The sequence below is a fragment of the Rhamphochromis sp. 'chilingali' genome (genome assembly GCF_963969265.1).
Source record: "Rhamphochromis sp. 'chilingali' genome assembly, chromosome: 19".
Classification (NCBI taxonomy): domain Eukaryota; kingdom Metazoa; phylum Chordata; class Actinopteri; order Cichliformes; family Cichlidae; genus Rhamphochromis; species Rhamphochromis sp. 'chilingali'.
In genome coordinates this window covers 33,506,787-33,578,875 of record NC_137946.1, presented here as the reverse complement: position 1 = coordinate 33,578,875, position 72,089 = coordinate 33,506,787, and the positions used below count along the sequence as shown (strand labels likewise).

The 72,089-nt window shown below is 41.5% G+C and overlaps 3 protein-coding genes across 4 annotated transcripts in view; 2 read left to right on the top strand and 1 right to left on the bottom strand.

Annotated features, from left to right (window-relative positions):
- The window catches only part of serpinf2a (serpin peptidase inhibitor, clade F (alpha-2 antiplasmin, pigment epithelium derived factor), member 2a), a gene marked incomplete at both ends in the record, with an annotated part of 12,138 nt that extends 11,595 nt beyond the window's left edge, over positions 1 to 543 (top strand). The window contains one exon of the mRNA XM_080867955.1: positions 200 to 543. Within this exon, the coding sequence (XP_080724081.1) occupies positions 200 to 543 (344 nt within the window). The remainder of the gene's footprint in view (positions 1 to 199) is intronic.
- A 2,482-nt stretch (positions 544 to 3,025) lies between these two features.
- Positions 3,026 to 10,207, top strand: serpinf1 (serpin peptidase inhibitor, clade F (alpha-2 antiplasmin, pigment epithelium derived factor), member 1). The gene is made up of 8 exons (XM_080867953.1): positions 3,026 to 3,347; positions 5,515 to 5,575; positions 6,392 to 6,587; positions 6,971 to 7,126; positions 7,832 to 8,035; positions 8,471 to 8,610; positions 9,298 to 9,508; positions 9,684 to 10,207. Exons 2-8 carry the CDS (start codon positions 5,516 to 5,518, stop codon positions 9,929 to 9,931), a joined length of 1,215 nt encoding a protein of 404 aa, XP_080724079.1. The 5' UTR covers positions 3,026 to 3,347; position 5,515; the 3' UTR covers positions 9,932 to 10,207.
- A 16,896-nt stretch (positions 10,208 to 27,103) lies between these two features.
- On the bottom strand, positions 27,104 to 60,179 carry slco2b1 (solute carrier organic anion transporter family, member 2B1). 2 transcript variants are annotated; one of them, XM_080867903.1, is made up of 15 exons: positions 59,910 to 60,179; positions 56,776 to 56,880; positions 55,613 to 55,750; positions 55,174 to 55,336; positions 54,545 to 54,769; positions 52,649 to 52,747; positions 47,474 to 47,604; positions 41,069 to 41,165; positions 40,679 to 40,843; positions 40,389 to 40,578; positions 38,565 to 38,709; positions 29,800 to 29,960; positions 29,381 to 29,445; positions 28,709 to 28,829; positions 27,104 to 28,309 (listed from the first exon to the last, which is right to left on the bottom strand). In XM_080867903.1, the coding sequence occupies exons 2-15, from the start codon at positions 56,839 to 56,841 to the stop codon at positions 28,150 to 28,152; spliced, it is 1,926 nt and encodes a 641-aa protein (XP_080724029.1). In that variant the 5' UTR covers positions 56,842 to 56,880; positions 59,910 to 60,179; the 3' UTR covers positions 27,104 to 28,149. The 2 variants fall into 2 exon arrangements, with proteins under 2 accessions (XP_080724029.1, XP_080724028.1); XM_080867902.1 differs by having other exon boundaries at positions 59,983 to 60,179.
- Between the last annotated feature and the right edge of the window lie 11,910 nt (positions 60,180 to 72,089).

Below are 72,089 nucleotides of genomic sequence, written 5' to 3'. Positions count from 1 at the left end.
AAGACCTTGATTTTACCGCCAACCGCCAACTGACTATTACTCCAGTTCAGCATTCATTTTGGTCCTGAGAATGAAAAAAAAGAGCCAAACTTATGAAATTGTGTGGTTCCACAAGTTGTTGTTACCTGCAGGGACTGACCAAAACTTGTTAGTCTGCAAGCGTTTGACATTTTTCTCTCTCTCTCATTGTATCTATCAGGCCTTGGCTCTCTGTTCTCTGGTCCTGACCTCTCTGGGATATCGGACCAGCCCCTCACGGTGACCGGCATTCGGCACGCCAGCACAATAGAACTCAGTGAAGAAGGTGTCGAGGCCTCGGCCACCACCGTTGTAACCTCCATGCGCTCAGTCTCCATGTTCTCTGTAAACTCCCCTTTTCTTTTTGCTCTCGTCGATGACGCCTCCTTGACCCCCCTCTTCATGGGCATCGTCACGAACCCTGCCCCCGACAACCCCATGCTGAATGATGAGTCCCACAACAAGCAGTCATACAAACCCATCTCTGGTAATGGGAATGGTACTATAGACTTCCCTGAGTTTTGAACTGTGTAAAGTTAAAGAAAAGATTTTATTTTGGGAAAACAAACAATTTAGATTTGCTTACAGTAAGGGACTGGAAATCAATATACATGTAAAAGCACTTCTAAAGTTCATTAATTATACTTGATGTCTTATTTGTTTTATCCTAACTCCTTCTCTGTAAAGCAAAATTAGCTTATTTTCAAAAGTGTCAGTCATTTCCCCTTTAAAGCAGATTTAAGGCCCTTTCACGCTGGAAGCAGCACATGCAGTGCTGTGCTCGGAAACACATTCAGTTCTATTGTTTGCACTGCACAATAACGGTTTCCTGCTGTGCCAAGGAAAGCGCCAGCGCGGCAGCGTGAGTACATGTGCATGGTCAAAGTTCAAAGTTGAACTTTTCTAGGTAGCGGTGAGTGCGGTGCATACTGCATCTGATATGAAAGTGCATTTAGAATTACAGCAGAGGAAGCGCCTGGTGTTCACAAGTTATTGTAGATTAACAAAAAATACAGATGCAGGAATCGGTTGTTCCAAAAAGTTCATGCAAAAACTTTTAACAATGACATTTTAAAACATTTTAGGTTTCTGATGAAGTGTTCAGTGACTGCTGGTACATTTCAGAGCTTTACACAAAAATTCATAAAAGTTGTTTGATACCAAAAAAAAAAAACGTTTTCCACAAAATTGTGCATCATGAATGTTGTTTTCTTACAGAAGTTTCATTTTTAGTGTGTTGATTTTATTTTAAGAGATGAAGTGGAATAAACAAAAAAGCTAACACACCTGTTACACAGTAAAAATTACCCACACACACTCAGAATGTATAATTCACATTTTATCATGAAATAACCTGCAGATGATTTTTTGTACAATGCCTGTATGCTGCAGGTTTCAAAGGTTTAATGTACTTCGTACTTTAACAGCCACTTTCTGTGTATGCAGCTTTGAACAGACCTGAAAGAATGAATGTTGGCATAGTTTCAAAATCTGGCTTACGTCTCTTGTGCATCTTAATGATGTTTCCTGTAGTTTACAGGTTACTTTAAAGTAATCCGTCAGTCGTTCTGTTGTCTCAAAACACAGAAACAGATTTTTTCAGAAATTTAACTTACTCATCATCCAGTGTGAGTGACAGAACAAAGGAGAAGGAATGTAGCAGGCTCACAGTTTAGCGGAGGCAGTTAGTCACACACTGTACAGTTTTTATAGATCATTAGTTTCCCTATCAATGCTAGCGAGAGCATTCTCATTCTCAATGCGTAACATACCGATGATTTGTCACAGAGGTACCCTTCTGCATCCTTATGAGACGCTCCGGATCCTCTTTTGAATCCAACAGAATGCCGCTCACGGCTCTAACACGCGCTTGAGCAGAGTTTCCAGTCCTCCAATCCAGCCCTAACCATAACCATAACTTTAACTGTATCAGTGTTTTGCAAAGGGATTCGGGATCAGAATGTAAAACACTTTTACATGTATGGATCCATTGGCTCTCATGCCTTTGGACATGTAACATACCTACGATTTGTCACATAGCATCAGTATGTTATATGTTGTGGTGCTAGCAGCCACATTAGCCACACTAACAGGGTTTTCTTATTGCTGTCATTGACTCGCTGCATTGTCAGGTCACAGAAGTGCAAAGTCAAGACTCTGTATAACAAACAGGCCGCAATGATTTGATATCAGATGTTGAAAGAGAGACATTGCATGAAAAATATTATCGACACTAAAAGTTGGGATGGTGGCAAAAAATAAATAAATAAATGAAAGATGCTGGAAAAGAAACAAAAGTAACAAGTAAAGAAATGGATGGATGGGCAGCCAATCAGGTTCATTTTCAGTAGGTCAGTAGACAGTCCATTAATCTACAAAAAACTGCATCTAAACATCTACAAATACAGCTACAGAGTAGTGCTCCTCAACGTTAACAGTGAAAACTGAACATCTGATCAGAGTATATTATATCATCGAAAGATTTGAACAATCTGGAGAAATCTCTTTACGCACAGGATGAGGCTGAAAATCACTGGCTGCCCATGACCTTCAGGCGCTCAGCAGCACTGTGCAGAAACAATGAATTTAATAAACCAAAATAAAACAACAGTGGGACATGTAGTAGAATAAAGACAGCCAGATCAGTCACAGGTCAAGAAGGTGCTTTAACCAAAGTTTGAGGGTTTGATCAGGAACAGATGACAGATTTTTATCTGCTAGCAGGACCTCACATCTCCAAATAAAGTTCCCACGTGTGGGATTAATAAAGGTTATCTTATCTTAACTTAAAAACAGTGGTGGAGATATGTCACATCCTGGACGACAGCAGTGTTCAGATAATATAACTGACAGTTTTCATTCTTTTGATTCAAATGCACTCTGGGTAAAAGGGGCGGAGCATGAACACCTCCAGGTTTTTTTTTATGTAGATGCAAACTTTGTGTTTGAACAGCACTTGGACCACAAACAGGCACAAGAACGTGCACAGAGACGTGTGGAGGCCAGAAACCATCGGGTGGTGTCACATGATCACATACATCTTTCATCTACAGTCTTTGCTTCGCGTCAGCTGATTTCTCTGAAACACTCCTGAGCTGTTGTTTCTTTGTGTTCTCTCAAAACTTCAGTTATTTTAAGGTGCTTACACTTTTTATTAAATACCAGAATTTTTTAAGCTTCGTTTTTTTCTGGATCTGTGCGCGCTCCCGCTGCCTCTGCTGGCAGCAGCTGGATGCGCGCTGCTGAGGGTGCCGAGACAAGAGGCGTCAGCGGGGTGGAAGACTCACTTTCTGAGCTGGCAGGGACGCTGATCGACGTGGAGCAGAGAGGTGAGTGACTCTCGCTGCACTAGATGCATTTCTGCGCTTTTTACGCACACATTTGAACTTTTTTTTTTTTTGCATCGTTTTATTTGCGCCAGCTGGAATAAAAAGTGTAAAACTTGGACGTATTCGTAGCAGCGCAGCTCAGACATGAAGCACAGGGAGGTTTTCTGCAGAATTCAAAGCGCTTTGATTCAGACTTTGTGAAAAACTTGCTGTTTCTCAGACACGCTGCGTTTTTCCTCCTGTTCAGCAGCCAGTCTGGGCTTTTCCACTCAGCAGGTTATATAAGAGCAGCAGGTCAGAGTCACTAAAACCAAGTAAACGATCATCAGCTTCGGTCTGTAAGGACATTTTTAATTTTTCTAAATTCTCATTGTTCGGATAAAACGGATGATTTTTAATAAGTTTGCAGGTTTGAAGATATTTGGGGTTGTAAAGAATTTCGTGCCAAGAAAAACATTTCACTGTGGAATATATTCAGGTTAGTGACCTGGACTTTAAAAATCCCTGATGTGATATCAAAGAGTTCACAAACAGCCAATGAAGAAACTTTCCAGTGAGGACCGGAGACAAGTCAGTGCAGGAACGGGAGCGCGCTGAGTCAGCTGGTCTGCAGGGGCGGGGGGATTAGCGCGCGAGCACACACACACACACACACACACACACACACACACACACACACACACACACACACACACACACACACACAGTAGTCCAGGATGAGACGTCAACGACGTCACCTCTCTGCACTCGTTTACACTGACGTGTGTCGTTCTGCAGAAACACTGTTGTGTATCTCGGGGCGCGTGCGCAGGTATTCTTATCCACGCACTAAAGGGACAAATCATTAGGTACAGCTCACCCAGCCCTCAGTGCTGCTGCATTTTGATGCATCTCAATCATCCAGGAAAGTAAATCTCCAAAAGTTGATTCTTCATCTGGACGTAGCGCTTTGTGGGAGATCTTATACACAGGACATTTGCATGATGACTGAAACCAGCCCTGACCTCACAGGTTATGTAACAAACTCTGACCTGACCTCCTTCAGTGGGCTGGTTTCAGTCATCATGCAAATGTCCTGTGTATAAGATCTCCCACAAAGCGCTACGTCCAGATGAAGAATCAACTTTTGGAGATCTCTGCTGCAGTTTTCATTAACCCTGACCTCGGACTCACGGGCTCGAGCTTCCTGTCACTCCCTGTCTCACATCTCCAAGAAACCAGTTTGAGATGATCTGAAAGATTTTTTTATTTCTCTCATAAACGTTTAAACGATCTAACTGACGACATGTTATCTCTGAGTTTATGAAGCTGTAGGAAAGAAAAGATGAGACACACTGCGACGATCAGGAGGTTAAAGAAGAAGAAAGCATCTGGGTTTTCCATCAGGCCTGTGGTTTGTGGGTGTGTGTGTGTGTGTGTGTGTGTGGTTTTAGGTTCAAATGACAGACCTCTGTTTATGTAAAAGCTCGAGCACCAGGTCCAGATGTGTGTGGAACAAAGCAGGCCGTGTGTGTGTGTGTTCCTGTCTAGCTATCTTTGTGAGGACCAAAATCTGCATCCTACTATACTTGTGAGAACCAACAGTCACTTGTGAGGACACGCACACACCGGTCCTCACAAGTTTGAAGCCTTTTTGAGGCTCAAAATGTGGTTTTAGTGTCAGGGTTACAATTAGGTTATGGTCAGGTTTAGGGTCAGGGGCTAGAGAAAGCATTATGTCACTGAAGGTCCTCACTAAGACAGCTGAACGGGGTTGTGTGTGTCAGACTTACTCTTTCATGAACGCTGAGCTCAGACCTGAGATCATGATTTGTGTCCCGATGAGCAGCTCAGAGTTTGTTACATAACCTGCTATAAACTTCACAGAGTTTCCACAGCTCGGAGGTTTTCTGGCTCTGACTCTAATCTTTGTCTTTGAATTGTGTCTTTGTTTTGGATAATTTCGTCTCTGTAGCCTCTGTGGCGGCTGAACTTGTTTTCTGTACTCGTCCTCTGGACTTGGTTTGGCTCAGCCTTTCTTTGCACTTATGGAGAAATTAGGGGCGTTTGGTTTGGCGCAGAGGGTATCCCTGCCTGAGGAACAACAGCTGTGTGATGAAATATGGTTCATTTCCTTCACTGTTTGAGGAAATGTGTGAAAACTTGTTTCCTTTTGTTTGGATTTCAGGATGAAGGGAACGACTTTCCTGCTGCTGTTTGGAGTCGTGCTGAGCTTCTGTGACGCTCAGGTATCAACATCTGCCATCTGCACATATTTTCTATTCTTCTGCTTCCTCAGTTATGTAATTTACATCCCCAGAGCCAAAACGCTGGAGCCACAGACAGTAAAAAAGATGGATGTATCCAACGTCACCCCACCCACTGGTTTGATTTATGAAGCCTCGAGGTGAGCGTCTTCGCTCTCTCCTATTCTCACTGTAAAGCCGCACACTGATTGGCTAACTAATCTAAACCACGAGACAGACTTAAAATGAGCGAACGCGCCCATAAAGTGTCAGACGTCTCTGCAGCGCAGTCCCTCTGCAGACAGTCGCCCCCTGGTGGCCTTTAGAAAGAGCGCAGATTTCAGATACCTTTACTGGAAGCTACATCCATCTTTAATCAGTCTGTGGCTTGGACTTTGAATTTTAAAACATGTTTGAATTTGATGGCAGCAACATGCCTTAAAAAGCTGCGACATCAACAACACGAAGATGAAACATTGGTGGAAAATCTCAGAGCTGATGAGGTAATTTAGTGATGTGACTGTGTGTAAAAATACCACCTCACCATGCCCTCAAGGACGAGCTTTGACGCTTCAGGGTAGATCAATGAAGACGTGGTTTGACAAACATTAGAATGGTTTCTGGGTTTTTCCAGAGGTGGCTGCACAGGCTGAGACCACCCTCAGTTCAAAAAGAGCTTCACGGGTTTATGAGCAACATTTGCTGCCATCCACATGATGTTTGCTTCAGAGGAGCCCTGTCTGTCTGAGAGTTACCGGTGGCACGAAGTTTTAAAAGTTCAGTTAATCATGAAATCTTTCCATCATTGGTCCGTTGCAGTCTGACACCGGCGGCGAGGAGGCAGCCGGAGAGGAGGAACACATGGAGCTCTTCACGACTCCGACTACAAAGATGGGTGCTGCCACCTCCGACTTCGGTTACAACCTTTTCCGCATCCTGGCGAGCCGCGACGCTTCCACCAACGTCTTCCTGTCCCCGCTCAGCGTGTCCGAGGCGCTGACTCAGCTGTCCATGGGTGAAGACACAAACACACAAACTTAGTCCAAACCTGAGCTTCGGCTTTAGTGTTGGTACGAGCTCAGAGGCCAGACTGGCTCAAGGACTGTTTGCTGCTCCCAAAAACACCGTCAGTGTCACGGGACCAGTTTTGTTTTTTCTACTTCTGTCTGTTTTCGTACTTCCACAATTAGTTTTCCTCTGTTCACTTTCAACTAAGCTAAGATTGTACAACAGCGCCACCGTGTGGAGGAGGTGGACACAAGGGCCTTAGTGGAGAATATTAATTTAAAAACAGAGACATTCTTACAGTAAAAGTGATGCCCACGTCTGTTTCTCTAGTGAATAAAACAGTTGTGTCAGAGGTTTGTGACCTTAACACAAGCCCTCCTGTCCCTCTAGGAGGATCTGAGCATGCTCAGAGGCAGCTGTACAGGGCCCTGAGGTACCACACCCTGCAGGACCCTCAGCTCCACAACACCCTGAAGGACATGCTGGCCTCAGTCAGGACGGCGGGGAAAGGCCTGAGTACCGCTGCACGCCTGTACCTGGCGAGACGTGAGTTCACGTTGGGGTTGAGATGGAGTCTAAACATCAGCTGTGACTTTGCAGCTAAACCAAAACAACAGAACACAAATTCAGCTCATTTCTTTTCTATGTCCTGCGTCAAGTTTTCATTCCTACTCCTCCGAAGGAGCTTAGCATGATTTATAAAAACAAAAGGTCTTATTTATTTGATGTGTTACACAGAAACTTCAAAAAGGCCAATGAAAGGTGCAGTTGTAGTCCTGTACTGCCTCTTTAGGGACCTTATCCATTAAACCCAACATTTCTGGTTGGCTTTCTTCTGGAAGCCCGCTGAGGGGCAGCGTCTGGTGCGTGAGCCGGACCCGATGACCATAGAAAAAAAATGTGTTTGGCTCAGTTGTGTTTCAACCTTCTGGTAGAAATGTGAGGAGAAAAAGTCAACGTGAGCAATAAAACCATCAGAAGCCTAAAAAGGATTTTGGTGTTTAGTTGTTAAGAAGACATTGCAGTTTCATCAGATGCAGCCAAGTGAGCTAAGCACCTTCACCTTATCTTACACCGTAATTTAATGTTTGAAATGTTTGGACTGAAATTTGTGACTGAGACAATAAACTCTTCATGAACTTGTTTACAGAGGTGAGCTGGAGTAAAGGAGCCAGGTGGAACTGGTGGTTGCTCGCTGTCTCTGTGTTTGAGTCTTTACTGTGAGATCCTAATGTTCTCTCATGTTGTCAGGACTTCGTTTGAAGCAGGAGTTCTTTGGTCTTGTGGAGCAGCAGTATGGAGTTCGCCCCAAGGCGCTGCTGGGAGGATCCAAAGATGTGAAAGAAATCAACGATTGGGTGTCTCAGCAGACGGGCGGGAAGGTACAGCGCTTTCTGACCAAGCCCCTCCCTCGTGCCGCCGGCATGAGCATTGTGAGCGCCGCCTACTTTAAAGGTACGTCTTCAGCTCTGCAGACACAGATATCTACGAATTAGTTAGAATTATCATATAAATAAAATCCATATGGTGATTCAGTGATCAATATTACTTATCAGATAACTGTAAGAGTTTTTTCCAAAATGCTCGTGTATGGGTTTATGTGTAGGTGAAGTGATCGGCTCACATGTTCAACGCACCTGAACTTTGGGGCACCTGACTAAAGTTTTTAGGAATGAGACTAACTCAGAGAGCTGACTATAGACCGATCGCTGCTACAAAGTGACCTTTATCTGTTTAGCGAATCTTGGAAAAGATGAAACAAATTCAAAGTGTATGGTTGTGTATCCATGTCCTCTGCCACTGAAACCATGAACAGGTTCTGACAAGTGACTGATCCTCAAAGTAAGTTTCAGCCATGATGAATAATGGGTTAGTTTCCTGTCCTAACAGGGAAGTGGACGACTCGGTTCGCTCAGAGTGGAGGGCTGGAAAACTTTCAGGTGGATGGCGCAGCACCTGTGCGCGTTCCCATGATGCAACAGGATAACTACCCAGTGAAGATGGGGGTTGACTCGGACTTAGGCTGCACGGTGAGCGTGATGAATAGCTTTAAACGGAAGCAGGTTATTATCCAGTTTCATTTAAATGGTAAATGGCCTGTATTTATATAGCGCTTTACATAGCCAGTCATCCACCCATTCACGCACACATCCACACACTGGTGATGGCAGCTACATTGTAGCCACAGCCACCCTGGGGCGCACTGACAGAGGCGAGGCTGCCGGACACTGGCGCCACAGGGCCCTCTGACCACCACCAGTAGGCAACGGGTGAAGTGTCTTGCCCAAGGACATTTATACAAATTTAAATGGACTTTACTGATAATGCAAAAGAATCCCATTTTTTACGAAGGAAAAAAATGATACAGGGTTGATATTTATTACTAAAAACAAAGGCAGAGAGGAAAACGCTGCTGAGCTCCCGATGATGGCAGAGCAGATCTAACAGAGCCATTCTACTTCCTTTCATTCATCCCATTGTACAAAAATAGTTCTGCAGTTCAGCCGTAGATGCAGTAGGGGGCACTAATGAGCTTATACTTAATGAATAGAAGTGGATAGAGCTAAATGACTAAAATAGTTTTATCAGGTCTTTGACAGACATTTCTTATTAAGTTTAAAAATAAAATCAAACAAGAATTCACGGCAGCTGTCTCCGAACGATGGCTACAGTAGCGTAACTGCAGCACATTTCTTCATGTTTTTCTCCTCGTTCAGATCGCTCAGATCCAGATGCAGGACGATGTCAGCATGTTCATCTTCTTGCCCGAGGATGTGACCTCCAACATGACCCTTGTGGAGGAGAGTCTGACCTCTGAGTTTGTCCAGGACCTCTCCATGACGCTACTTCCTGCCAAAGTGTCCATTACTCTGCCCGTCCTGAAGCTCAGCTACTCCACAGACCTGCTGCCGCTGCTCGGCGACCTTGGTCAGTTTCATCCACCACGTTTTTTACTCGAGGGTTCTAATATAGGAGCATACTAGTATTTATATATCAATGCCGAACTGTCCATTCAGGGAAAAAAACCACTCATGAAGCTGTAGTAGTGTAGGCTTTTTCTGCTGATTGATTAACATGGTCGTCCTCCTCTCCCTCTCGGCAGGTCTCTCTGAATGGCTAGACAACCCGGAGCTGGAGAAAATCTCCACTCAGGCTGCCAAACTTATTTCTGTCAATCACAAGGTCACGATGGAGACGGCGCCGGAGGGGAATCAGTACCCGAGCGACACAACGCCAAGCCACCTGACATACCGAGTGGACCGCCCCTTCCTCTACCTGATCCGGGATGAAACCTCAGGGGCGCTGCTCTTTATCGGCCGGGTGGTCAACCCCAAAAGCCTGTCGATATAAAGTGCACACACACTTTTGCACACCTGTCTTCACGGGGACCGCCATTGGCAGACTGTTTCAGAACTTATGTCCAAAACCTAGACTTAACTCTGAAACAGCCCTTTAAAAGTTTGAAAACGCCCTCACTCTAAAGACCTAAAACTCACATTGGTCCCCACAGAGGCAGCTGTGCGCGCACACACACACACACACACACAGACACAGATATACACACACACACAGACACAGATATACACACACACAGACGCACACACACAGACGCACACACACACACACAGACGCACACACACAGACGCACACACACACACACAGACACAGATATACACACACACAGACGCACACACACAGACGCACACACACAGACGCACACACACACACACAGACGCACACACACAGACGCACACACACACACAGACGCACACACACAGACACAGATATACACACACACAGACGCACACACACAGACGCACAGACACAGATATACACACACACAGACGCACACACACAGACGCACACACACACACAGACGCACACACACAGACACAGACGCGTGCACACACACACACACACACAGACGCGCACACACACACACAGACGCACACACACACACACACACAGACGCGCACACACACACACAGACGCACACACACACACACAGACACACACAGACACAGACACACACACACAGACGCACACACACACACACACAGACGCACACACACAGACGCACACACACACACAGATGCACAGACACAGATATACACACACACAGACGCACACACACAGACGCACACACACACACAGACGCACACACACACACAGACGCGCGCACACACACACACACACAGACGCGCACACACACACACAGACGCACACACACACACAGACATACACACACAGACGCACGCACACACACAGACGCGCACACACACACACACACACACACACACACAGACATACACACACAGACGCACGCACACACACAGACGCGCACACACACACACACAGACATACACACACAGACGCACGCACACACACAGACGCGCACACACACACAGACGCACAGACACACACACAGACGCACACAGACGCACAGACGCACACACACACACACACACACACACAGACGCACACACACACACAGACGCACACACACACACAGACGCACACACACACACACACACACACACACGCGCACACACACACAGACGCGCGCACACACACACAGACGCGCACACACACACACAGACGCACGCACACACACAGATATACACACACACAGACGCACACACACACAGACGCACACACACACAGACGCGCACACACACACAGACGCGCACACACACACACAGACGCGCACACACACAGACGCACACACACACACAGACGCGCACACACACACACACACACACACACACGCACAGACGCACACACACACACACAGATATACACACACAGACGCACACACACACACACAGATATACACACACACAGACGCGCACACACACACACACACACACACGCACAGACGCACACACACACACACAGATATACACACACAGACGCACGCACACACACAGATATACACACACACACACACACACACACACACACGCACAGACGCACGCACACACACACACAGACACACACGCACACACACTCTTAGCAGGTCCTAGGAGGGACTTCAGGTGTTTGGCAGATGTCTGATTCTGATTATTTTTCATGTTGAAACGTGATCACGTTGATCTCGGCGGATACACAAACACACCCAAGATACTCAAAAGATTCTTTTTTTATAAAATCAAATATTGTCATTTCTGTTAAAAAGAAGTAAACACGACAATGAACCTGAGCACGTGTGTTTTGTTTGTTTCTCATTTACAACATCTCATTTTGGCTCCAAATGAGATCACGATTCACTGACTAAACTTAGCTGAGATCATGTTTACTGCTATACTAATAAAAGTCTCAAAGGTCGAGCAAGCAGCAGGCTCATTTACTCGCAGACACCAGGACAAGAGGAGACGCCCTCTACTGGCCACATTTTTCAGCACCGACCTCACTTTGCAGACCATGAAGCTCTGGCCTGGTATTCATAGCACAAGAAAAGTGCTGCAAATAGACAAGACTTTGTTCTGTTTTGTGTCTGTCACCATTCAATATTAGTTTGCTGGTTTTTGCGCTTTTGCATTCAGTCATCAATATAAAGACAGAGACGATGATTTTATCACAGATTTATCATCAGAATCAAAGCTGGAGTCTCTGTAACTCTGAGAGTCTGTGGGCAGTGATGCTGTCAGACTGTCGGTCAGTCTATGAACATTCGCTGCACGTTACTGCACAATCAGCTTAAATCAGCCTGATCAGTGTAAAGCTTTAAACAGAGCATGCCGATCATTCATCAGTCACAGTAATGAAAATTGTGTTTCACAGTTGGCTCTTGGAGATGATGTAAATATCTGAGTGAAGATGAGGCTGAAATCACTCGTAAACTGAACAAAATAATAAATAAATAAATAAATAAATAAATAAATAAAGGTGCCAACTGGAACCAAAAGTGGTTCTTTAGACTGATGCCATAGAAGAACCTTTTTTGGTGCCACAAAGAACCTTTCAAACAATGGTTCTTTGAAGAACCATTTCTTTCAGTGGTTCATTGAAAAACCATTAAAGGTGCCCCAAAGAACCATCAAGAAATGATTCTTTGGGGCACCTTTAATGGTTTTTCAATGAACCTTTTTTAAAATGGTTCTTTAAAAAAACCATTTTAAATCTTTCAAAATAAAATGCATCATAAATTGAATTTCAGTAGGGTAAAATAAATACGAGCACATAGACATATATTAATGGTTTATTGTCATTTTGTAGTTACCAAAAGACAAAAAGGCATTTTAACCCTCAGCACAGCATCACTACTAATACATGTCACATTAGTGTTTTCAAACAATAATACCGTATTTCCCGGACTACAGAGCGCACCTGAATATTAGCCGCACAAGCTAAAATCAGGGGAAAATCCTGTTTTGTACATACATTAGCAGCACCTGACTAAAAGCCGCAGGCGTTTCAATGTTGACTTATCATATGTAAGAGAATATGCACAAATCGAATTGTCAGGAAAGAGATGGCTGTTTGGAGACACACCCCTTTTATTATTATTTTGAAAAACAAGTTATGGGTACATATTTGCACAACTTTTTAGGTATATGTACAAGTAGCGGTAATTACAAGTACGAAACATGTACTGTGCTTCATAAATGAGTAACAAATGTAGTACATAACAATAACCTACAGCACACCAGAAAAATAGATTCGGACTACCTTTTAGGCTCAGGTGCAGTGACACGGCTTTAACAAGAAGAAAAGTCAGTCATTCACCACCATCTTCCTGCGCACTAAAACCACCAAAGTCCTCTTCTCCAGTGTCGGACACGAACAGGCTCAGGATGGCTTCGTCATCCACTCTCAGCTCCTTTCCTTCGTTGTCACTTTCAAAACCAAACAAATCCTCGTTGTCAGTGTCAGAGTCGAACACCCTCAGAAGGGCCGTGGCGGTGTCCTCCTCTCCATCATGCAGCAGTCCAGCCCTTCGAAATCCGTTGGTGATCGTGGATGTTTTCACACTTTTCCACGCTGTCAGAATCCACTGGTGGAGTTGGGCATAACTTGCTGAAGGTGTAGCGCTACTTTGAAGTTTGTTTTTCGCGCTACTTGTACGGCACTATGTTGCCTGGCGGATGGACATGTGACCAACATACCACTCTTGAACCCCGATACTGTGTGTCTGATCACATGCCCTTCCGCCAGGCAACGTAGTGCCGTACAACAGCGGAACAAACAAAACAAATCGTCTTACGATATCACAAAAATCACGGACAATCCATAGAAAAGCCGCACCTGACTAAAAGCCGCAGGGTTCAAAGCTTGTGCAAAAAGTAGCGGCTTATAGCCCGACAATTACGGTAATTAAATATATTTGCTATACTATAAATAAATATATATAAATACTATATCTACAGATAACACAGCAATTAATACATGTATTGTTTAATTAATAAAACATCAGAAAGTGATAAAACACATTAGAAATAGCTTCATAACAGACCATTAAATCAACACATTTTCATCAGCAGATGTTTGCATGTTCAGTAAAAATATTTCAACAACAAGTTTATGATTAAAATGATCAATGAACTTCAGCCTTACGCTATGTAATGTACTTTTCATGTTGGACTCATGGTCCTTTGTTAGTCCAGTTTAGGATAATGTCTCTGACGTATGTATCATATCAAACATATGTCATATCAAAACAAGCCCACACCTGCAGTTGTTTCAGTTTTTCACAGGTGTTTCCTGTCAGCTGGTCAACCTCACTCAGGCGGACATCCATATCAGCCAACCAAACGACAAGCTCCTCCCTTTGTGCTTCAAATCCCTCCCACTCTGAGACAAGGAGCTGAAAGAGAGAGAAAAGAGTCAATTATAAAGAAGAGAGAAAAGTGAAACCCTCCTCAGAAGGTCTGACTCGCATACCTGCAGTTGACCTGTGATGGACTCCAGTTTGGCGTTCACGTCATCCCTCATCGATGCCAACAGCCGAGTCTGCAGGGTGCCCTGGAAGAGCCGAGTTAATGTTCGACTCCTCCTGGTCAGGCTCTCCAGCTGGATGAGCCGAGGTCTCCCCTCTCGCCGCCGCCTCTTAACACAGAAACACAAATTGCATCTGAAGCAGGAGGAGCAGATTTTTTTTCCTATTCTTTTCTAAATCCAGGCTAGATCACGTGGAGGTATTTGGAAAACTTTTTTGGCCAGCGGACGACTGTTGTCTCGCAGAAAGTCAAATCGAATGTATGCGATACACAAGCAATTCACAAGAACACATTATAAAAAACAATGCTATATTGTGCTATATGCTATATTTGCTAATATATATAATAATCTCAAAAGTAATGCCTTGAAGCAGAAAATAGTAATACTTTATTAAAATTTAAAACAGAACAGTGTTTGGATGTGTGCATTGTGTCTACTGTTTGTTAACTCACAACATTCATAAATGTCTTAATAATAAATTCCATATTCTGTCACCACATTATTTGTGATCAGTGGGTTTGCGGGGTTAGGGGTGTTGGGGTTAGGGTCTTTAGGCTTTGGCCCCCACCCCTGCCACCAGTATATTTTTAAGTATTTCTAACTTTTATTTGAATATTCAGTTTCCTACCATCTGCTCTTGAAGGGTAATCACCAGGTAACCCACCTCCCCCTTCGCACACACATGCACACAAACAAAACACACAGTATAATTCACAGCCTCATTATAGTGAATAAATATGTATGCCATTTACACCATCAAACTTAGACAGCTAAGGATGAAGAACCTTTTGTTCTTTAAAGAACCATTTGTAATAGCTGAAGAACCATCCACAAAATAAAAAGGTTCTATGACGTATGATGGTTCTTTAAAGAACCATGAAGACATCTGAAGAACCATTTAAGAACCATCGTTTTTCTGAGAGTGGGACCAGAGTCACTAAGAAAACAATTGGTAACACGCTACGCCGTGAAGGACTGAAATCCTGCAGTGCCTGCAAGGTCCATCTGCACATGTACAGGCCTGTCTGAACTCGCCATGTTTGGAGGAGGAATGCTACCTATGACTGCAAGAACACCATCCCCACCGTCAACAAGGAAACATTATGCATTGGGGGTGTTTTTCTGCCAAGGGGACAGGACAGCTGCACTGCATCAAAGAGGAATTGATGGGGGCCATGTATCGTCAAATCGTGGGTGAGAACCTCCTTCCCTCAGTCAGAGCATTGAAAATGGGTCGTGGGTGTGTATTCAAGCACGACAATGATCCAAAACACACGGCCAACACAATAAAGTATTGGCTCAAGAAGAAGCATGTTCATTTATTTATTTTTCTGGCAGACTTACAAAATCATCAGGGGTTCAAATCATGTTTCCCTTACTGTATATTTATTGAAAACAAAACACCCTGACAATGTTTGGGGACCAAGTGGGAAATGTTATATATTTGGATCAGTCAGTGTCAGTCTGAATAGATTTGTACTTTATTCAACAACCAGATTTTCACATGCTCATTTTCAGTTTTTCAGTTTGTTAAGTAATGCAGTCTAAGAAGCCTGCTTCCTCAATCATTCACCAGCACCTGTAGGTGTGATCCTGTGGCTCTGCACTGTGTGAGGTGGCTGATGAGGATACCAACGCTCATGGTAGCTTTAGCAGAATGCGAGTTTATTCATTTAAATTTTTACAGTTACAGAAGCATATTTATGGTTCATTGTATCCCTTTGTTGTTGGACGTAGCGTTTTGCGTTTTGGGATGATTAGGAGTTTCTAGTTTGCATTTTTGATAATCTTGTATTTTGGTCATTTATTCTGTATAGTTATTTCACCTTCTGGTTATGGTGTTATGCTTTCCTGGTGCTTATTATTCAATGTCTTTACTTCCCTGACTGCTTTTGTTAACAGATGGATTAATCCTGTTGTATTTCCATTCCTTTGCTCTGTCTTGTTTACCTTTTTGTCTTCTGTGGCTTGTGTGTCCTGAGCCCAAATCTGCACTGTCTACACTGCCATCACATTTCACATGACCAGCAGATTCCACGCAGCCCGTGCCATGTTATAAAAAGCTTGAGTTAGGAGATGACGCTTATACAGCACATGTCTGGGGACAGTATGGAGAAAGTGAAAGAGCAGATCAAAGACCTACAGAAGGCCAATGAAGGTAGAGTATGATGCCAGGTGAGGGACGTACCAGCAACAGGAAGCCTCCTTCAGGTTAAATTATTTCCAGAACAGAAATGAGAAACGAACACTATTCATGGTGATGTTTTTGTTTGTTTATTTATTTATTGACAATTATTTTTAATATTACTTCTTCTCTATTTAATGTCACTTCTCAGCTATGTTGATGTCAGGCTGATGTTCCAGATGTTCTAACAGCTGATTTTCCATTTAACAAAAACAAATGTCCCACAGGTATTTTTACTGCACCAGTGAGAGGAGCCTACCACTTTGACTGTGTTGTACAAGAGTGGAAAGAAGATTTTCATTGCATATGAACACCTGCGATCTGGGGCTGGAAGTTCCTCTAAGTTTGCCTCACTACTTCTGGAGGTTGGAGATCAGGTGTTTTTGCGTCTCATTGCTGACACAAGAGTGTTATCATATTAAAGAAAGATGCCCAACGGATTTACTTTCCATCATAAAAACCATCAGACTACCTTCAGTGGTCATCTGCTTTTCACCATGTGAGAGGTGTGACAGCTGCAACACGTCCTGTTTAGGTTGTTTGGAGCTTTGCCTTTTCTATGAATAAAACAGGAAGTAAATCAGTCTGGGATGTTGGAATGACTTGTTTTATTTGGTCATTTTAATTTTCTACTTCTCCTCTGATAACACTCAGTCAGAGCATAATACCCACACAGGTAATGATCTTTTTATGGATGCTGCACAAACATTTCATTATGTGTAGACTTGTTTTACAAAGTTGAACTGTGGACAGATGCTATCAGGGAAAGTTTGATGAATACAAAGTGGAATTGGTCAGTTTACATTTGTTGTTCAATAAAGCTTTATGAAGCTGAAGTGGCATTTGGTTCACACGAGACAGTCTGAAGAATTAAAAAGTATTATTTCTGTAAAATTGCAGTAGCTGACTGACATACCAACAGCTGTGTGATCAAGACCTGTGGCAGCACATCACTGTGCTAAGGTGAATTTCAGGTTCCTACAAAATGAGCTAGAGCATCATCAAAATCCACATACAGTAAATATAGTGATAACAGAAGCCCCTACGGTGCCAGCAAGAGAGCATCGAGGTCATATTCATCAAACTAACAGTTGGTTTTAAACCGCACGATAAAATTTCATTGTGAATCTGAAGCTCGAGAACAGTTCAATTTAATTCAATTCAATTATATTCATATAGCGCCAAATCACAACAAGAGTCGCCTCAAAGCGCTTCATAGATACAGAGAAAAGCCCAACAATCATATGACCCCCTATGAGCAGCACTTTGGCGACAGTGGGAAGGAAAAACTGATTTGAGCTGATTGTTGGAATTTGGTGCTCTGTAAATAAAACTGAATTGAATTGCATTCATGTTCTGCTGTCAATATGTTGATATTTCTTTTGAATTATGAATTATTCATTGGTGCCTGGCTTCATTTGCATCTGTTCCAGGTTTTCCAGATGACAAACGTTCGGCTTCTTCCAGCTCTCAGACCTCTCTCCAGTTCTTTAGTCTGCATTTCATTGGAACTTCAGCAGAGTGAGAAGAGGGAACCGTGAGACAGAGAGCTCAGTTTGTATTCACAATGTGTGTGTGTTATGAACACCACTGAACTATAACTTTATTAGTATTGTCATACATGAACAACAGGTGACCCCAGTTTCAGGAAAACACTGGAGATCACATCATAAATTAACAATAAAGCAACAACAACATATAAGCGTGTGGGACAGCAGGAGGCTGAAAAACTCCTAAGTTGACTTCTATAACTAGCCTTGTGAGGGCGCTACTGGCAACATGTTTTAATAGGTTACAGAGATACCTGAAGGTGCTTTTGTCATACGACACACGGCAGCTGCAGTCCTGACCCACTGAAACTAATCAAGTGAATCATTAGAAGTTGACGTAATCACACTTTTCTGAAACATTTAATAGAATGTAAACAGAGGTGGAAAGCATTCTCAGACGGGCGATTATAATGTTCACAGGGAGGTGTGGGTCACACATCAGTGTGGTGCACACATGTGGTCTCAATTACCCCGTCTGAGATTCCTGAAACACTTCCCAGACGGAGGGAAAAGGACAGAAAGTTTGTGAGCAAAGCTTGAAGAAGTCCTCGTTGTGTGTGATGTCCTTGTTGTTCTGGACTAAAGTTTCTGAGGCTACGTCCACACTAATGCGTTTTCCTTTGAGGTTGCAGGTTGAATCGTCTTGTGTTTCACGCATGCGCAGGACTGGAACGTAAGTGTTTGAATGTGGATGTGCAACTCTGTGAAAACGACTGAAAATGCTAGTGTGGACGTGGAGTTTTCAAATCTATCCGAGCTAGTGTGGACGTAGCCTTAAAGCTGCAGGATGCTGAGGAGAAACACTGACATGACTCCATCAGCTCAGTTCACAACATTTTAAATGCAGTAATGTAAATGAGTACATTTGTACTTTAATGAAATGCTGATAATTACTCTGCAGTCCAGACTCACCAGCCAACACCTCTGAGTGTCCATCAGAGGGCGACAAACACTCAGTGATATCCGCCAGAGGCAGCAGAGGAACTTCAGCTCACATGTGGTGTAACAGCAAAGCGCACACGATCACTTTAAATGCAGCTGCAGACGGTCTAATTGTAATCTGATTACATATCATGTTGAAATTCAGATTGGTGTCAAACAACATTTTAAATGTTTACATTCTGAGCCTCAATATTTTTCTACTGAAAATCAGCTAAATCAGTCTCAGTGGGTGGACCCAGAACCAGATCCCGCTGAAGGAATCCGAGGCTCTGTAACAGGGCAGTTCCCAGATGGATCAAGGATTCACACTGGATCCGGTTTAGCGTGACTCATTTTCCAGATTACCCCGGATAAACCCCCGTATCATAGCTGCTGATTTTGTCCACAGTCTAAAATTAAACTGAAATATCTCAAATCTATCTGTCCAACACACAGACAGCTCTATAGTTCAATGTTTATTTTAACATGTTTGCTTTTACTTAAGTCTTGAAAAAAATTCTGCTTCTTTCTTCCATCAGTGTGAAACGGTCACTATCATTGGCCTGGTGTGTCCGTATCAGTGAAGACTGAGATTATATTAAAGATGAAATCAGATTTATCTTCTAAATCTTACTAATTGTTTCCATAATGGCAGAAATAACAGAGTGCGATAAAAAAAAGAAGACGACCTTTTTGCAGTTCATCATTTCTCCCCTCCTAGTATCACGAGCATATTCATATTCCTCAATCCAGTGGATTAAAATGGACGTTCTGGCCTTTACTTATCTGTTGCCATGGTGAGTCATGCTCTTCTGATGATGGCTAATTGTCAAACTAACTCTGACCGAACTAAAAACACTGACTTGGCGATCTCGGATATAATAAACTTGAGTTTGTGAACCTGCTTCCTGGAGCAGAGCCCTGATTATTCTGTCAGTTTGCTTCATTTTGAAATGATTGTCTGTCCTTTTGTGTGTATTTAACTCTCAATTGTCATTTTTTCCAAATGTAAAATTAAAAGAATTTAATGTTTTTCAATGATATTTTCTGTAAATTGAAAGTAAAAATTCAGCACAAGACAGAAGTAACCAGAGTCCTTCATGAGACTGATGAATGAAGCGATTGCATAAACGAAGGCTGTGACAGAGAACGACGTCGGATTAATGTTACATACGGTTTACTCAGGAAGTCAAAGGGAGCCGACGCGTTACAACATCAGCGTGAGAACAGAACAGGCGCTTTGGCAAAGCACACGGCAGGTGGATGTACCCACAAGCTGATTGCAGGCGAGGGTTCAGGTCTGCTGACACCTGGGATCTAGATAGATATCAGATAATGTGGGAAAAGACGTGGCAGTGAAATTAATTTGTGTTGTTAAAACATGTTGGACACGAAGATCCAACATGTTTTTTTTTTTGGTAAATCCTGATATCCTGAAAAGTTTTTTTATGATAGAAACCTTGAATTTTGTTGTCCTTCTCCATCTGACAAACAGTCTTTGGGAGTCTTTGCAGCCTTTGAACCCATCTGTCACTTTCTGTGAATTTAAGCTGTCGCTCGTGTTTTGGTTCAAAGACCTCATGGAAGAATTCAGGAGGAAACGACACCTGACAGGAAATCTGCTGAAGAAGGAGGTTGGAGGTCATGTTTATACTCGAGTGAAAGCTGCCATGCTTTTTTTATTGCTAAGGGACAAAAGTTCAGATGGAGGGGTAGATTGTCTTTTCTACAACCAGGAAGCTGCAGCTGTGACATTCCCGATACTGGCATAAAACTATAATAAGCAGCTGTGCCTCCTGTCTCGACCCCTTCTTCCTTTAAAAGGCTCCGTTTATTCCAAAAAGTGGGAATGCTCAACTATAAGTTAAGTATATAAATAAATAATCAGAAAAAAGTCAAAACAACTGGAGAAAAGCAAAGGTACTCATGGTGAAGGTAGCAGAGCATCCCAGGATTAGAAGAACCCAAAGATCCGACAGAGACAGAGAAATACTGAACCCAAAAGTAAAACAAACAGTATTAAAATGCTACAAAGTCCCCGATCAGTGAAAATGAAAATAAAAGCCTTTAAAATAGTTTCATTTAAAAACAAAAAAGTTAGATTTCACATGAACAAACTGAAAATGAAAAAGGTATTAAGATTTTAAATTCAAATTTAATTTGACCCCAAAACAAAAGAAAAAAAATCAACTGCCGAATAAATTCTTTACAAATCCTACCATGTGGATTCATGGATTTTTTTTTCACATTCTGTCTCTCACAGTTGAAGTGTACCTCTGGTGCAAATTACTGACCTCTGTCATCATTTTAAGTGGGGGAACTTGCACAATCGGTGGCTGACTAAATACTTTTTTGCCCCACTGTAACAACCTGTTGTGTAAAGAATATAAGGAGGTTCACATAACACAAATCAAAAATGCTGATCCAGCAGTTTGAAATCATCACTGTTCAAAAAGTTTGTATTTCTTTTTTTAGCGTGTGGTGAGCACGTTCTGCTGAGCCTTCATGAATGTCTACGATATGAACCGTGGTTCAAATTACAATTTGCTTTCTCAAAATCTACAAAAGCAACAGAGCCCAGATGAAGATGGAGTTTTTTGGAGCTGTCGGTGCAGTTTTGTGGTGGTGCTTTAGCTCTGACAGCACAATGTCTGTAGGAGAAAGCTCACTTCCTCCTCTGTGTCACAACATCATGATGAAACAGACCTTTAGCCTGAAAAACTGTTTCCTTTTTGTACAGCGCTACAATGTAAGAGGATGAAAGCATGCTGCATCAGTTTAAAAGACAAAAGAGTCACTCTTTAGGTTTGGCATCGTGGCTCTGTTCTGGGACCCGTCTGTGCTCTAACTCGTCATTAGGAGTGAGAACGTGTTGGTCTGTGCTTCACATCTAAGCCTAGAGCAATAAGACGAGCAGCGAGACCCCCCACAGGCCAGGCCCACCACATTTCTACTTTACTGATGATATTCATGGAGATTAAGCAGGAGAGATGTTCTCCTCTTGTTTTTCATACTTCCCACACAGAACTGGGGCCCACAGACTGACTTTGAGTTTTTACATTTGAAAGAGTTGAGATGTTACCAGTTAGTCGGCGCTATAAAAAAAACCCATATATTTTGCTATTGATGTAAAGGATGTCTCATCAGATCTGTGATGGCTCTGCAACTTCATTAGCATTAGAAAAATACTACCTACTAACAAAACTAGCTAATAATGATGACGTGTGTTTAGTTCAGTGACAGCATGGAAGGAGGAGCTAGGGTAGAGGGGGGTTGCAAAGGGGCTTGCAGATGTAAAAAAGCTGAAGAAGTTTAAATATGGAGGAGATTTTATACTGCTGCTGAGGTCTATCAGCTGAAACACTACAGAAGACTGTTAACATATGAATACAGCCTGGACTTCACTGTTGGGCTTTTTCTCCTTCTTTGGTTTCTTTTCTTGAGCTCACTGTTGGTCACACAGATGAAACTTGGATGGATTTTTTCAACATGCTTTTTTCTGGTGCTGAACCAAGTTTGCCTTTGAAAGTATGAATCACATTGCACTTCCTGGAGAGCCCTACATTGAAATGGGAGCTATCACAGAGCTTTGATTGTTCCTGTTTCCAGGAGTATGTCTGTGTAGGTTCTCAGGTATCCATGTCATAGTAACCTAAGGAACTTGGAAAGGAAAGCGACTGAAACTTAATTTTCTTGAAGACGTTTCATCTGAGAAGCGTCTTCAGTTCTAAGATGAAATGGTGGAGAGTCCCAGATATTAAAGCCTGGTGGGAGTTGCCACTTAAAATGGTTGTTGATCCACCATTGATCATAGAATAGAATAGGATAGAATAGCCCTTTATTGTTATTGTACATGTACAACACAATTATGCGTGCCCCAGGCAAACTCTGCAGGAGTAAAAAGCAGAATATAAATAATAAAGACATCAGGAATAAATTGCAAAAAGAAGAGAGATGTACAGTCAAGACGAATACATACAAAACAAGAGAAAGGCACACAATGGAGAACAAAGTGTTTGGAAGCAGTGCAAAAAGACCTGAGTTCAGAGTCAGTGTGTGAGTGGCCTGAGTGACAAGGGTTACTCAGACCATGGCTCAGATAGTGTGGGACCTGATTGATCTGCGGTGCTGTCCAGAGGGCAGCGGCTCAAACGAGTGGCGGCCGAGGTGCGAGGGGTCACCTGCGATGGCCCTGGTTTACCTGAGACAGGAGGATCTGGCGATGGCCTTCAGGGGTGGCAGAGGGCAGCCATTGAATTTTTAGGTGGTGTTAATGACCCTCTGCCCGGCCTTACTGTTCTCAGTCATGGCCCCTGAGTACCAAAACCCATGCAGGAGGAGCACGCTCTTCACTGAGGAGCTGTAGAAGGCCAGCAGCAGTTCCTGGTCCAGGTTCTTCTTCCGCAGAGGTCTGGGCATTCCTCGCTGCACTGTACAGCAGACACCACATTGTTAAGTTTGTGTTTAGGAGTTTTGTCTTTGGGATGAACCAGTTTTTGTCTGAGTGTGTGGCTGGATCTAAAGTACACTGTGATGTTGTGCTTGGAGAAGACTCTCCTGGGTTTGTCTGACAAACTTGCTGCATAAGGGATAACAGTGTTGTTCACTTTGTCCTTCTTTTTTGCTGCTCTTTGTCTCGTTGTGTTTTTGTGGTTTTCTTGCTTATTCATGTTTCTTTTCTTATTTTTCTCTTATGGGATATTTTCGCCCGTTTAGCCATTTTCGATCTCCTTTTGTTGAATTTGTATCGTGTTGTTCTGGCTTTGCATCTCTTTCTTAATGTTTTTTTTTCAGGTTTATATGTTTTTCTGTGGTCGGGTGACTCACCAGCTATGTTCAGGCCAAACTGTTGCAGGCATTTTAGATAAACTTAGAAACATGCCGCAGAGTCTGCATTTCTTCTCTGTTGTTTTTGGACTTTTTGTATATTTTTAGTATCTTTTCTTGGTTTTCTTCATGAATTTCTTCACAGCTGTTTTTAGTCATTTCTCACGTCTCAGTTAGTGTTCATATTTCTTTGAGTTTATTGACATTTCGATGTGAAATATTTACCCTGTATTGTGAATTGCTGCACTGAAGTGTGATGCCGCATGCTACGCCTTTGCACATACCTGTTGTGTGTTGAAGTAGGAGCAGCACACATGTTTGAGCCTGCAGCAGATACACCATCAGTGCTCCAACTGTCACAGACTTTCAGCCAATGACATCTTAAAGCTTCTGCCTGAACTTGCCTGTTTGTGCAGGTGGTCCGACCTCAAAGCTGGAATGTTTTATGAAAACTTGATGAGGAGCTCGATAAATCTGTCAGTTGGAAAGAATGCCTGTTTAGGCTTCAGGAAATTTGGTCACAGTTTGACAGATCTGCTAATGTGTGTGTGCGCGCGAGCGACATTTTTGTTTTAATCTGAATTTCAGATCACCTCCTGTGTTTAATGGTGGCATCTGTGGTGCAGTGATCTGGATCCAAACACTGAAAATGCTGAAAGCATTAATGTGAAATGTTTTAACCGAGTTTTCATATATACATTACATATAGATACCACATTTAGTTTGATTTTCTTTTCTCTATAACACTGTCTTCATGTCTTCAACATATTTTTTTTAATATGGAAGAAGCTGAGTGCGGGTATTTTACTTCTTTTCTATGAATCTAAAAAAATAAAAGGTGGCACTAATATTAAGATCTTCTGTTTAATTTACTGAAATTATGCTGTTACTCCCAATGCTGTCACATATAAAATATAATGAAAACTACAGTTATTCACAAATATTTCTAACAAACGAGCTACATAAAAAATCCCCAAGGTGTTAGGACATTAAAAACAAAAAAATCAATAAATTTTGAAACTTTAAAGTGGATTTAAAAATGGAAGAAACAAAAACAAATCAAAAGTAAATGCTCAGAAAAACCGAGTTGCTTTTTATTTGCCAATTTATCTTTTACACAAAAAGCAGTAAACAATGTACACATGTGCACAAATCACATGTGGAAAAATAAACACAATAAACACACTTCAACATTAAATGTGTCAATTAGTTTTATTTAAAAACATACAAAAAAAATTATGAATTTTGATGATATTTTATGATATGTTGTCCATCACATTTCGATTAGTGCTTTAGTGATACTGCTCCACTTTATTCTAAAATGTTATATATTTCATATATTTTTTATAAAGCTGGTGTCCTTTATTCACTGTTCAATTGGATATAAATATTTACAGAACAGCGTTTCGAGTATGAAAGGTTATCATACAAACACTTAAACATTCAGCACAATATAATTTTATCAAACTTGTAGAAAACAGTTTATAAAAAAGTGACAAAACACTGAAGACATCTCGCTGGATTAAATTAATCCAAACTCGGAAAATGTCCACGGGATCTGTTTGTGCCGGAAGAATTAAGTTCATGAATTCACATTTTCATATAAAAAGAGTGTTGTGGTGCCTTTTTGTACTTTCTGTTTGTTTGCCATCCTTCTCTCTTTTTTAGTTTCCCTTCTTTAATCTCTTTGAAGTCTTTTCGTGACTCCAGAATCCTGTCACAGTGTTCTGGTAAAGTTGTAGTTCCCCCATATAGAAAACCTTTTCTGCTCAATATAGCTCCATATTTTTTTTCTTGAGCTCCACTAGAGTAGCATTGCATGGTTCACAGTTGGCAATAATTGTTATTTACCTCATCCTGGGCTCTGGTTCAGCCCTCAGTCCACCCTCTGTCTGAAACAAGCTGGCCTAGCTGCTTTCTCTCTTCAAGATCACAGCATAAATACATTCACTGTACACAGGGATGTTTCTCTTTTATTTCATTTCCAGTGAAAATGATGGTACACTAAAAATATTCAGTGATGAAAGCTGTTGGCTTCCTCATTAGTGTGATGTTGAAATAAGAATTCTTTTGACACATTTAAATGTGAAAGTAAAAGTGAAAATGAGATTTAAAGGAATCTGTGCTGGATGTAATTTAACTGATGTACAGGAAATGATATAATGACCACATTTTTCACACCTGAAACTTGTTCCTATAGTGATGCTTTTGCAGATGTATTATCTTTAAGACCACAATCACATTGATCTGTCAGAGGTAACAACTGTATTCCAATTGTGTGCATGATTCACAGTTCAAAATAAACTTTCGTTGTCTCATACTCGGTTGTCGTGCAGCCACCTTACTGAGCTGTTTTAGCTCCTCCCCCTTTAAGACAGCTTCAACTGCTCCTTGTAAACAGAAAGTTTGACTAGCAGGTAGGCGGAGCTTAAGTGCCTGAGATGACCATGTTAGGGATATCGCCTAATGGCGATGTCACACAGATCCAAGAGTAGAAAAAACTGTAATAAAGTGAGTATTTAGAGCAGTGTACAGCCTGAGCATTAGAGTCACAGGGATCACTGTGAGTACACTGATCTCATTATTAGAGAGTTTACAGGTACAGGTACTTTTGATAATTGCATCTAAAAAATGTAACTAAGCCTTCCACCACCAGAGGCACCATTTTACCAGTGGGTCTATAACATGTCTTTGGAAGTCTGCTGTGCTTTTAATGTTTAATTTTCCTTGTTATGCCTTTGCTTTTTGTAAGCCACTATTTTAACCAAGGCTGTGTTCTTAATGGTTAAATAAAGCATGTGTTTGCGAGACAATTTTTTGTATATCAGGCAGGTGCACATATACTGCAAAGGTCTACTTTTACAATGTGAGTATTTTTAAGCAGCACCTGAGGGTGTCAGTAACTTACTTCACCCCAGCCCCACAGGCCTAAAGACTGCTTGGCAACTGCCTGGCAACCACCGTTTGGCTGTGATTCATTGCTGGAGTTTGCTAGCAGTCAGTGAAATTTTTCACAAACAGGTGTAGTGTGCTGTAGTAAAACGTTCGTTGCAGTAGCAAGGGTTGTATGAAATTTCTATGAAAGGTGCCGACTTGCAGCTACTCGCTAAGTGTTTGTTAAGCAGTGACATGTGTGAAGAAACTGGAAACTGATGTTCACGTTAATGTGAACATTAACGTGAACATTCTCTTTCTCTTAGTGAAAGGACGCTGACTAAATCCAGATGATCTTCATTCCGCACTGCAGTCTTGCTATATCTAAAACTACAAATTATGAGCTTCCTGTCTGACCTTATGCTAACATGGAAAATTTCTGCTTGGAACTAACAGTTCTTTGACATATTGGTAAAGATTTATGGGTTTGATTAGATAAGTCATCTCAAAACAGGAAATATTATACATGCAGAAGGAGTGGAATTTGGTACAGTGGTGTCCCACAGTGTAGTGCTAAACATATTGTTACATGTTGCCAATGGCAACTCATGTGTCTCCCTATAACGTGATATTTTTTCCTTATTTTCATGCCAGGCAAGTGTTACTTTAATTAAATTTCTATAGCAAGAAAACATTATATTTTGATCATTTACCTATATATATGGATGTGCTTAAGTATATGATTGCATATATTATGTGCATCCTCACTTCTGGCTACAAAAACCCAACAAGGGGGAGGCCAAAACACTAAAGTTGGATAGTCAAAATGTCAGGGGTGACGTCACAGTAGTTAGGGCGACCTTTTTATGTAGTTTATGACTTCATCAAAGACAAATAAAAAAAAATCTTGAAAAACAGAGTCCCGTGTTACTCAGGTTATTAGTTCTGGCACGCAGTTTGGGACTGATATACTGCTCAATGGCCAAAAACTAAACATCGTAAGTGAAACTTTACATAAGTATACACTGTCAGTCACATTAAGAAGTTCTATCTAAAAACAAGAAAACCATTCTGAAATGTTAGCCATGATGTATAAACAAAACAGTGATAAAAAAATTATTTTTGCCTTATAATGCAAGCACATTGCTCCGTTATAAGTGAAGCATCCACCACACCGAGTAATTCACTGCTTAGTGGCAGTGTCCTTTCAACCAGCATAGAAAAAAGCTACCTATGCAGTCTCAGTGAAAAGTGTTTTCTCAGAATCCACTTCATGTTATCAGTTCTTTTTCTTTGCCATTCTCTGATATTTTCTGATTCACCATCTGGTAATCACTTTCCTGATACCTGTCTCTTTTCCGCAGGACGACGATTGTCAGCAGGTAGCAGAGCAACCCTCCACACACAAAGACCACCTGCAGCCCTAGAAACCTGAATACACAAACAGGTGGTTATGGTTTTTTTATGGTTGTTTTTATGGTTGGGGGCTAGTCCGGGATGCAATCAGATGACAGAACGCTTTACAAAGCAAGAAATCTCTACTGAGAATGAGAAAAGTGTGATTCTGTGCTGGCAGTGAAATTTTTAGCCTTTATAACTGCAGAAAATGTGTTCATTTCAGTTGTTGTTTTTATAAGGATTATGAAATTGTTTTACTCTTTTAAAAAGAATTTACAGCCTGTCTCACAAAATGCATCACAATATTTATATAAATGACAATTTAATCTTTCCTACTATGAGAAGGAATGATTGCTGCATTCATTTCAATAGTCAAATAAACTTAATGACCACTTTTTGTATTTTGTTAGTATCTTTAAATGTTCCTTTTACCTGCTTCTGAAGCGCTCTAAGTTGTAGTATTGACAGGACGTCTGCTTGCCACATTTCTTGCCCCATAAGATGCAGGTGGTGTCGATGACACTGCCGTACAACACTGGACCGGGCATGAATGCTGTAAATAGACCAAGATGAATACTCAGTTAAAATCATAATTTTGGCCCCAAATTATTATTATTTTTTAAATAATTCATTCATTTGGATTTATTTATGTCAAAAAGTAAACAGTGCAGCCTCTATGACTGGTGGATGGTGACACAGGTGGCTGTAGCTGTTAGCTGTCTGCTTGGCTTCACTTTGGCTAACTGGAGTCCGTGACCATGTTTGTGCTGTTGGAGCCGTTTTTAATTTATCTGACCAGTAAAATGGCCACTGTGGTAATTGTACGAAGAGCTTGTCCAGTAGGTCTCAGCACTAGTTTTGGTGGCTGAAGTTTGAGGATTTTTATCTGAATGTTTCTTTGCACTGCTGTCTTGTGCAAATATAATCATATCTGGCTCCAAAAAATAAAAAATAAATAAGATGGTAAAACTGATTCTTAACATTGCCAGAAACCAGTGTATGAAACTGCATCTAAGCATATAAGCATCAAAGAAAATGCCTTCAGCAGGTCTTTGAGTTTAAACACAGACCTCGTGTCACTGGAGAACGTATGTGATGACTTACCGAGGACTCTGAACAGCATGTACTGAACTCCCACTGCGAAAGACTTATCCTCTGGAGGTACCTCCCTGCAGCAGAGACATCACATTCATGATAACGAAAAACAGGCTTCCAGTAGCTGTTATTTAATGGAGTAGGCAATCTGCAGAGAAATCTCTAGATTCTTCACATGTTTAGAAAAGAAAGTAGTACCTGACTGGAATGTGAAAATATTTGTCTAAAGGCTAAAGATTGTGTTAAAACAACAACAATTTGTCATGTGACTCTGTAGGGAATGAAAGGCAGCTTTACAAGTTTTTCTTTTTTTTTCATAAAACTTTTGTTTTGGTGTCCTTCCTTTAAATTACTTAAAACTGTTGCTAATGAAAAGACTCCGACTTAAGCATTCCCCATTATTTGACATTATATTATCTTTTCCATACCTGAGTATCATCATGCATGATGGTGTCTGGGAAAAGGCGGCGATGAAGGCAGTGAGACCCAGCAGAATCACGAAGGGTAGGAGGAGATGCTCACACCCACTGCCACAGCTCCGAGGTAAGGCGAAGCTGAGACCACCGACACACCGGCACTCAGTGTATTTCTACAGAAACGCACATGCAAATAGATCTGTTATTTGTACAGCTTTTTTTAAAGTAAACCTGTTTGCATTTTATTTCCTCTCTTGTACAAAGTAATTCTTAAATAATGAAGTCGGTCTATTGCCGGTGCCAGTTTCATCATAAAGTCAGAAACGGTGCTTGGAGTGGTGCCAAACTTCTGTTTCTCTCGGCGATCGTTGGAACCTGTCTGTGCCTGGCTGGTACCTGTCATCGGCCTAGATGGGATGTCCCGAAAACCCTGCTCTCCTCGCCCCCGCCGACGTGGTGTGAATCTGCGGAACCTGCGGCCTCTGTGTCGGGCTTCTAGGACGGCTAGCGACGGGGATCCGCTGCTTACCGCCAGGATTGGCCTGGTAAATGCTAGGTCCCTAGCGAACAAAACGTTTATCCTGAAGGATTTTTTCACATCCCGAGGACTGGATTTTCTTTGTGTGTGCGAGACGTGGCTGAGCGCCGGTGAGTGCAGCATCTTCTCGGATCTTCTACCCGGCGATTGCTGCTATTTTAATTCCCCACGTATGTTGGGCCGAGGAGGAGGAATAGCTACGATCTTTAAAAGTCATTTTAAATGTAAGCAGCTATCAACCCCGTCATTCACCAGCTTTGAACTGTCTGTGTTTGAGCTGGGCTGCTCTCACACAGTGTTGTGTGCGGTGGTTTACCGGCCTCCAAAATACAATAAGGACTTTGTGAGTGACTTTGCTGACTTCTTGGCTGAATTCATGCCAAAATATGATCGTGTTCTTATTGCTGGGGATTTTAATATTCACGTGTGTTGTCCTGACATGCCCATGGCGAAGGGCTTTTTAAACCTTATTGATTCGTTTAATCTGGTGCAATGTGTGACAGGTCCCACACATGAACGTGGACACACGCTTGATCTTGTTTTATCTCATGGTTTTTCTGTTTTTAACATAGAGATTTGTGATGCTGTGTTTTCTGACCACAGTCCTGTGATGTTTGAAGTTCCTCTTGCCTGTGCCTCAGTTAAAACTCGCGCTGCTGCTCAGCGCTGTCGTGTTTTTAACTCCTCCACTGCTGAACACTTTTCAACAGTCTTTGACCAGATCTGTAAGATCCCGGATTTTTTATGCAGCCAGACTGAGGAACTGAGCTCATGGTTTTATTCTACCTGTCGGACTGCTTTGGACACTGTGGCTCCATTAAAATCCAGACTGCCTAAAACTAAATCTGAGCCCTGGCTGAACGACTTGACCCGAGCTGTCAGATGCGACTGCCGTCGAGCTGAGCGCAAGTGGAAAAAGGACAAACTACAAGTGTCATTCCAGATGCTGAAGGACTGTTGGCGTCGATATCAAAGAACTGTAAAAGATGCCAAAAGAAAACACTTATCTGACATTATTTTGTCAAACTGCCATAACCCACGTGTTTTATTTAATACTATTAACTCTGTTCTTAATGCACCATATACTGACTGTATTGAGCCCTCATCAGAAGCCTGTGAAAATTTTTTACACTTTTTATCGAGAAGGTCTCCTCCACAAGGGCTCAAATCTCTCCTCATGCTCACGACCTCTCAGTCTCTGTTTCCTGCTCTGCTGTCTTTGACAGGTTTGAGCCTGTGACTCTATCCTTTTTAAAGGAGACTGTTGGTCATCTTAAGCCTGCAGGGTCTCCAAATGATGCTGTCCCTCCTCGACTTTTAAAAGAGGTGTTACCTACAGTTGGTCCTTTGGTGCTTGAGCTGGTAAACCATAGTCTGATGTCAGGTGTTGTCCCTAAAGATTTTAAACATGCAGTAGTCAAACCCCTGATTAAAAAACCTGCTCTTGATCCTATGGTTCTTGCAAATTACAGGCCTATCTCCAAACTACCTTTTCTTTCCAAAATTCTTGAAAAGGTAGTTTACAACAAAATAATGGCCTTCCTGGAAAAGCAAAATGTTTTAGAGGTTTTCCAATCTGGTTTTAAACCCTTTCATAGCACTGAATCAGCCCTTTTAAAAGTTTTTAATGACATATTTTTAGCGACTGATGCTGGGGACTGTGTTGTTCTTGTGCTTTTAGATTTGACAGCTGCGTTTGATACCGTGGATCAGTGGCGTGCACAGACATTTTGGGGGGCAAGTGCTCCAGGGGGAAAAAAGGGCACTTTTTGCATATGTGGAAAACCTTTTCTTTTTATAATAAAAAAATCGCACAGGTTAAATGCAATTTGACTTTTATTTCAAAACATTCTCTAAAAATCAAAAATCACACCACAAAAAGATTAAATCTGTATCCAACTCTAAACTATATACATACATATTCTCAAGTGTCCATTAAATGGAGTGTACTGCTCTAAAGAAGCATCCTTCTTGGTGCCATGTCTTTGTAGATGTTGATGACCTCGTTGTAATTGATCTCCACATCTTTCTCAATGGCCAACAAGAGGAGATCAGACAACCTTTCTTCTCCACACAAACTTCTTAGTTTATTTTTGATTATTTTTAGCTTTGAAAAGGATCTTTCAACTGTCGCAGTTGTCACTGGTAGTGTTGCATAGATCTGAATCATTTTGACAAAGGCAGGAAAGATCAGCTGGCCATTGTTTTCCCTCAGTATCAGAAATATTTCTCTGAGGTCTTTTGAACTAAAGCTGGAGTGGAAGACCTTTAATTCTGTTTTGAGCTGGTCCTCATCTTCTCCATAGAATTCACAGAGGATGTGGACAGCTTCAATGGCTTCTGGGTTTGGTGGGCCTACCCAGTTAGCATGCACAGTTAAGGGCTGGAGGGACTGAATGATTCTGGCCGTTGGGCTTCCAGTATTGTCCCCTTTGAACCTCCTGTTCAGTTCCCCAGTCATGATGTCCAGAAAGGTGAAATATACACCACTCCTGAAATATGCCTCCACTGACTCAAACTGAGCACCTACTTGAGACACTGTGGTGCTGTGTTGGAAACGCACTGGAACTTTCCGCTTTCTCTCCTGACCAGGCACCACGGTAGGTACTGGAATGTTGAAACTCTCTGCCTTCTCTGATGCACATCTAAATATCTCTCCAAATTTCTCCTCAGACCTCATGGTTTGCAATGTGTGAAGCACACCATCAATTACCTTGTAGGCAGTGGAATGGTCCAACCCTTCTTCCTGCAGAGAATCTGATGCCAAAGCAGTGACTTCGAATACTGGTGTGGTGATTTCCATGCAGAGAATGAACATAAAATTAATGGCATTTCTGTACATCTGAGCATCACCTTGGGCCAGGTTAGGTGGGTCACTGTCACTGATGTCATCAAGGAGCATCAAAATGGCTTTCAAATTTCTCTGAAGTGCCTTCAGTGCTTTTTCCCTGCAAGCCCATCGAGTATCTGACAGCTGCTGGAGCTCCATAACACGTTGTCCAGGAAAGAGAGACTCCTGAAATTTGACCAAGGCAGCATGACGCTTTGGGGAGCCTGAGCAAAAGGCATACAATTTCTCCACCAAGTTGAAAAATGTCACAAAATGCTTGCTGGACTTTGATGCCTCCACTAGTACCAAATTGAGGCAATGGGCTTTGCAGTGCACATAGAGGGCCTTCTCATTGTGTGCACGGATTCTAGCTTGGAGACCTTTATACATGCCACTCATGTTGGCTGCTCCATCATAGCCTTGACCATACATGTTCTTCATCTCTAGGCCATTCTTTTGCAGAAGCAAGAACACTGTATTCTCCAGCTCCTGGCCTGTAGTTGTATCAACATTGCACACTTCGATGTATCTCTCCTTTATTTGCATATGATGAAAATATCGCACAACAAATGACACTTGCTCTTTGTGTGAAACATCAGAGGTTTCATCAAGTAGAATGGAATACATTTCAGCCTCTTTTATTTCACGTTGTATCTCCTTCCTGATGTAAGTTCCTAGTGCTGCAATGATGTCATTTTGACTTCTGTTGGAAAGCAGTGACACCTGGGGCCTTGTCTTGGTGGCTTTAACTGTGGCAATTTTTTCCAAATGCATTTTCAGCACACTATCGTAGCGGGAAAATACATTGACTAATTCACGAAAATTGCCACGGTTATCACTGGACTCACTCCCATCATGACCTCGGAATGCTTGTCCATGACGTGCAAGATACACTGTTAGGTCAATTAATCTTGTCAGGATTTCTTTGTTTGTCTGCCTCTCTCGCTCTCTAACTTCCACCCCTTTTACGTCTGAAACATCAAATGCAGACTGAAGGGCCTTTTTCTGGAAATTGATCCATCTAACCATGCTTGTCATGTGCATCTCTGCGCTGGAGTGTTGTTTGATTTTTTCAAGAGCAGTACTCCACTTTCTGATGCCATCAGTTGTCCAGGCTGTTCTGCTTTTATATTTTTCATCCGAGAGGAAAAGCCGACAACTAAAACAATGCATTGAATTAGCAGTGGGTGAGTATTCCAGCCACACATTAGCAGAAAACCACTGTTTCTGGAATGATCTCCCCTCAGTTTTTGGGTAAGGTATATCAGGCTGACATGGGCCCACATTGCAGCACATTGAAACGTATCTGTCATTGCGCTTTATTTTAAATGTATGGATGTGTGTTGGATCTGTTGGGTATTGTAAAGCTGCTAACTTTGACATTATGTGATCGATCTGTTCTTCCTCATTGTGGTCTTCAGAGAGCACTACATCAGTGTCTGTAGGCCTAACTGAACCTGTTGCTGCATTGGTCGCGGCTTCATCTGTTTCTATATCTCCCTCTTCTGCTATGCTGGTAGATGGCATAGAGCTGCTTCCCTGCTGTGACTGACTACAATGGAGCAATAATAATAATAATAGTATTATTATTTATCATAATAATAAGCTTAAACAGATCGTTTTAATAATAACCCATACTGCAAGTCTTGTAACATAGAAATAACTTTCGTAGGTACAAAATAATAGTTAGCTCAATGCCTGCTGATTAAGTTCATTAAAAACTAAGTGTGAACAGCTTTTAAGATTTTTCAATAGAATTAACTGCAAGGAGCAGGTTACATTAAAACATTAAAATAGAACCTGACTCTGCCCTTGACTCTGACCTTTCATCTTCATTTTCCTTTGCTTTCATCCAGGAGAGCAGAGAACTGCTTCCCTGGGCTGCCTGTTGTAGATCCCTTTCTTTCTCCTTTCTCAGCCTCTCTTTCCTAGGCATTATGCTTGCTGAAATTAGTAAATAAATAGACCAAAATGTATGAGAACGAATAAGACTGACTGTGGTCATTACAAGAACAGGGCAGAATGGTCGTTTTCACAGGCAATTGGGAACTGCCTATTTTTCCTTTAGCAAATTAATGTGTTAATGTTGCCAATATGTTACACCAAAAAAAATTAACATGTCTAACCAGTGCTTCTCAAAACTTTTAACATGCACCACCCCCAACACCGTACCCTTCAAACTACCAATAACAACGTCACTGTTCTGTCACAATCAGGTCACAACACAGTGCGTAAATGTCTGCGAGCATCGCTGAGTCAGTAACAACCAGTTAGGCTAAAGACTGCATCTTTAGACAGTTGGACGGTGTTCTAACTTTCTCACAGGAGACACCTACTAAAGACAGTCAAAAACATTAATTTCAATCTTACCAAAGTAGGACAGTAGTTGACGTTAGTTATGGAAAGGCTAATCCACAAAAACGGAGAAACGTCCATAATTCTATTATTCATAATCATGTCAAGGTTTTAGGTTTTTCTGCAGTTCCATCTCTAAAAAGTGTGATGTCTTCCCGTCACTGACTTCAGTTTGAAAACTTTGTATTTATTCACAGATTTCCGTGAGATCATCCTAAAATTTGTAACGAAAAATGGGCTCAAAAGAGCCCTCTGCCTAACGGCATGTAGCCTATAGCATAACGTGATATTTTCAATAGTGTATGCAAAAAGGTTGGAATTGATGGAGAGTGGGGTTGCCTAAATGGTTTAGGTTACATTTTAAATGTGTCGTTTTTTTGTTTATCCATATGGATGGATGGAGGGGGCAAGCTGGCAAAGTTTGTCATGTGCAGTTTCTGACAGGCTACTTCACAACAAAACAATTGCAGGTTGGTCTTAGAGGGCAAACAGAATAATTTCACTCGATTCATGGGTTACCTGACTGGTTGGGAAGGGAAAGAGCTGCCGTGTTGTCCGCCGTGGCTCCCAGTCGCTATAGTTAGCCTACTATGCCTACTCCAAGTAGTCCTATGTCATGCCGCTGCTACACGCCTCACAACAAATGAACTGCAAGCGTGTTCACGTGACACGGTGACAGTGAAAAAGCGACAGGGTTCGGGTGTCTTTGAAGAAGGGGCACAAATCAAGCCATTATTTTCACACCTTTTTAAATCGCGCAGCTTTAAAAAAATAAAAAATCACGTCTTTCAAAAGGGCACTTTTTTGGACTGAGGGCAAAAGGGCAAGTGCTTCAGCACCACCTCGTCTCTATCTGTGCACGCCAGTGCCGTGGATCATGCCATTTTATTCTCTCGTTTGGAGCACTGGGTGGGCATTAGGGGCACAGCACTGGAGTGGTTCAGGTCCTACTTGACGGGGCGAACTTTTTGTGTCAGCCTTGGTGACTATGCGTCGTCCTCCGCTCCCCTCTTGTGTGGTGTCCCACAGGGCTCAGTTCTAGGCCCCCTCCTCTTCTCTTTATATCTGCTTCCTCTTGGTTCTGTACTGAGAAAGCACGGCATTGCTTTCCACTTTTATGCTGATGACTGTCAGATCTATGTCCCTCTAAAGAAAAAAGGCAGATACCTTACACAGCCATTACTTCAGTGTCTCGATGACATTAAGGCTTGGATGTCTGTTAACTTTTTAAAATTCAATGATAAAAAGACAGAGGTGATGGTTTTTGGCAGCCCCACTGAGACCCCCAATGTGTATGTAGATTCCCTGGCACAGTATGTTAAGCCAACTGTCACAAACCTGGGGGTCAAAGTGGACTGTGATCTAAAGTTTGATAATCAAATTAAGGCCGTGGTAAAATCTAGCTTCTTTCACCTCAGGCAGCTGGCAAAAATAAAGCCAATTCTTTCACGGCAGCACTTTGAGACAGTGATCCACGCCTTTGTTAGCACTCGGCTGGATTACTGTAATGCACTTTATATAGGGGTCAGTGCATTATATATTAGTCATCTACAGAGGGTGCAAAATGCCGCAGCTCGTCTTTTAACTGGCACTCGAAAGTTTGAGCACATTTCCCCTGTTTTAGCTTCACTTCACTGGCTGCCCATTTCTTTTAGGATTCATTTTAAAATTCTTTTATTTACTTTTAAAGCTCTCCATGGCCTAGCTCCATCTTATCTCTCTGAGCTGCTACAGCCTTATACACCCACCCGCTCTCTCAGGTCAGCTGATCAGCTGCTCCTGAAGATACCCAGGACTGGGCGTAAACTTAGAGGAGATCGTGCTTTTGCTGTAGCAGCTCCCAAACGGTGGAACGAGCTTCCTTTAGAGATTAGACAGGCCACTTCTTTATCTGTTTTTAAGTCACTCTTGAAAACCCACCTCTTTACCTTGGCCTTTGACACCACGTGAGATGTTGGTTTTTTATTTTTATTTTAGTTGTTTTTAGGTGATTCGATGCTGTTTTATCTTGTTTTTGCTTTAACATAGGGCTGTTTTAATTTTATGTCTTATGTGTTTTATTTATTTAATTTGCTGTTTTTTGTTATTCTATTGTTTTAACTTATTTTCTGTACAGCACTTTGTTCCTGTGCTGGGTATTTTAAAGTGCTTTATAAATAAAATTGGATTGGATTGGATTGGATTAGAAATTGATTCATTCTGTCAGTGAATAACTGAGTTCACAAAATCATGGGAAGTCAACGGTTGTTAGACCATTAGGGTCCGTCAAACCTACAAAAAAATGTTCCTACAGTGGGAGAGGTTTGGGAGAGTTCTGCAACATCTGGATGTAGAATTTCTTGCACATCTGGCCAATTACTCAAGGTCCCAATTTAGATTCTTTAAAACCAGTATTTTTACTTTCACTTTCATAGGTAAATCCACAGACAGACTGGTAAAATGAAAAGTGGGACACTCATACCATCGCAGTGACACAAACACATGACACTCCTAAAGATACCACCCCGAGTGAGCCCCTAATCCTTTCTGGCAGCACACACTGAATTTAAGCTTAACATCTGTAATAGTGAGACCACCTTGGAACAGCTGTAAGCTATTAAAACTCAAGGATACAAATGAAATAATAATAATGATAAACTGGCAGCTAAATTTGCTTCTCAGTGCAGTTTATTGTGGTCTGTTTTCTTTCAGGGCCTTTTCCACAGAATGTTCAGGCTACACAAATATCAACAAGATGATGGTGTGTGTGTAAGAGTCTGAAATAAAGCCAGCGTATATCTAAGACTGAAAGAGAAAACGAAATGTTTCTGCCGCCTCCACGTCTCAATGCCTCATATTCTCAAGGAATGTGATGTCACTGATTTCCTAAGAGCACAAACAAATGAAATGGGAACTGGCAGCAAACCACCACAGAAAGCATGCCAGTTCCTTGTGACTACACACCACTTGAATTTAAATTTGAATAGCAAACAGAGCTGAGCCTTAGTCACAATGTGAGATAACAGATCGGTTCACAGGAAAAAATTTCTGGAAAGATGATTAACTGAGTCTTACCACGACTTTGCTGAAGTTGTCTGTTTCTACAGATTGACAGCCAGCATGGCAAGGAGACCTGAACTCCATGCCGTCTGAACCACAGACCGGGTTAAACGCCTCCTCAGAACAGTGACAGTTAGAACTGCACTGCAACAAATCATAGCTGAAAATACGAACACACATTTTTATTAACATTTTAAAGGTGAATAAAGAAGCTGTAGATGCCTACAATAAGTATTATTAACATATATTCTGAATCATTTTATCAAGTTCATCTGGATTTTTATCAAAATGAGATGTCAAAGGCTTTACTAAGTATCAGTTACACAAAGGTCTCATCACCAACAAAAGAAAGGAACCTGTAAATCATGCCTTTTGCACTGTAGCAGTTACAGCAGTGAAGTAAACTGGTGCCAAAGGTAAAATTGGTTGCCACCAGTGGTCAAATGAACCATTTAACCGATGGTTGATCAGTGGTATCCTTTCCCTGAAACTATATAAATAAGCGTATGGGGTTTCTGCTCTTGCTCTTGACGAAGGCAGTCGCACTTTTCTCCTCTCCCTTATCTTCCCTGCTTAGCTTCTTATGTCCTTGTCTTGTCTTGTGTTTTTACTTTTCTCTGGAACACTCTCTCACAGTCTGCTCTCTAAAACCTAAAAGAGGAATTATGGATTTGATCAACTGGTCTCTGAATGCAATTGACACCCCCTTGTCAACGAGAAGTCTGGGCTTGGGTGAGCCTGAGTGCTGAAGATATCTACCTATTCGGAACCATGATAACAGGGTTCTGGCTGATCGGAGCTGGCTTGGCCCTGACTTATCGAAGAATTAAGGAAGCGGAACCGGCTGTTCAAACCCCCACAAGGCTGCCCGCTGGGATTGAAACGATGGGATGAGGCGTGAGTTTCTCAAAATGGGCTCATTGAGTCAGCACGGAGAAGATCTTGGAGAGGCTACGGCTGCCGTGAACACTCAGAACAAGACCACTGAGTGAAAAACTGGATTACATCTGGAGGGGCTCGCTCGAACAACACCTTTGAGCGCAAATTCGATCACATCTTGGGGGAGTGCACTGCGGTCGTGAGTTCTCAGAACCTGCTCTTTGAGCAAAAAGAATGACAACATCACGGAGCGTAAGTTTGATAACATCATGGCGAAGCTCGCGGCTCTCCAACGGGAGATTGAGAGACCAGTGTTGGACTGTAGAACTGCTTTGAAATTCATATGAGTTGTTCGCACTAAAGTAAAAAGCACCATCACTTCATGCGGATACCCTCTCGGCGCCAGCTGCGGTCTCAAGGCTGGAGCCGAACAAAAACACCCTGATAACGACTGTGTTTAGACTGTTCTTCCCATTTCATGCAAGGCCACCTGGGTTGGCTGGAAGACTGTTTACTTAGCCTGGCAGGACGAAGGACACTGTCTCAGCTGAACTCTGGACACGCACACACACACATATACACTGATATGCACACACTCATCCCCCCTCCCTTTCCAAACGCCTTCGACGCTTATTCCCTTCCAATGCTGACGGTGGATCAAGGAGACCAGCGCACAGGCTGCAGGCCCGGATGTGCTGTCTACACTGGCTGTCTCTCACCCTTTACCCCCCCTGTTGCTTGTCATGTGTTTCTTTGGTGTATTAAGAGTTTTTGGGCAACTTAGTTGTTTTATTTAATCAGTAATTTTGTTTTATTAGTTCGAGTTTTCACGAGTTTGTGATATTATAATAAACAAGTGAGAACATTTGTTTGCCATCTATGGTACACTTAGTCCCCTGTTAAGGTGAATTTACAATAAAAAATATAAATCATGGATTTACATGGTAACGGGACAAGTACCTGTTGTTAGAGACCCCAGCAATGTTCTGTGTGGGACAGCCGAGGAACAGCATTGGTAGGGCAGTCAGAATGCAGAGAAGGATGGCTATTGTGCACAATTTGCTGGCGCCATTGACTGAAAGATTGAACCGTCGCATCAGAGCTCCACCCAGGACGGTCCCCAGTACCGCCATTGGGATCCCGACTCCTCCTGCGAGAAATCAATAATTCAGAAAACAGAAGCTTCATTTTTATGTCCACAGCTTGATTCCACTGTAACGACTTTCATGGCACTATTCAGGTCCTCTCACCTATCATCATGGTGGAGAAAGAGGCACTCTGGCTGAACTGTTTCTCAATGAACTTGGCCATAAAGGTGGCGAGGCCGGACAGCAGAGCTGACAAGTTCACCAGAGCCAGAACCACCAGCAGGTAGATGGGATTTCGCAGCGTTCGCAGAGCGATTTTAGGAAAACCTGAGGGAGGTGTACAGTATGACTGAGGATTAATATGCATTACTAAGTTTCTAATGGACAAAAAATAGCATTTAGACTAATAGGTACATAGACTAAAGAGCATAAAATGCTGGATGATGCAGCTGGATGAAGTAGCCCTTGCTGCTGTTGACCTCTTTTAAATTGGTTGACACCCTTCAGTCACCTCAGCTGGACAGGAAACAGAAGTGGAAAAAGGACTCTTACTTTTGAGGAACTGAATGAGGGTAGGTTCCTGTCGTGTGTCTGTCTGCTGCTGCTGCTCCTTACTTTCTGGTTCGGGGTCAATGTCTTCTGGATCTTCCTGCACAAATATGGAAAGAATATCACATGGCAGCCTTGTTTTTCCACTGTGAGATGTGAAACCAGTAAATGGAAGTTTACATTCATGAATCTGTCTGAGGCTTTGGATAAATGTTTCCTGGCTGGTTCCTGGGAAATGCGAGTTACTCGCAGGCATGAATTATTTAATCTAAAATCTTGACAAATGCCAAGATTATTTGAAGAACGGTTTTTGGAATGGAGACTATTTTACCCTGTGGCAGATAAAGAAGGCGTTTGAACCTTGAGATAAATCTACATTCCCACTGTAACCACAGGCCAGGACTGGATAGTGGAGCAACAGTAGGGTGATGTGTACTTTGAAAATGTACCATTACTGCCTAACCAGCTGTGACTGATACTATTTATTGACCCTGTGGTGGTCATTTTACAATGTGACGGACCCTAAACCTGGACCAGTGTGATTTAGTAGTTAGTTGTTCCCCTCCAGTCTGTTAGACTGCAGACGGTTTTGTGTCAGAGAGCACAATGACTCATGGGTGTGTTAATGTTCAAGTTGTCAGATTAGCAGCAGTATTATCATTGCATGTGTTTATTCCTGCACAGTGCTGAGCATAGCACACTGTTCAAAAACAAGAAGTGAAAGTGCAGCTGTGCAGTCTGTGAAGCACATGCTGCACAGGTAAGAAAGAAAAACTGTTGCGAGTCTTTTTGCCACACAAATTTGCTACAAAATGTTTTATTCACCAAGAACCTTGTTTGGATAAAATCGGAAAGCTTAAATACTCTTCTCAACTTCACAAATGTCTTTGTATGGGCGGGAAGGATCCAAACTGGATACTGTCCAAAATATCTGGGTCAGGGCTGAGCTTCCAGCTCCCTCCAGCTAAGTAATGAGGTGAAGATAGTAGGCCATAACACACACACAATATATATACAGTATATATATACATATATACATACATGTGATACATGTGAGTAATTATTGGCCAGTTTAGTCAGTAATTCTTCACCAAACTCAGCAGAGAAACCTGGTTCAGTTCATGGAGTCGTCACAAAAGCCTTTCACTGCTGCAGCTTTTCAAACAAATGACCGAGTCTGTTCCAGACTGTTGCTCAACAGTGATTTATCTCACAGAGCTCACGGATGTCCACTAAGTGCAAAGGTTTTATTTAAGCACGGAAATACTTTCAGTTTAAAATCTAGTCAGAGTTGTGCTACAGAGAGTTACGTTTCATTAACAATAACATAATTAAACAATGAAATATGTGAGAAAGACTCCATCACAAAACTGAAATAAGTTTCATCATTTAACCCTTTAAAGATTAAAAAATGCTTTCTTATGTGGGGACAAGATTAGGATGCAGCAGTGCGCAGTGTGACGTCTAAAAATGAAAATTTACTTAAAGCAGCTGTGAAGATAGAAAAGTTTCCTGCTGTATAGTCAAAACTATTCTGATTGGTCTGTTTTGGCTGGTTTATGGTTCTTACCTTGGATCTGATGGACAGATCCCTGCTTTAATCTATAGACAGTAATCTGTATCTTAGGTTTGACAGATTGGTTACCAGCTGTTAGTTTGTGGATATTACCCTCATTCCTGCAGCATGTGGACTTTGTTAGTTCGTCTTTAGTGGCTACTTATGCAACTGTTCTAAGGAAGGTCCAGGAGGTCTTTTTAAATATTATGTGATGCAAGTCTAACAGTGGAAAACTTCCAAGGCATCAACTTGAAGTTTTCATAAAACACCCTGCTGACATTAACACAGTTATTACATCTTCAGTTTTAGAGTGATCTGATTTGCTATCTCAGAAGAGTCTCTTGCCTGACCACTTCTATGTAAGGTTTAGGTAGCATGAGCAGCAGGAAATGTACGGTACTGTTGGGTGTATTTTTCTAATGGACTGAAATTTAATGTCTCTATATATAAAACATACAGATTTTGTTTCAATTTGTTAGATATTTTGCTTTGTTCTGCATTCTTGGACAGTCCAGGTCATCTCAAACCAGCTTGATCTGTTTGATTTTCCTGCAGTTGGATGAACTCCTGACCTATCAGTCCAACTGCCTTTGCCTTTCTACAGACAGGCAGTTTGTCAGTAGATCAACTTTCAACAGCTAAGAAAATTTTTTTAATTCAATAATTGAAATAATTAAAATCTCAGAATTTAGCCCAAAAAGTTATTTTTAATTCATCATTTATCTTTCTACCAAAACATCCTGGACTGGAAATGTCCAGATCCCTTCTTTTCCCAGACTGACTAGCAGTGTTGGTCAAGTTACTTGAAAAAAGTAATCAGTAACTAATTACTGATTACTTCCACAAAAAAGTAATCCCGTTACTTTACTGATTACTTATTTTCAAAAGTAATTAATTACTTAGTTACTTAGTTACTTAGTTACTTTTTAAAAACACGATTTACAACCTGAACAGGTGATAAAGCGATATATCTTTCAGCCCAATTCTACTTTTTCTACATAATCCATCATACAAAATGTAATCAAATGGAAAAGTCTCTTTTTTTAACTTGTTTTATTAGTTTTAATCTTTTAACTTTATGCATCAAGCAAAAATGTAATTATCTGCAACATTCTCTGAGTTGAATAAATGAGTTTAACATTTAAACCTATTTTCTGCACATTCCAGCACATAAAATAAAATTATTTTTTTTTGTCTTTCAAATAGATGCAAGTAAAACACAGAATAAATAACCCTAACCCTAATAATAATAAATAACACACACATGAATAAAGTCAAAGACTAACGGTCCTGTTGCTCTATTTTCACCTGTAAAGCAGGACTGCGGTAGGCGGAGGTTTACCCTGGTGCAGGTGTGCAGCGGTCAGTGGAAGGATACGGCAGTGTCTCTGTGAGTTTCCCATTACGTCGTAGCTACTCGGTGCTTGCTCGGAAGTTTAGGGGATTTTTTCGCTGTAAAAAGAAGTTTTCTTCCCACGCACAGCGGACACTAATTTTTTTGTCACTTTTTATGGAATCAAACTCAAAGTAAGGTCAGTACTTCCACGCTTTAAACGCTGCACGCTCATACTCTCTCCTACAATCGATATGTGATCCATTGTTGATCTGCAGACAGCTGTTGTCACTAACGGCGCACTCGCTTACGTCACTGTCGTGAGACATTCTCGCAAAAAATCACGGTTTTAGTAACGCAGTAACGCAGCGTTCCTACGGGAAAGTAACGGTAATCTAATTAGTTACAAGTAACGCGTTGCTGCCCATCTCTGCTGACTAGTCTGCTTTCCTTTTTTCCTTTTTTCTCACAGCTCTGAGAGTACAGCATTAGCACTGTGTGTAGCAATAACAATGAATCAATCATTTTTTTCACCAGCTTCATACAGACAGAGTTCGTCAGTCATCAGCAAAACCTGGTTGGATCAATCTTCAAGGCTTGATTTTGTTTCTGTTTCTTATGAAATTCACATGATTTCTTGATGACTGCATTTTCCCCTCTTTACCTTATTTGTGAAATGAGTTCACTCTAACTAAATTGCTCAAATTTCAAAAGACCAGTCTTTTAGCTTCGGATAAACCACAGATCCCCTCTGAGTCTAAACTGCCAAATGGAAAAAAGTCCTTTTCCCCATCAACAAAAACAAAGCAAAACAAAAGAAACCATCCAACATTAGATAACTTACGGTTTGAAATCCATTCACATCAACGTAGCCAGATTTCAAATGACATGGCTCTATTTTTGTCCGCTCAGAAACTCACTTTTAATGAGTCCAACCCTGAACGGTTAGAGCTAACATTTCAGATGGTAGATCTCAGCAAATACATCTGACCTGATGGAATGAAAACAGGCTAAAAAATGTGACTGGGAGGCTTTCAGGCAAACATTTGGTCGAGCACTGATGTTTGGCAGCATGCTCAGGGAGTCTTATTCCAAGAAACTCTGTTGGGCAATTGGATAGTTTGTCTCATTTAATTGATAAAACATGTGCAGAAGCTGAACTTTCTCTTTTGTGTTGGGACTGAGCCAAAACACACAAAAGCAGTTTCACGTTTGCACTGGTTGAAGTGAAATAAGTTCAGCTTCACCAACAAAGCCTCATCTTATCCTGTCATTTTGTGTTCCTGTGGTTTAGAAGCAGAAAGTTTCTCTATCATAAAACATAATAACAGCATTGTGAGCTTTTTGCTTTCTTTAGTTAGTGACAGCTGTATTTTGCTGCATTGCAATTACAGATATTTTTAACTAAACGACTCATTTACCTCATGCAGTTTCTGACAAACAAACAAAGTACCCCCCCCCCCCCCCACACACACACACGCACACACATACATACTTACTCCCTATAATGACGACCATTAAAACCTCTTTGGATTGCAGGTCGGCTTCAGTTGATCATTATCGCATCGAGATAATTAAGATAATCACTTGATTTTGGCTGCTGCCATTAAGATGTTTGAGCGAAGAAACCACAAAGGGCTTCTTGAATTGATGAAAAGTACTGTGATATATTGGCTACAAGCCATTTCATTTCCTAGTTTTGATTATCAACCTTCACTCCTTCCTTCAGTGGTGCTTGTGTTTGCTGTGAGGAGAGAAGACAGATCTCCTCCTCTATCCCTGTGTAGAAAACTTCATCCCACATCTGTGCAGATTATTTAAACTAAAATTCATATTCATCATTTAGATAACAATAGCAGCTCTCGGGTGGTCTGATAAACTATCGTAAAATAATAGTTTTACAACTTTCCCACTGGAAAAAAAGCAATTATAAAAGGTCTTTAAAGATCCATTCATTGTCTTCTTGTTAAAAGTCAGTCACAGCTAAGCAGTGATTCCAAATGTTCGGCCGATCGTGGCTCAAGAGTTGGGAGTTCGCCTTGTAATCGGAAGGTTGCCGGTTTGAGCCCCGGCTTGGGGCTCTCGGTCGTTGTGTCCTTGGGCAAGACACTTCACCCGTTTCCTACTGGTGGTGGTCAGAGGGCCCGGTGGCGCCAGTGTCCGGCAGCCTCGCCTCTGTCAGTGCGCCCCAGGGTGGCTGTGGCTACAATGTAGCTGCCATCACCAGTGTGTGAATGTGTGTGTGAATGGGTGGATGACTGGATGTGTAAAGCGCTTTGGGGTCCTTAGGGACTAGTAAAGCGCTATATAAATACAGGCCATTTACCATCTTCGAACTCCTCACCAAGCTTTGAAGCTAAGCCCAGCCCACCTGAGAAAGGAACCTATTTTGGTTGGTTTTATTCACTACATTGGTCTTTCAGTCATGACTCGAGGTGAGGGCCGGAAGCCAGTCTGGCTATTTAAATCTGTGACCTGGTACCACATGTCAGGCTGCCAAACATAGCTTTGCCACACCTAGAAGCTGAATACCACTCATCATGAAACATAATTCAAAAAAATTCAAGTATATAGAGAGGAGCTGGCAAAATAACCAAAATAGAAGATAAAGAACAATGCATTTAAGTACCAATAGAAAGATTAGCTACTGGTGTATAGCTGGCGAAAGATGGAAAGCCACAGACAACTGGGGCGACCGTGGTTCAGGGGGTTGGGAAGCTCATCTGTAACCAGAAGGTTGCCGGTTTGATCCCCCAGCTCTCTCTGTCCTGGTCGTTTTGTCCTTGGGCAAGACACTCCATCTACCGCCTACTGGTGTTGGCCAGAGGGGCCGATGGTGCGATATGACAGCCTTGCTTCTGTCAGTCACAGGGCAGCTGTGGCTACAACTGTGGTTTGCTTGCACTAGTGTGTGAATGAATAGTAGAATTGTAAAGCGCTTTGGGTGCCTAGAAAAGCTCTGTATAAATGCAATCCGATATTAATTACAGATAAAACATTATGAAATATTTAATAAAATGTTCACTTGAAAAGCCACTCTCCAGCAGAAAAGTTCTATGAAAGACCTGTCAGGTGTATTAATGATTAATCAGATTGATATCTATTTTGTTGGTGGAACAAATGTACAAGTTTTACAGTTTTGCTATTTACGCTCTACTCAACTGTTTTTCTTCCCTAGAATAGAGTTCATCAACCTGTCAGAGAACATGAGTCACTGTGAGCCCCCTGTAATTATCTTCAGTTACACCTGCTACACATGCGCATATCTTGGATCTGTCTGGATTAATCACTAAGCTAGGGCGAGGCAATTATAGGTGTGTAAAGAAAAACAAAGTCAATGCATCTGATGTGCTTCAAGCATTAGCCCTTGAGTGGTGCTGGATTAAATGTTACAAATAACGTGATCTGGGATATTAAGGCCCATAACGGATGCTGACTATGCCCATGAACATTTTCTCTACATGTAAGTTCAATTACACCAACAACAACTCTTCTGTATTAGATAGGACTGACTCACCTCTTTGGGCATGTTTCTGGGGAAGAAGAGGTAAGGTAGTGCAGTGAGAAAGAGGAGGCACGAGGCTACCAGGAAGCCAAGCCACCATGCTCCCACCCAGCGCAGGTCTTTAGTGTCCAACTCAATCTCCTCTGGAAACAGAAGAGAACACAAATCATGAAATCCATGCAAAGAATCCATCCATCCATTGTCTTCCACTTATCAGGGTCAGGGGGGCCAAGAGGCGAGGTAAAGCCTGGACAGGTCGCCAGTCTGTCGCAGGGCTAACACAGAGAGACAGATAACCATTCGCACTAACATTCATGCCTATGGGCAATTTAGAATAATCAATTAACCTAACCCCACTACATGCATGTCTTTGGACTGTGGGAGGAAGCGGGAGTACCCGGAGAGAACCCACGCAAACTTAACACAGAGAGGCCAGATGGTGAGTCAAACTTGCTGTTAGGCAACAGAACTAACCACTGCACCACTGTGTTGCCACATGCGAAGACTACGACTCTTTTTTTTTCATTTTATTTGCAGCTGTTTATTGCCTTATATCAGCCAATAAATTATCAATACATGTAACATAGGGTTAATTCACTGCCAGCCCATAAGCCTATCATTCATCCAAGTACATATCCAAAAATTCTTATATAGGGTGTAATATTTACGCTGCTTTAACCTTTAAACTCCAAACCAATTTGCAACCCACCTCCACTGCAGCTCCCCCTTTTCATTATACCTCCAAAGTAATCATGTGATATTAGTTCTCAGTGATGCCTGCTCTGTTGTGAAATACAACCAGGTGGAAGTAATCTTTTGACTCCAGTAGTTCTGCCTAAAGTAATAATATACAAAGACTGAATTTGCTTAAATTCATGAATCTTCTGATAGAAATACGTCTGCAAGTTTGACTTATAACTTGTCCTTCACATTTGTAATATACAGTCGATAATTTAAACGCATACTTGGACCTAAATGGTGAAACAACTGCCCCCCAAATGACTTACTGAGCCAGTTAAGGGAAAAACCTACTGTACGCGCTTTATGGTATAACAACAAGTCATCATACCTCCTTTGTTTGAAAGATGTGTCATTTACACAAAAAACAGAAGTCAGATGAAGCCTACGCTGGTGGAGTTCCATGTTTGGACAGCCATTGCTGTTATTTATAGTTAGGGTTGGTCATGGAGTCATTCCTAACAAAGAACTAAAACTGAATGCTTTTACAGTACAAGCTGAAATCTTCTTCCCTGTCAGAGGTTGTTCTGGATGAAACACAAACGACTTTCTTTTGCTTGGTAAAAGTGAGCTTCCCATAACTCGATCTTGCAAGAACCTACAGGTCCCTGGTTCTAGTGTTTTCACCGTGTGTAACTTGACATTCAGTACTGTGTGAACGTTCTAAGCAAAATCTGATGAAAATTTAGATGCTAGCTGCCTGGTCATCTTCACCTCAGCTAATTGGATTCCTTCACGTCAACCTCTGGCTCATGTTTGTGCTTTTGGACCCTTTTGGAGCATTTTTAATTATCTGAGCTATAATATGGCTGCTCTGCATTTAAGTGTACTAACAGACCATCCCAGAAGTCTCAGCACCAGTTTTAGAACTTAGTATTTTTTTTCTTTGTTACTAGAGGGGATCTGTGCATTTGTGCAGTCTGCAGGTGCAAGAAGAACTTAGCAGTCCTAGAAATAAACTTTTTATCCAAATATAAACCAGCAGCCAACATAACATCAGCCAAATGTATAATTGGAGGTTTCAAAATGCACACTAAAGAAAAAAAATGGATGCTGTAATTGTGTCTACATCCTAAAATTTATAGATATCAAGACACAACCTGTAGTCTGTAAACACAACTTTCCACTAATTTAACTGTACACCAATGACATGCTGCCAATCTGAAACAAACGTCACTGCCCAACTAAAAATGTTCACTTGTTTTCCTTGATTTATTAAACCAGTTATGGCTTTGCTTATCGAGGGACACCAATGAAAATGGTTCTACCTATCTGTTTGTGGCTGCACCCATGACGATGAAGAACCTCTGCAGATTTTAGTGACATTCATGTTTGAATCGCCAAACAATGAAGGCTAATCCCAGTGGAACCTGATCATTGAAAAACTCCGTGGGAACTTTGCAAGGCTGTAATTACTGAAGATCAGGAATGAGTAACTCTCTTGGTCCTGCTCTGACAACAACAACATTCCAAAAATCTTGCAATGGACACCTTAACCTGCTTTACCTGTTTACTATATTAACCTCATTACACTGCTCAGTGTGCAGTTATTGTCATGTTAAGACTGCTCTGCTTTTATCTATTATCTGACATTAGCACTGGTTCCAGTGGTGAAGGTTTCAAATAAGGTGAGTGTGACAGCTCTTATGCAACAGCAACCAAGAGAAGAATTCCAAAATAAAATCCATTAATTGTAGAAAAACAAAGACAAATGTTTTTGTTTCCAAAACAAAAACAATGCTTTACAAATTTTAATCTATTGTCCAATTACTGTCCTCACTGTCAATCCAGCTGTTATTATTGGAAAACCTTCCCAGATATTTCACAGCGTAGCTGACTCTTTGTAAAACTAAAGAAGAAAGGATGGATAAACATTAAAAGTTAAAATACTTTAGTTATCAGAAAAATCTGTTGGTTCCTTAATTTCATATCTATTTATTACATCTCGTGTGATCCTAAATGAGTGAAAGAAAAAGGAGGAATGTATCATCAAAACTGCCTAAACGCATTTAAAGTTGAGCTTTTAAGCTGATAAAAATACTTATTGCTAATGAAGCACATGACTGCTGGTTAAAATCTATAATTGGTGATTTTGGTGTTTTATTGACAAAACTTTATAGAAAAACAGGGACAATTTGTAGTGTGTGCAGTAAATGTTTTTTTTAAATATTGTTTCATTGAACATATTTGTCCTTAAATTCTCCTCTGAACATATTTAGTGCTTACTCAGCGCTAAGTTGCCTGAAGGCTCAGTGTAAGCCAATAAACCTACATGCCAACTGTGTTACAAATCAAACCACATCAAAAAAAGCTTTTCATTTACTAGCCCACCAACCACCACCAGTGACACCTTTAAGTGTGTCAATCCCTAATACAGGGAATACAGATCCCTAATACAGATTACGAGGTGACAGCTTCAACTTGCGTGTGTGCTGTTTTATTTTTTTTCAAGGAAATTAAACTTAAACATAACTCTCCAACCTTAGCACCACAAATTAAACCTCAAACATACATTCATGAAGCAAAAGAAAAGCGCCCTCAATTTTCCACGTCCCATCCTGTCCCTGGTCCCCACAAAATAAAATAAGATATACACACTCGCACACATTCTCCTCTGTATGTTTTTACTTACAAACACAGAATTGATGCAACATTTTACATTTTTTCTAAACATGCAAATTGTTAAACATGTTGTGTGACGGCACATTCACTTTCACAATCTGTTGGCCCATGTACGCATTCCACTGGGAATGTTGAAACAAGCAAGTTATTGTTTCAACAAGTCTGTAAAGAGACTGTAACATCATTAATCATGCAGACGTCAAACGACTGCAATGCCTGATTGAATGTCACGAAACTCTCACTCAACTTAGATCAGAAACGAAACCTGAAATATGAGCAGATGTAGCAGAACTATTGATCCCAGAAATGGTGGGAGTTAGCCTGTTAGCATCCAGCACATTACCAGCTAGCCACTTAAGGTTAGGGTCACACATTAAAGCAAGAAGCTTAGAAATGCAATGTCACAAACATAAAGTAATCCTGTTTCTTTTCTCATTACTAGTTTTCAAAAGTAATTAGTTGCTTTGTTACTTAGTTACTTTTTAAAAACATGGGTTAGGGTTAGGATATGTGAACCCTGAATATGTATTAAAGCGATAGACCTTCCAGCCCAATTTTATTGTTTCTGCATAATCCATCATATAACATTGAATCAAATGAAAATGTTTGTTTTTAAAACTTGTTTTATGAGTTTTAATCTTTTAACTTTATGCATCAAGCAAAAATTAAATCATATATAACAATCTTTGACTTGAAGAAATGTTTTTAACGTTTAAAACTATTTTCTGCATATTCTAGCAGATAAAATAAAATAATGTTTCGTGTTTACACTCTTTCAAACAGATGCAAGTAAAACACAATTGGTTAGCAGGAGTGGGGCCGGTGACTGATAATTAGTATGACTAGTTCAAAGAGCTGACTGTGGAGTATTTAATGAAATAAATATAATAGTTTCACTGAAAACACCTCAGATCCTTGTCTGAACATATTTCTAATCTGGATATCTGCCCTAAGCCTGAAACTTTCAACAGCAAATAATCTACTACTTCAGCTACAAAATACCAGCTTACACCTCCAATTACGTCTGGCTGAGTGTGAAGAAAGAAGAGGCAGCAGGAAATCCGCCAAAACATGAGAAATGCTCATTCACGAAAGGCTTCACAGCTTGATCATTTGTTGGATGTCAGAGGTTTGAGTTCAGTTCATTTCTATTATTTGCACCAAATATCGACAGTAATGACGATGCTTCGTTATATAAGTTAAAAACATAACAATGTATTGTTCCAAGAGACCAATGCCTCCAGCAGAGTCGGGTTCAGTATCTCCACAGCAGTAACTGCATAAAGTGTGCAAACACTGACAATCTCCCGGTGTGCTGAACCCAAATATTAATCTTTAAATATCATTCTTTGTTTCAGCATTGCTTTCTCATGAGTAAAACAGGATAAACTAGAACACTTGTTTTTAAACCGCCACCCTTTTGTAGAAATGTTGGCACGGCATAAACAGCCCGAGGACTGAGCGCTGCTGCAGCGTTTCCAGTTAGCAAATACACAAAAACAGGTCATTAGGGTGTGTATCCGTTACAAAACCTGTCTGCGGCCTGATGGTCACGAGAACATGGCTGTCTTAAAGAACTTCACACCACCAGTGAAGACCTCAGCCACTGTTTGCCAAACTGCATCATTTAAATATGATTTATTTTATGGGTTTTTATCTTTTGTAGAAGATTTTAGAGGAAATGACCCACATTAGTCAGCTTTACACTGTTTTTATTAACACCATGTTGAGTGCTCACATGCAGGAAGTCCTCCTTTCCTTTTAAAAATGAGTAAGATAAACTTTCTTTAAACAGCTGTATAGCATTAGGACAGTGTGTCTCCTCACCTTTGGGTACCTTGTCAAAGTCAACATAGAAGCGTAGCATGAGGGCCCCAGTGATGAATCCGAAGGCCGGGCCAATTGAGGTCATAGCAAGGAGGATGCCTGGAAGACACGATAAAAAACCCCCTGAGAAGATGAAAGAGACGCCTGCTGGCCAACGGGTTGACCCTGACCTTTCACCTCAAACATCACTTTGGAATACTTTACCTGCTTTTTTCAGGCGCCTCCGTCAAACACAAAAAAGATTCTGCTAACCAAACATTTCCTACCTCCTCACCATCACATAGACAGATTCATTATGAGGTTACAACAGTAAACATTATACATATGGAACAAGAAGCAGCGGCGAGGTCTGTGAGGTGTTACAAAGAGCTGCATGTGGCTGCTGTGTCGCTGTCCTGCAGTTCTTCTTACACTCAGAGGCCTCAACAAACTTGAAAATGAGATAAAACAGCAAATTTCTTGTATGAAGCAATCTCACATTTAAAGAAAAGGTTTTAACATCTGAGCATGCCCAGCTTTCCTTACACCAGCGTGACAGAAAACAAAAGCAAAAGGAGAAGAAATCACACCGTGTCTACAAAATATGCAGCAAGGGCAGCATTTGTGCTGAAATTAGGACAACAATGGAGCTATAGTGAAGAAATTTCACATCATTATTAAAGACTTCCTGCCTGCAGGTCCCAGGATCCTAATTAAAACAGGTTTGTTGTATAAGCAGAGACGCCGCAGGCTAATGTAACTACAATGCAGCACTACAATCACGTCTGTTGTCACAGTGACTGTTCTGTAACAGGTCAGGTGAGCTTCTTGGACTTTGATGACCTCGGTCTCTGCTGTTATCGCCTTCTCATATTTTTATAACGCCCAGTTAAAGTTCTGTAATGTGAGTTGACCTGAGCAGAAAATCTTTCATGGCCTCAAGTGATCTGCTTTCAGTCTGTTAAATACAACTCTTGCCAATGTTTGCCTGATAGTTATGAGGAACAAAGGTATTTGTTACACAGCTATGATATAACAGTGGGTGGTAAAAGAAATGCAGTCATGCTGAAGAGCAATAACTGTTGTGTCTCTTTGGGTCATTCTGGCTTTGTCTTTGAATTAGAGGAAACTTCCCTATTGTTCATTTTCTTTCTTCAAAAAAAAAGTCCACCACAGAGACCAGAAATCTGTTTCAGCGATTGGGGAAAGTCTTCTGATTCTTTTCGTGTCCTGTCTCCGCCTCAAACATGCAACCCAACAATGGTTTGAAGCTGGAAGTGCGTTTGGACCCTTTTTCTTTGGATCAAAGACTCAACACTCCAGCCAATTAGAGAGTTTAAATATTTTCCTCCTGATCTGCATCACAGTTGGCAGTTCAGCGGGAATTACGTTTATCAGAGTGTTCATCCAGACCAGCCAATCAAGATCTTCTGTGAGATCAAAAGTTTTTGAACACTTCAGAAAGTATAAGCTCATAGATGGAGGATACTCCTTAGTGGAAAATACCTGGTACAGATGTTAAGTCATAGAAAATGTTATTTTCTGTGCTCAGAGGCTCAAAACGTGAGAAACATTCATAAAATGCAGTACTCAATGTGTATAATGTTCTTCTCTCCCCTTTTGCACAGTCGGGGAGTGTGTCAGGATACATTTCACTGCATGTTGTACTTGTATAAGTATGTATGTGACAAATAAAGAATCTTCAAACTAATCAGCAACAGTTGGTTAAATGCAGTGCACTAACACTGATGAGACACTGAGACACTGATGGACTTGGGACTTCACTTTGAGGAAACCCCCTCAAGAGACTTCTTGACGTCTTCATCTCAGGTGTATTGAACCTCTAAACTACTTAATCTCCCAGAACGTGACATCGGGACCAAATTGCGAGTTAAAATATCATTCTCTGCTTCCTACCGAGGTAGAGCGGGGAATTCCTTTTGCTTGCGTAGTCGTCGATGTAGGAGATGCCAAAGGGCTGGATGGGGACAGCTCCGACGCCCAACAGCAGCTGACCCAGGAGCAGCATGGGGTAGATCCCCTGCTGGGCAGGGGTCTCCTGTTTCAGGCAGGTCTGATTGTAGGATGAGGTGGTGACTGAGCTTTCTGATTGGCAGAGGTTGGCACTTTTTTCATTGGAGGCTGTTTGGAAAACAGGGACACTTTTAAGATTGTCTGAATTCAACACACAGATTTCGTTCTCTGCAAATAAAATTGAAAGGGAGAAGATTCAGTCTGAACTCAATCTATTTCTAATTTACTGGCACATCAGCTAATTAACGTCCCTTAACTGGACCTGTGAACTGTGTTTGTGCTGTTGGAGCATTAATAATCTGACCAATAATATAACTGCTGTAAGGTTACTGTGGTAACAGAGCGTCAGAGAAGGCTGAGCTCCAGTTAACCAGGAAGTATGTAAACCAGGGACAGTTGATAACTTACTCCACAAAATAAAGAACATTCAAAAAACTCAGGAGGTTCGATGTGTGCGTGTGTTTGTGTGCGTGTGTTTGTGTGCGTGTGTTTGTGTGTGTGTGTGTTCTCACCGATGATGCTCTTCGTGTAGTGGTACGGTTCACTCATGAAGTGTGTTACCCCCATCAGCAGAGAGGCCAGGCAAGCGAGCAGAGCTCCAGCGCCGATGTACCGTGGCCGATGGACTCGACTCCCAAAGAAGCTCACAAAGATGATGAGGATGGTGTTTCCCACCTGTACTCAGACACACAACATCCGTAATGTAAGACTAACATCAAAGATTTCCAATCCTGTCACCTTCAGGTTCATATTGAGGTTTTTGTTTGTTTTCATCAAAAGGACAATTAAAACATCTCAAACATAAAGCTTAGACCTCGTTCCGATTATCATTCATTTATCGCCATCTTGTATCGTATACTGGACTGTATTCTCAAACCAAAAACAAACTTGTGACTTTCTGAAGAGCCATGAATTCATTAAGCAGGAGTTCAGAGTCCTAGCTGAACTGACCTCGTTGAAGGAGGCCAGGAGCCCAGACTTCTGGCTGGATAGGCCATAGCGCCTCTCGATGGTGGAGATGGAGCTCTTCATGTAGCCCGACACCAAAAGCTGGGCCAGCTGCAGCAAACTGTGGCAAAACACAAAGAACTGCAAACAGAAGAAGAAGAAGACAGAAAGTCAGAAAACGCATTTTAAAACAAGCTGCAGTTCCCCTTACATCCACACGAGGCAACAAACTGGCAAACAGACTGACAGGCTGTGTTAAAACCTCCGAAGTCCAACTTTGCCGACTTAAATTCTGACATTTTATTTGGCTTTACTTCACACTAGTTACCACACCTGCTAACATTAGCATTTGAGAATCTATAGGTGGTAACTTGTAGCTCCACCCACAGTGCGGAAGTAACCTGATGGTGGTTACATCCATCGTGCATACTGAACAGTCTGTTTCTGGCTCAATTTCAGCACAACGTGAAAGGTACAGACAAGAAACAGTATTTTTCTTTGCCCTGAGCTCGTCCTGGGATCATGTGACTGGAGAACAATTCCAGGATGAAGCTCAGGATGTGAAGTTTCAGTCCCACAGGTTCCAGTGTTTAGACAGGCGAGCGTCTGAGGCCAGCTTTTAAATCTCTCCGCTGCCTGAAGGGATCTGACCTCTGACCTTGCCCACTTCTGATTTTACTGTCACAGGCATTGCTACAGCGCCATGTGATCCTGTGATCAAGTCATTGTGTTTCATTTGTTTTTCCAGACACTCTGGGAGAGCAGACTAACGAATGCAGCTGAGCGTTCTTCTTCATCACTTTAACCCTGGAGAAACCAGGTCAAATTTGACCCCATGGGTTCTCCAGGGTTAAACACTGAAATCAGATCTTTGTGGGACGAGCTGTTAGAGACAAGCCTTAACCACTGGAACATCTGTCTGACACAACATCGGCCTTTAACTGTTTACAGTCCACCATTTTTACCCAGCAGGCCTCATACGAGCCCGGACAGGCCCGAGCACCACTCCCACTTTTTCAGCTCTAAGTTTGAAATAAACAATAAATGTTACAAATTTCCTTCAACTCATCTTTTCTTTCTTTCCTTTGTTGTATTCCCTTCCTTTCTCCCTCAGTCCCTTCCTTATTTCCTTCCATCCTATCTTTGCTGTGGCGCTGCAGACAAACCTTGATGCTGTTGAAGAGACTCCTGGATCGAGCAGGAACTCGTAGGCTTCTGGGGTCAGAGGTCATGTTGAGGCTGTTGACTCACACGGAGACTGAAGAGTGACCCTGTGAACCACAAACATGGGTGAACCTGCCATTCATCGCTTTTATTCAGCAGAAAGTCCAGCACAAACAGCCCGACACACTCATGCTGAGCAAACACTACCTTCTAGAAGTACTGAGTACACACACACACACACACACACACACACACACACACACACACACACACACACACAACCCTGTTCAGCTATCTTAGTGAGGACCTTCATTGACCTAATGCTTTCCCTAGCCCCTGACCCTAAACCTAATCATAACCTAATTGTAACCCTGACACTAAAACCACAAATTTGAAGGCATTTAAAGGCTTCAAATTTGTGAGGACTGGGTTGTGTGTCCTCACAAGTGACTGTTGGTTCTCACAAGTATAGCAGAATGCAGATTTTGGTCCTCACATACACACACAGGGCGTGTGAGTGTTTGGATATAGAGCTGCTGAGTAAAACGTTGATCGTTCTGAGGGTGATTTGACACGGCGTCACAGAGCAGCCAGGTCAGCACCTCTGCGACGGACAGGTGGATGGTGACACAGGTTGCTGTAGCTGCTAGCTTCACCTGCACTGGACCTCTGGATGTGTTTGCGCTGTTTGAACCTTCTGCAGCATTTTTAAAGAAGAATGATAAAAGCTTTGGTCGGAGTGTTTTCACTATCATCAGCACTGAATGCTTATTGGCTCAGTTAGTAGCCAGAGTGCATACTTTGGATATTTCTTCATGTTGACAAATATGAATTTGCAAAATTAACTTCATTTTTTATTAAAAATGACCTGAAAAGGCTGTTTTCCCATTGGCTTCTGTCCAACTAGCTCTTAAACTGTCAGTGTTTCGTAGGACGCTTCAAGCAGAGGAACTGCATTCACCAGTTGACGGCACATTAGCATTCACCCTCTGGGCACCATGAATGTCTGTGAAGAAGTCATCACTTCATCCTGGACCAGTACGGTGGACTGACTGATGTTGGCACAGCCATCATGGCGAAGAGGAGTCTGGTTGGAGGCTTTTATTGCGAAGGGCAAAGGACCAGAAGACAAATGTTGATGTTTACCAAGAAGGTCAAAGCTTTTTTTTTCTTTGAAAGAGTTTTTTTCCCCTAAAACAGAACTGAATGTGAACAAAATTCACAAGAATGTGTTTGATTTGATTTGTGCCGTGTGACGTATTTCCATAATCAGGCTGAAATACAAAGACAACAACAACAGGAAACAGAGAAATTGTGGTAGAAGGAGGTGGAGAAGACAGGAAGTAGCTTCTTATCTTAGGCTACGTTCACACTGCAGGTCTTAATGCTCAATTCCGATTTTTTGATCAAATCCGATTTTTTTGTCTGCTCGTTCACACTACAAATAAAATGCGACAGCAAACGCGCTCTAGTGTGAACGCTCAAAGCGGCCCGCATGCGCAAAAGAAGCTGTCACACACAACGAGCTCTGTTTAGACCCAGAGCAACAGTATTGTTTGACTGATGGCCTTAATATAAAGACTTCGGACTTCGTTTCCCAATTTTTGCTTTAAGTTATTTTGTTATTTACATAATAATGTAAATAACCTAATAATGATCCTTATTGCTGTTTAAGAGAGGAGCGGTGCTTCAAATGATAGCTGCAGTTTTCTGTCAGAATCTGCAGATTATACAGTACAAATAAAATGTTCACATTGTCTTCCCAACAGTTTCACTAACATCTACACTGGATGGTCAGGAAGCGTTCGCGATGTCTTCTCGGGCGCTTCTCTGGCGCTGATAATTGGCTTCAGTCTTGTGTCGGTGACGTAAAAGGCGGATTTAATGCGACTTGACCGTTCAAACAGCAGTCGCTTTCTAAAACATCGGATATGTATCGGATTCAGTACCACATACGAAAGTGACCCAGATCGGATTTGAAAATATCGGATTTATGCCGTTCACACTGTCATAGCATGATCGGATATGGGTCGCATAGGGTCAAAAAAATCGGATTTGATGCGCTTTCGCCTGCAGTGTGAACGTAGCCTTTGACGTCAACCGATTCTGTGACAGATTTTATCTGTCAGAGCCACAAACAGACGACCTTCATGTTTGAAGATAAAACCGATGACCACCACCTCCACCCTCTGCCTCCACACAGACTTCACGGAGTGAGGTGAGATTCCTGATGGTTGGAATAATCTGAATGTTTGTAATGAAGGAAACATTTTCCTTTGGCCAGTTTTTCAGGTCTTCCATGTTGCCAGTTTTCCTCATCACTGTTCGTGAACATGCTCGATCTGAAGATTGCTGATGGTTTACCCGGTGCCTCTCCAACCAAAGCCTGCTAAAATGGGATTGGTTGGTTTTTGTTGGACTACTGAAAGAAGAAAAATCCTTGAAGGTGTCAGGAAACGATTTCCAGCAGATGTCCTACAAGTCGGGTCAAAGACAAGTTCTTTTTTTCAGTAGATTAAATGTTTGACAGCAAGCACAGTGTTTGGAAACAAGCAGCATGGGATAATGAGTAACCAGGATACTGATAGCTTATCACACAATCAGGCCCACTCATGGCTCTGTGTACAGGCTCCTCACATCGTCACCACGTCCCTGAAGAACGAGCAAACTAAACCTGGGAATAACTAATGCCATGCAGGTCATGACATCATTGTTAACTTTATAATCAAGATTTAAATTAATATGTAAACACATTTTATGATTTCTGTTAATATAATATTAGTGCTATTGGAACTCTGTGAAACCTCTGACTGAGCCTGGCTGCGGAGCTCATTACGCTGGTCTCTGACCATGTTTAGCTCCTTGTGATCGCCATGACTGTAAAGGCCGTGTCACACACCAAACAGCTTAAAAATCCAGCTCCAAGCTCGAATTTCTTTATTCCAACTAACAGCACAAAGAGTCTGCAGCCAGCTTTTCTCTGTCTGAAGCAACGTCAAGTTACACTCCTGCAACGCGACGGCTGAGCTGTCTCACACACACACACACACACACACACACACACACACACACACACACACACACACACACACACACACACACACACACACACACACACACACACTCGCGTACTCACAGCTTTAGTGAAAAGTCCCAGCTGTCCCACTAAAAGCCTGAAACCTCCCACAGAGAAAAACACTCAGACTCACTGTGTAGCTCGTCTCTCTGCTGCTCTCACTTTGCTGCAGCTCCGACTTTCTGTTCCACTCAAGCTGCCAACACACCTCCAACTCACTGAGAATAGGAGGAGACAACAGGAGCCAGGAGAGTGGTAGAGTTTGAACCCTCCTTCTGTGTTAAGACAGTCTGTGAAAAAAGCCATGTGTGTTAGTGTGTATGTGTGTGTGTGTGTGTGGGGGGGGGATTTCTTCTCTTCAGGACTAAAAACCTAAATAAAAAAATAACACAAAAGGTGCAGTTCCTCCAAAGTCCAGCAGAGGCAGCAGAGACTCCCACAAATGTTTACATTGCTCTAAAATTTAAAGTCTGCATTATTAGGGGCGTGGCCTCTGGTATTGACAGGTAAGTGGCGACACAAGCGGCTGTAGCTGATAGCTGTCTGCTAGCTAACTGGAGTCCCTGGACTGGACTTCTGGACCACGTTTATGCTGTTGGAATTGAAGTATTTTGATGACATCTTCTGACCAATCACATGGCAGAGGGTGTGACAGAGTAGTTTGATGCTCCAATGCAGTGCATGAATGCAGCTGGAATCAGCTGATAACTCTGACCTCCACCCTCTCCGCCCATTATTCCTTCTTCTGGTTCCAAACAGATCAAGACAAAAGGACCATAAAATGTCCCACCTTGCCCTAAAAGCACTCTTAGAGAGTAAGGACAGGATACGCGGGGGTTTACTTGAAGTCTGAAAGTATGAAGCATGAAATCTCAGTAAGACCTTTAAATTTCTACCCTCAGACCTGCAGTCCAGCAGTCACATGACTGATTAAAATTAAGGAAATTGAACACATATAGAAAGTTTAACTTAAATATATTTCAGCAGTTTCACTGAAAGTCCACACGGACGGCACGGAAGTCAGAAATAGAGTCAGAAATAACATGTATGTTGAATGAAGAACACTTACCTCTTCATGTTCCCCGCAGAGAGAAGAAGGAATAATTAAAAAATGAAAAGTACAAGTACAAGTACTGACAGGAAGTCTCTGGATTAACTGAGAAAGTCGCCAGATTAAAAAAAAAAGTTTTTCCTCAAACAACATGTGACTTTCTCAGATATGCCATTTCAAATGTTCTGTTTAGTTTGGCATCAGCGGTGCTTTGAAGGCAGTGAATCTAATTTCTTTCTTTGCTTCATTTCTAGAGCACATGTGGAGCTGTTGGATTTGCTGCTGAATGTGGTTTTCTTCTGGTTGTGTTTGGCAGGTTGGACGATTCTTGAGCTGTCTGTTACCTGTTTTTGATCACCTCTGACTGCACACTGTTAAGCTGTAATTTTAGGTTTCTGGTTCTTGCTAACATCTGTATCCTCAGACTGACAGGAGCCGGGACTCCTCCACTTATCTGTCGTCATCTGTCACACTCCAACCTTAACTGCTAGGGACGTCTGAACCTGCAGACTCTTTATCTAAAATCTATTAAGGTAAATATTTAAGAAGGGATTTATAAACAGTGATAAAACGTCATGCAGGAATATTTATTACTGATTGAACAAAAAAATGTAAGTTTTATGAACATAAATGGAACCTGGGGCATCCTGAGAGGATGTTTGGACCTGATATGATCTCACACATACTGCTTTCACCAGCACACTGACTGTATACAAAGATGGACATACCCACTGTAACATCACTGATTGACTTGTGGAGTCCTATTTATGAGACCTCAAAATGTCTTCATCACCGCCATATTAACTTTTCTCTTATTCTCTAGCAACTTTTCATTGACAGCTCATGGCCCACTGAGCGTGCTCTGATTGCCCCATTAGAGTCAATAAGAGCCATAAACAAGTCACTGGAACCGTTAACTCCTCAGGAAAGTCTTTACTAAGCCCTTTTTTCCAAGACTTCTATACAATTTAACTTCTTTCCTGAAAACATTAACAACTGACCTGACTGACCTGTCTGACAGATCAACACTGAAAATATGCCAGTGAGCGGTTTCTGCTCACATATAAAACCCAATGACTAGTTTTACAAATGAATTTTGCTCTAATGAGCTTAAATTCAGGAGTTGTAGTTTTAGAGTAGTTCCTTGTTTTCACCTAAAGCTGTTAAGTATTTGGAGGTCTAAATGCTCCTTCAGTTACTGAAAGCAAAAAAACACTCAGGCACTGCTGAGAGTTAAAAATGGTCCAGATAGGATCTTCACATCAGCAAGGAAAGAATGTTGAGGGTCCCCAGTGGGAAGAGATAAATTCCTTTGGTTCATTTCCAGCTTCTTCTTCCTGCAATTCAAACTTTAGCTGAGATAACTGTAATGATCAGAGGTGGCACTATCTGTGTGGACACTAAGATGTGAGCTACGTGATGACGTGACGAATCCTACTTCCGGGCCTAAAGTAGTCTGCGTTTAATATGGCTTTTGTGTTGTTAACATGTTTAATGTTTTGTATTTTCTTCTATTTGATCTCAAAAAGCTCCTAAAACAGTCAGTGATCACTGTTGACCTCCCTCGGCTTTTATTACCGCTAATCATTTATTTAAGCTCAGTTTTTAAAACCTTAGGATGTAGCTACAGCCCAGCCCATGCAGCAGTATATGAATGACTAACCTCGTATTGTGGATGGATTATCTCAGTTGTTCTCTGGCTGAAGTTTGGTCCTTTTACAGCATCCTGCCATGCGATTACATTTGTTCCTGACCACCGAGAACACTCACGTTAACTTTTATCGAGTGGAAAAAAAGTTAGCTTGTTTATATTATGCTAACATAGCTGTGTCGCTAGCGGTCACGTAGCACATCATTATATACCAGCTAGCCCAACTTCAGTAACCCTACAAACGTCACTGCTGTTTAGTTTTCTGTCTTCATTTATGTTGGAAGTGATAACAGCTGTACGTTTGAATTTGTTTCCAAAACCCCGCAGTCAGGACATGCTATATTGTATTTAGATAGAAGCTAGCGAGCTAACTTCCTGCTAACTTCTAACTCCGTTAAATGTCATAAATTCCGTTTTCATGGATGCCTGGATGTTAAACTCAATTGTTACACCTGGTAGAGCAGAACGCTGATCATTTTATTAAAGATGAAAGACTTTAGACAGTTTTTCAACTCTCAGTAATGCCACAGTGATCGTTTGATATATGGACCTGCAGCGGAGTTTAGGCCCAGACACGGCTAGTGACGTCAGACTTAAAGACTGGATAGGGCTTTAGAGTTGACGTAACGCCTCAATGCATTGTGGGAGCGCCACGAATCAAGACAAACATAGATGTCAGCACAAGAACCCTTCTTGGTTTTGCTGGCGTGCAGGGAGTCACATCTTTGGTGATCTCCAAAAGTTGATTCTGTTCATCTGGACGTAGGGTTTTGTGGGAGAAATGTTTTGTCACTCATCCAGGTGACTTCTTCAGTCTCAGCTGACTGCAGGTTTCCCCAAATCTTATAAACAGTACATTTGCATAATGACTGAAACCAGCCCAGTGAAGGAACAATGGGCTGGGAGGTCAGTTCCTTAATCTTAATTATGCAAATTCTCATGACCATTGATCAACAACCACCAACCAAAATCCACTGATCAAAAACCACTGATCAATGGCCATGAGTACCATTCACAGAGAGTTGGGGAATGGCTGCAATCACAGCATTGTAAGATGGCCAAAGATGTACCCTTAGGCCTCCTCCTCGATTCAGAGATGGTCTTTCAGGAAGAAGGTGATAGACTGATTTAAGCAGTTAGAACAAGACAAGGCTGTTGACTGGACCTCATAGCACAGCGAAGCGCAGAAGTGTGTGATAGCTTGGGTATGCATGGCTGCCAGTGGCACTGGAACACTAGTATTTATTGATGATGTGACAGGACAGAAGCAGCAAAATGAACTCTGAGGTGTCAGGGACATACTGTCTACTCATTTTCAGCTACACGCCGTCAAACTGATTTCATAATACAGATGGACAATGACCCAAAACATACAGCCAAAGCAACCCAGGAGTTTATTAAAGCAAAGAAGTGGAATATTCTTGAATGGCCAAGCCAGTCAGCTGATCTTAACCTATCTGAGTATTTCACTTATTGAAGACTAAACTTCGGACAGAAAGCCCCACAAACAAAAAGCAACTTAAAGCTGCTGCAGTAAAAGTCTGCAGAGCATTAAAAAGGACGAAAACAGCAGTCATGTCCAATGTTCCCTCTAAGCTGCGCGCGTGCGCAATTGCGCACTGCTGGCACGTCTCTGCGCACAGAAAATCTGCGTTGCGCACAAAAAAAAAAAAAAAAAAGTAACCTGAATTGAAATTAAAATAAATACGTTAACAATTCTGTTTTGCAGTGTTAGTCAGTGACTGGCTGCTCCCATATGGGATTAGAACGATGCCACCTTATCCCATGGTCCAGCCAATGATGCGATTCACATTCGTATATACGCAGCTAATCAACGTGGTTGACAGGCTATGACAGCGTCCTTATGTGCCGACGCCGGTGTTTTAGCCAGCAAAGCGGCTGATGCGGAGTGAAGCCACGTTAATGACAACGTGTACAACCATTGGAGACGTGAGCAGGACAGACGGAACAACTGATGGAAAAACTGTTATGATAGCAGTTCTCTGTCTGATCAGGCACATTTAGCAGGGTTGTGAAATCACTGTTAAAGCTAGAAATGTGTTTTGGAGTTTGTACGTGCTTTGTCTCTTGGGCCAAATAAAACCACTTTTTTTTACATTAGTAATTCCTTTTGTGCATAATTTTATATTATTGTTAATAATAAATTAATTAAAGGAACAAAACAACCTGAAGAGCCGGTTCTCTAAAAAGAGCCGGAAATCCCATCACTAGTGACTGCTGAGTGTCACAGGTGTTACAGCAGTGATACATCTGCTGTTGTCAGGCCTGCAGGTATCAGGCTGTTGTTCTCCTTCATCTCATAGTGGACAGAAATTATTTTTTGGAGTGGCACAAATAATCTGTGTGGCATCAGAGTTGATGCAGAACAGCTGATTGTTCTGTAAATAGTTTGAAATGTTTATTTAAAAAAACGTCTTGGCTGCATTTTTAGGTAAACAGCTGCAAAAAACTTTGTTGTTTGCATAACTCAGTTACTCTTTTAAATACGAAACAATGGATTGGATTTTATATAGCGCTTTTCAGGACCCCTCAAAGCACTTTACAATGCCACTATTCATTCACACACTGGTGGAGGCAGCTACAGTTGTAGCCACAGCTGCCCTGGGACTGACTGACAGAAGCGAGGCCATATCGCGCTATCGGCCCCTCTGGCCAACACCAGTAGGCGGTAAGGTAAAGTGTCTATCAAGGACACAACGACCAGGACAGAGAGTTACAAACTCTCTCCCAGACCACAGACTCATAATACCAATCAGAGCTTTATTTGAAAAAAAAAGAAAGTTGTGTTTTCAAAATTGGAGTTTAAGTTATTTTTACTTCCAATAGTGTTAACATGCTACACAGGTCATGAACAAGATTTTTTTACATTTTCATTGTAAGTGGGCTAAAGCAGTTAATTAAAAGTAGTCTAACATAAATGCTGTAATTTGATTATTTTAATAAACCGTGTAAATTGGATGGATTGGATGCTGGCGTGACCACAGTGCACACGTCTGCTGTCGCTCACAGTGGTCCAAGGGTGTGTTTGCTCAGACTCATGAAACATTAGAGGGAACGTTGCTCATGTTCATGAGTTGAAGACTTCAGGCTGTCATTGCCAGCAAAGGGTTCACAACCAAGTATTAGAAATGTACATTTTATTTTTAGTTATTTCATTTGTCCATTTACACCATGGACCTAACTGTATGTATCTGTTCTTATGTAGTGCTGGCATTGCAGCACAGCCTGTGTATTCACTGCTTCTCTGCATTTCTTTACACTTCAGCTGATTTAACTGAAAGAAAGGGAACAAACTGGACACATCACAAAGCCACCTCTGATATCCACTGAGCGCCAGTGATTTCACAACCCTGCTAAATGTGCCTGATCAGACAGAGAACTGCTGACGTCAATAAATACATTACTTGGAATATAACTAAGATCAGAAATAATAAATATCTATCATAAGATTTTTAAATGCTGCCTGTAAATGTGATGGAAAAGCCTTTCTTCTTTTCTGTGGAAGGCACTTTGCTGTCAGACTTCCTCAAAATATACCCCCCAAAAAATAAAAAGAGCTTCAATGAGTACTTTGTTTTTTGCTGCAATCATTTCTTGACAGTTTCCCAGCAACAAGAGAAAACTTTCACAATCAATTCAGCCTCCAAAACAAACGGAAAACACCCCAAAGCAGGAATTAGAGAATGTTACTGTCATTTTGCAATAAATACATAAATCTATAGCAGCACTGCACACAGCAGAAAACACTGTACATGGGATTATAAGTCTTGGGTATGCAAACACAAGGTGAACAAAACATCGCATCTACTATCTTCAAAACCTGGATTTTAAGCCAACAAAAGCAGAAGTTCTCACAAACGCTCACAAACCTGAATAATGTTTGTTTGAACCAATTAAATATTAAAAAAGCTAAAATAGGTGTGGTGGTAATTTAAAAAACAGCATTCAAACAAACAGTTCATTAATATTCAGTAATGTTTTCTATGATGAAGCAATGATCTTACCAGCAGCATGAGACAAAGTCCAGTCAAATGTTCTTTGACCTGATGGACTTTTTATCATTCAAAAAATCACATGGCTCCAACTGAGTCCCAGGACCAGTGAAAAATTACATGATCACTTGGCTATCATGCATTGATTGAGCTCATTTTTGCACAGGCCTCCAGAAAGAGTCAGAGCACAATAATATCATTGTGTTTCTAAAAGAAATGACATTATAAGTGAAAAACGTTAAATGTGATACCGGTGATCCTTGAGCTTTTCATGTTGTGACCTTTGGTCTTAAATTTCGAATGTCACATACATGAAAAGGCAAATATGACTGTACAGATCCTCCCTTTTTATTTAGAAGGACAAGAACTGACGTCAGGCTGTTAGCAGAAAAATGCTCAGCAGAGCAGAAATAAAACCAAACAGGAGCTTGAAGCAGAGCACTTCCACATGGCCATGTAAGGGAGGCTCCAACGTGTCCAGCTGGGTACAAAACACTTTTGATTTAAAGCCAAATATCTAACAGCACATGAAGAATCTGTTTCAGTTCAAGTCTGAGACAAAGAAGCTTTTATCTGATATTCCATAATCCTGCAAAAAGAAATACAAAGAGTGGAATATCTTTCTGGAGGAGTCATCGCTAGGTTTGTGTGTTAGTGTGTCACTCTATTTGCTTCCAGCCAAACACCAACAATGTTCAACATGAAGCCCTCAAAGACACCAGGCAGTTTTGTGGGAGTTCAGTAAAACAAAATCCCTCTGGTTGTGGTTCTTCTGTTTGGAACATCATCCAAAACCTCTAAGACTTCCCCGGCAGGAAGATTAAACTGGAGGTTTTTACTGCTGAGCATGTGGTGCCACATCTGCTGAGCAACTACCAAAAGTCCCACAAATGTTGTGCCGTCATTGGGTGACTCCACCTGGTTGTTTAACCATTTACAGTTTTGAAGATGAGGAGCTTGTGTGGTTTTTCCTTCTGGATTTTTGTACATGTGTCAGTTTATGGTGTAGATTCTCCTCGTATTGTCCGATTGGTGCTGGAACATTTTGAATCTGGTCAATTTTTAACATTTACCTGTGTTTTTCTCATTGTGGATGAAGCCTCACCTTGTTCCACAGTCTGTTCAGTAATCTTGTACAGTAAAAGTTGTCGTGAACCAGAAACAGAGACTGTTGCCTTCGAACTTCTGAAATGTGTTGGCTGAGGCACAAAAATCTAAGCAGAGCAATAACAATCGAATAACAAAGAAGAAAATGATTCTTCGTGCACTGAATTGTGTTGCAAGAGCTGCAGTGCAAACCCAGCAGAAGCTTCCATGTGTGTAGAAACACACATTTCACCATTCATTAACCGTACAGAGAAGGCATCGTTTAAATGCGTTAAAAATTTCTTTAAACAAACAGTTTAAAGAACATTTATTCAGTCATTGAAGTTCTTCATGACTGGGCCAAGTGTCCTCTTTTTTGGAAGCCAAAATATGGTCACCCTATCTCACAGAAAGATGTTTTATAACCAGAGAAACCAAAACTTTGTACTTTTGGCTCTGAACAGCACAACAGTGGATTGTAAATCAAACAATCAACATGTGATTGCAGACTTTCAGCTTTAATTCAATGACTCAAATCATTTTTGCATTAATTTTATAAGAATTAAACAGTTCAGGCAAAACCCAAAAACTGCTTTTAGTCCCATTATCAGAGATTTAACCCTCCTGTTATGTTGCGGGTCAGACTGACCCAGAACAGAAGAGATGTCACATGTCATCTGCATCACTACAGAAAACGAAGAAAATCAAAATTATAAAAGAAAATTGTAAAATAATCAATACCAGTGTTTCTGACCTGGGTCAAATTAACCGAGGAGCATAATTGATGCTCCTGGAAACCAACATAACAGGAGGGTTCAAATGATTGGAACACACAATTATTCATTTAAAACTTTGCAGCCGGTCTGGCCGACGTCAGGTTTGTTTCCTCTGTTAGACTGTAGACCAGGGCTGTCGAACGCCAGGCCCTGAGGGCCGGTGTCCTGCAGGTTTTAGATGTGTCCTTGATCCAACACAGCTGATTTAAATGGCTAAATGACCTCATCAACATGCCTTGACGTTCTCCAGAGGCCTATCAATGAACTAATCATGTGATTCAGGAGTGGTGGCCCAGGGTGAGATCTAAAACCTGCAGGACACCGGCCCTCGAGGCCTGGAGTTCGACACCCCTGCTATAGACTGTTACTGTAGCTATTTTAAGTGGGTACTTCCAAAAGTACTCTACTTTTCCACAGTACTTACTAGAACTTACTTTCGACACGTTCTATCAAAAACATGATGAGAGCATTCAGAAGAAAAATGTTTATCACATGAAATTTATATTTCTAAAGCTTCATAAAGTCACAGTTATTCATTTTCCTAAACGGCCACATGAGAAACTTGAACTAAGTTCTACTCAATATTAATTTGGACTCTTCGTAAGCTTATTTCTTGCACCCCTGCTCTAGTCAGTTTCCCCTGTGGAAATGTAAGTTCGGTTAGAAAAGATCTGATTCTGAACAGAAACCAAGGATGACAGAAACTGAAAAGGGCAGCTAGACTCCAGCAGAATATTTGTTTTTCATATTTTAAAAATAAAGAATTAAGACTTCTTACTCTTTGAATAATTGAAGGTGTAAAAATCGTATGACTGGATGTGGATTTAAATGAAGTTTTTCAAACAGAGGAAAAGGTTAACTGTACCAGAAAACTGATATTTCTCTTTTTATCAGAAAAGGCCATTACACATGTTACTTAATAATTGATTTTAGTGCACTCATGTTCTTATTGTTCTCAAATCTCAAAGATTGCATTTGTCATCGTTTTTCATGCATTTTAACTTATTCATGTCTGAACACACAGTAAAATAACTTTTATTTTACTGTATAGTTCCTCCCACATGTGGAAACTGTGTGACTTCTTCATTAGAAAGGACAGATCTGCAGGGAGGTCCACTCAAAGTCAAACATTTTCCTTCTTTGGGGTCAAAGGAGCTTGCAAAGAAAAGCGTCTGGACTTCTTTAAGTTGCTTGAAGACGTTTCACCTCTCATCCGAGAAGCTTCTTCAGTTCTAAGGTCAAATGGTGGAGAGTCCCAGATATAAACCTAGTGGGAGTGACCCCCCAGACGCCTTAACGCCCACTCACATCCTGGGCCATCTGACCTCAGGAATTCGCATGATAAGGTGGGGCCAGGTTTCACAATGAACACACCCGAAACTCTGGCTGATTGGGACCCACGCCCAGTTTCCCACCTTGGCTCAGGCGATTAGAGGATCATCAGGGGGTCCTTTCATCCCTCTGTGGGGGGTTACTCCCACTAGGTTTATATCTGGGACTCTCCACCATTTGACCTTAGAACTGAAGAAGCTTCTCGGATGAGAGGTGAAACGTCTTCAAGCAACTTAAAGAAGTCCAGACGCTTTTCTTTGCAAGCTCCTTTGACTACGATGACCTGGATGACTGAGAACCTTCACAGACATTTTCCTTCTTTGTATTTTTAGGACCACTGGGAGCCTATGCTGCCCCCTGGTGGTTCCCGTGTTTCATCATAGTATTTGCTGCTAAGGTAATGAGCATCAGTGTTTTTGAGAGAAAGGTGGTCAGTAATGAGCTCCTCTGTGAGCTGGATCTTAACAAAACACTTATTAACAATTTCTGATTGTAATTAGTCCTCTGAGAGACAGACAGGCTAATGGGGCTCAGAGGACAACACTGATTATAACAGGTGGTAATGAAAGCTCTACAGGGGCTAATAATCACCTTCTGCCTGCTGAGTTTCAAGTGTACTCTGGGAAACTGACATTTAAAAAAAGAAATACCAAAAAGGCAGTGAAACACACTAAAAAGTGCAAATGAATGTAAACATATGAGAAGTTTGGGAGAACTCACTTCAGTTTCAGTTTGATCACAATCAGAAATAAGTCTTGTCATTCGGTGTAATCTCATTTACAGAAATGTAATAATGGCATGTTTGAATAAGGTCTATTTAACTGGAGAATTTATTAATCTTGAATTAAAAAACAAAAAAAGAACCAGTGGAGCCGTGGGTGGTAAAGACTCAGAGAATATCTGTACTGTAATGTGTGAGATGTATTTGACCATAACCTTTATCACAAGATATCTATGGGTTCTGTTGATCTACTGGGTCTACTAACACCTCATTCACATTGCACTGAAAGCAGGCCAGGTGAGACACTAACAGACAAAGGCAGCTGCAACTGTAAATGACCCAGGTTGACCCAGGTTTACCTGCAAAAAGACTTCTCACATTTCTTTTGTTTGCATATAATCATTTGAAAAATAATTTTTTCTTAGTCCACACAACTAGAGCTTTCTTAAGCAGTAATAGCTGGAAATTTTGGTTTTCTTCATCAGTCTCTCATATTGTTGTGGAAGAGTTATGCTCCACTCTTCATTTCACTGAGGCTTGCAGCATTGATTCGTGCACAGCTCTCTGAGCTCTGGACTCTGACTGGACAGATGGCCTCACAGAGGAGTCCACGTCCACTCAGATCGTCACCCCTCCACCACAGCTGAGGTGCTTGTGCTGATGTGCACAAGTGAATTTTAAAGAAGTGAAACTTGGAGCCATTATCATTAAAAAGATAAGATTCAAAGTATCTGAAGTAATCAGTAATGCACAGATGCACATGATCAGATCCCAAGAAAGTGAATATGAAAAGAAAAGGCCAGTCTGCCAGTTCCCCAGATTTCTCAAGAGAGAAACTGTTACTGCAACCTTTAATTCAATTAACCTGCTGGTCACTGAGACTCCTGGGAACTATAAGGCCTCCAGAACACTCATTATAGCCGGAAGATGGCACGAAGATGAGAGCACACACTCAGGCCGACTGCAGGAACAAGCCAGATTAAAGTTCAAATACTAAGATAACAAAGGTCAAATGGTTTATTGTGTGACCACTATTTTTTTATTTTTCTGAACCACAGTTTGTTGCACGTTTTCAACCTTAAAAAACAGATTTTTACAAACACTTCTTGTCCTTTATTCTGAAAAACCCTCATTCTGATGGGGCAGTTAACAAGAAGGATTAGAAGCTTGTTTTTTTAATGTTTGAGTAAAAGACTTGAACTACAAACTGCAACTATGCTTAATTTTTAAACTGCTGTTTTTCTTTCAAGTTATCCCAGGTGTTACTTTAAGCGAAAGCTAATGTATGGTTGGTCAGTATGCCTCAGTGCACCAGATGTGATCAAATTCACATTTTAGTCACCTACAATTTCCACGTTAAGAGGCTGGAGAAGTCTGCAGTCTGTATTTCATTTGGACTTTTCTATTATGCACTTTGCATCCCGATCAGGATGCATAGCAGAAACTCAGTTTTCTTTATCACAAATTTAGTTGTCTTGTCCTTCCATATGATGCCACATAATCTATCCTTGCAGATCTGTTGGTTAAACTATTTGGGTTTAATTCTGACTTACTGAATTTGGACTAAAGTGGAGAGAAAAAAACCCCCACACATACAAAAAACAAGAAAT

Excerpts from the sequence above, each read along its gene's own strand:
- serpinf1 (XM_080867953.1), top strand. The coding sequence starts at position 5,516 with ATGAAGGGAACGACTTTCCTGCTGCTGTTTGGAGTCGTGCTGAGCTTC. Across the intron at positions 5,576-6,391 it reads TGAGCTTCTGTGACGCTCAG|TCTGACACCGGCGGCGAGGA; the intron begins GTATCAACATCT and ends GGTCCGTTGCAG. Across the intron at positions 9,509-9,683 it reads GCCGCTGCTCGGCGACCTTG|GTCTCTCTGAATGGCTAGAC; the intron begins GTCAGTTTCATC and ends CCCTCTCGGCAG.
- slco2b1 (XM_080867903.1), bottom strand. The coding sequence starts at position 56,841 with ATGACCTCTGACCCCAGAAGCCTACGAGTTCCTGCTCGATCCAGGAGT. Across the intron at positions 52,748-54,544 it reads GAATTCCCCGCTCTACCTCG|GCATCCTCCTTGCTATGACC; the intron begins GTAGGAAGCAGA and ends CGTGTCTTCCAG. Across the intron at positions 40,579-40,678 it reads TTTCTCCACCATGATGATAG|GAGGAGTCGGGATCCCAATG; the intron begins GTGAGAGGACCT and ends GATTTCTCGCAG.